Below are 70710 nucleotides of genomic sequence, written 5' to 3'. Positions count from 1 at the left end.
TGGTTTCTGACATTAATGAAGAATTCAATCGGAAAAATTTGAAAAACTTTGATGCTAGCAGCTTACCACCTTGCAAAAGTGAGCTTTGGCAACAGTTCCGACGAGCTAACTATATTGCTAGTCTTTGGAACAATGCAACTATGAAGATGATAAATATTTTCAAACCCGAAAATAATGGCTGGACATTAAAAGATGGAACATATGATTTTCATTGGTTCGACGGAGATGAATTACCGGGTTTTGTCAGTGAGTCGCTAGAAGAACAATCAGGTAATTTATTTTCGTTTCTCATATTTTTTGTGTCAGTTTAGTTTTTTCAGATCTTCATCGTTTGATTTTTTTTTTTACAGTGGAAGGAAATGAGGACAATGTTGATAGCGACAATGACGATTTAGATATTCAATATCAAGATTGGCTGGATGATGAATTGTCTAATTTCAATGACGATGATAATGAAGATTAGAGGCACTACTCAGAAATTTTGAGAGATTAATATTTGTCTACTTTGTATTTTACTTATGATTAATTCCCAATAAATAAATAATTAAAAAAAAATTGCTGTTATTCAATGAATTCGTTAACACTATCGAGTATTTGATATTGCTTAAAAAAAATTGAAGTTTTTTCGAATTTATCAAAACAGCTTGTAGGATAAAATTCTAGAATTATTGTAGTCAAATGAGCATTTTTTTACAAGTTAATTTTTAATTGTTTACCTGATTTTTTATTTTTTAACTGATTTTTTTAAATATTAATAATTAAGTTATATGAGTAAATTGTAACGGAGTGAGAGAGAGAGAGAGGTCAATATATCCTAATACATGTCTCACTCAGTCTCATGCGCGTGAATAATGCCCTCGCGCTCCTACCCACAGAGGCATTAAAATTGAGCTTAGGGGATGATTGGCCCCTTGGATCGGTCTGTCTTCTTGTAAAAGATTTTAAAATAGTTGTCTGGTAGACATATATAAAAATGGAGCATCAGAATTTACGTGAAGTTAAGTAATTATTTTGGGAGCTTTAAAGCGTCTGCAAAGCAATACGGCCGACGGAAAGTGTCTGGGAGTATTGGCGACTTATTTTTAAGGATATTGCCTAAAATATACGTAAAAATCAGCTTGGAGAATTTACGTGAGGTAAGTAAAGTTTTTATGTACCTTGATTACCTGATACCTGAAAATTGGCCGTCTGAGCAAGCTAGCAGGTAGGCATGCGTTCTTAGTACATACTAACACTACTCAATCGTCCACATTTCCTTCGTCAGAAAATACGTGACGTCTGGTGGCCCTGGGATCTTGCTCTATAATGTAATACACAGTAACGTTTAACACTACTGTAATTAGAGACATATGGTCTAAGATCCCGATATAATACGACCTTCACCGAGCTGCTTAATGGATAAAAACTTTTTTATATGAAATTAAATATGACAAAAAGTATATTGCAAATGGGTTGTCTAAAAAAATACAGTCCAGAATATGATTTATTTACAATTATAAAAAAAAATCTTAAAAATATCACTGGTCTGATTTTTAGACAAATTACATACCAATCGAAAGAATGAAGCCTATAGAATATGCAAATATTAGGTTTACTATTTTTTCCTGTCACAGTCCTTGGGTAGGCCAACTTGTTTACCTGGTTTATAGTCCCCAGGTAGCAATACATCTGCTTCTGGTATATACGTTATTCTGACTTCAATTTAATAAAATACCATTTCGTTGAGAGCTGAAGAGATTAAGACTTCGATACCCAATACTGTTATTAGTTTTCAATGGCCAACCTTTATCTACGACATTAAAATAACTACGTAGTTCCGACTTTACGGAGTTGTCTCATAGACAGCGATGAAACTTCATGCTTAGTTGAAGATACACTATTTTTTTATATAATCTACTAGACTAGCAAACGAGCATGGTTACTACCGTCTGATGTTAAGTGGACGCCGATAGATATAAGTAATCAACTGCAGATAAGATTACTTAAGATCGGTCACAAATGCGTTGATCCCTCTAAGAATGGAAGGTCTCGGATAAGTATATAAGCGGTTCGTATTAGAAAAGACGAGGCAAAACGCTTCGTACGAACCAAAGGAAGGTCGACTTGATAGGGGTGGTAGCCTGCCGTGCGTCTGGACATCCGAAGATAGAATGGGGCTGGGGGAACTAGATCGTGAACCTGTTGCGCACACTCCCCAAAGTGAATTCGGTAGAAAACTGCAAGACGAGCCACTCGCTGACGGTGTTGTAGGTTTTGGAGCCTGGCTTTAATTAGCGACTCATCCCCAATGAGTCTCTTGGCCCGTTCCTCAACCTAGTCCAGTGCCTCTAAGTGATGCTTATCTGTACCATCCCATAGGTGACAGCAGTACTCCATACACGAACGGACTTGCGCCTGGGACAGCTTCCAAACCGGAATACAGCACATAACACTGCTGTAACAGACAGAAATAGGTGTGGTGGGGTGCCTTTGAATTTCAGTAAGCCTTCAAAATAAATAAAATATACGTAAAATTCATAAAAATTGAACAGATATCTATTATATTATTTTGTTAGGAGAAACAGAATAATGTTAATTTCTACAAAAGCCATTCGTCTAAAAACATAATTTTGATGATCGAATTAAATAATTGTTAATAGTGGCAAATAGCAAAATTTTACAAACGGGCGAAGAACATATCAAGCATATATTTTTCTTTCTTTCTTTCATTCATATTTCAGTCTGTATAATTCAGTCTATATTTGTCAGTCACTTTATTTATACGTTTGAAAATTCTTGTACAGTGAAACAAGCGCCTTCCCAACTCCGCAGATACAACTTGGAACTTTTATGCTCGTTTCAAATAAAAACAATAGGATTCCAGTGGAATTCAATTCGCCTTTATAACTCTTTGTTATCCATTCCAATAGGTTGTAACAAAGTTGTTAAATAAGTTTTGAGCACGTTTTTATTTCTACGATTTATAGGTATTTATACAACTTTTAAATGAATCTGGGAGTTCTTGTACAAAAAAACTTTGAAAAGAATAACCTTTCAGAACTTTCTCGATTAGTTTTTGTGAGTTTGAAATCATTGTATTATTATAGACTATGTTATTTGAGTAATGAATTTATTAATATGAATCAAAGTTATAATTCATGCTGTTTTTCTTCAAATGTAACTTATACTTCTTTTCTTATGTCCCTTATTAATAATCAATCTATTCAATGATTTACATCACAGATCGACATTTGCCAATTTCTTCAAGTATGAAGAATTTAAAATAAATAAACGCTTTCTACACGCACTGTGCGTCCCATACTACCGCTCGGCCACGCGAGTCATAATATTTTTTGTTTTTTTATTTATTTATTTATCTTATACAGTCTTACTTACAACTAACCTGACAGGGTAACCTAATGCGTTAGTTTAAGTTACATATATATTATTACACTTATATAATATTATTTAAATGACAAACAATTATTTACATATTACATAATAACATGTTCACATTAATGTCCAAATTTTGATCGTTGTAAATTAAAATTTGTACCGACATAGGCACAAAAATCATAATTAAAGGCTAAAGTTTCAATTACTTTGAAATTCTTTTGAAATCGACACGTCAAAAAAATCATTACAAAAAAATAATTAATTGACGTGTTTTTATAAACATCTTCAGTGAGGACAATAGCCTCACAAAATGAAAACCTGTAGGGATGTCAATTTTGACATAAACGATGAAGGACGGAAGAGGGATTTAAAAAATGAGGACATCAAAGGCTGCCGCTGAAAATATTGCCGGATATTTGAAATTAAATCATGTTGGACAATACGAAGGACTAAATAACAATAAAGCGAGAGACGACGTTTTACGTGGACGTAGAAAAATGGAAGTTCATATTTGGAAGTTGTATTTAAATACGTACATGTACATCGGAGTAGCAGACGAACACGCAGTCCATGGTAAGCGCCAACTGCCGCCCATGGACATCCGCAATCGACCACAGAGAGGAATAGACATCCCTATTTGAGGTCGGCCACAGATGCACCACTACCCCTGAGGACTAAGCTGGAACGCCTCGGAAAAGTATGTCTACCTTACCACACACCAATAAAATACCAATAGACCGCAAATGGGAAGCACAAATAACATATGCAAGTTATTATCAATTTGTTATAAGTAGTTATGTTATGTTAAACATCAAACAGACCCAGATGGTGTCAGTGTGCTGCATGAAACATTCGGAGATCCCGGAGTTCTCTATCAATCGTTGAGGACGCATACCGAAAGGTTTTAGTGCGGTAAAAATAACACATAACCAAACGTCGCTCCCACTTTGTCGGGTATATTTTGAAAGTTTCCTCGTAAAGAAAAACAAATTAGCAATGTTCGCCCTATAGTTTTAATCGAAAATAGATCAGTAACGATTAAATGAGGTAAACTTACAGAAAAATCAAATTTTACAGCAAGTAAGCCATACGGATGCAATGCAAAGCAGGGCGTCCCCCCATGGACACTTAATCAATGGTCGTGGCAGAAACGAGGCATCTGAATACTAATGGTGATTATGTGATTGCTCTACTTTTGAAATCTCGATAGGATTGCGGTGTATTTGAGAGCAACAAAATACAGTTAATATGTTGAGCTGTCAATAAGTTCATGAGTTGTTTAATTATGGATGTGTTGACTTTGTCCTGAAACGTGCTGGTGGTAATGAGTTTCATCATCTTCATCATCATCACTATCAACCTATCGCTGCTGGCCACGGGTGTCCTCTCAGAATGAGAAGGATTAGGCAATAGTTCAATGCGCTGACAAATTCTGTTAAATCGTAGACTTCAAATGCTTTTGTAAACTTTTTTGGAGCTCTTAGATATGCAAGTTTCCTCACGATATTTTCCTTCGCCGTTAAAGCAAGTTATTATAAATTTCCACTACGCACACAATTTCGAAAAATCTGAATTTGAACTTCGGATCCCTCGATCGACAGGCCGAATTTCAACCATTACACTATTACTGCTCACTAAACGAAAACCCGCGCAATTTCAACAGAAATCACAAGATAATCTCGTAGCTTTATGATATTGCTTAATCTTGTATTCTTGTTTAAATATTCAATCAACTTACGCCATAATAATTCTATCTATCGAATGTTTTGTCTCAGAGATCGTAATTTGAATCTCTTTAGCTAAGAAAATCTTTGGTAGGCAACATATTACACAGATTACTTATAAATAACGAGCGTTATACTTTAGAAACAATGCCATTTGATCTCTATGGTATCTATGATATTGTTTACATAATAAAAAATATAAATACTTCATTAATAACATATATTACGGGTGGTGGTGTATATTTTAATTTTGCATGTGCACGTATGCTACGTAGAACGGGGAGGTGGTGCATACGGCATGGTTTCGAATACCATACCAGCCATCATACATATTACATTGTTACTTTATAGCATGGATTTCCACAAAGTTACGCTTAATACCATTTTCTACATACGTATTTGCAAAAATACTAAAATAATGCATCCATAATTCCACGTACATTTTATATCCGTGACGGGCCTAAGGATTCATTTGTAAACAACACGCGGATTGTTTCGTCCGTCCACCCGTCATACTTTCTAATTCGTTCGTCCAGGAGCATAAATGACACAGGTGAATGGACCTGGCGTTTTTATATAAATTTTATAACATAGGTTTAGCAGACGAGCATGCAGTCCACCTGATGGTAAGTGGCTGCTGCCACCCATGGACATCTATAATCAACCCCCGATAAGATTAGATGACTACCTGAGCTCGGCCACATGTGCCACTACTCTTGAGGAAGCCTACGCATCGGAAAAGTATGTCTCTCTTACCACCTTCAAACCAGAACACAGCAGCGCTTGGCACTGTTGTAATTATGTAAAAATATGTATGTCGGTGGCGCCGCTGGAGTCGAACCACAAAGAGTTGTAACACCTAATACTTTAAAAATGCGTAAAAAATAAAGTAAATAGTGTCGTATTTACTAACTACGCTAAAAATAACATCTACATGTTTTAAAACCTCCTTTTAGTAAGTTTAAAAACGGTTAAATTGTAATACTGATGAAAACTGTCCTTATTACCACTTTATATCTTATTTATTTATTCTCTTCATTCTAAATGAGACGTTCTTTACGAAACTTTAGATACTTTAACAGCAAGTTTTTAATATGAAAACACTTTGAAAGTCTTTCTTTTTGTATCAAACACAGGATTTTATTCGCTGAGTGCACTATATAAATAAAATACAAACTCTTGGACATAATAAAACTTGAAACAAAATAAAAAAAAAATACCAAAATGGGTCAGCGTGCCTTTGTCAGCGTGTTTACTCTGAACAAACAACGCTTGTCTTATTGACTGGACTATGTTCTTAAAACTCCATTTAATATATTACATGTTACTGTATAGCTCTCTGGTACTAGGAAATTACAATTGCCTTAGAAACGACAGCTTAGATTTTAATATAAAAAGCAAGCGTCTCTTTGCAAGAAAGATTTCTTTATCAGCCTGTTTATTCTATGACAATAACGGTTATGTAAACCCACAAGCTTCTCAGAGGCTTCCTTTTCTTACTGTTATATTACTATTTATGAATGACAGTACAATTAATTTTGCAGTACTAGCATTACAAGCGCATAATAACTAGTTAATTATCTAAGATATGAACATATCTGGAGGCACGGCAGTGCCTCCGCCATAACATTTTTAACCAGTAAAAGAGTTTAAAGGTTTAATAAATTAAACGAAAATATTCCATTGCAAACTATACGTTGAATTCATACACAGTCTGTGTCACATACATAAAATACACATATAGCTTCAAAAACGTCAAACAATGTCAGCGTGTCTTTGTCAGCATGTCTTTGTCAGTGTGTTTGCTCTGCCAACAATACTTGTCTTATTGACTGCAACTTCCAAGAGGCGTCCTTTTTATATACATATACGTATATGTTTTTATATAACGCTTGTAGATTTCACAAGTCAGGTTTAGCTACACTGAGCATGGTCTGTCTTCGGATATATTATGATTGTGTGAGATTTTCCGATTTTGAGATAAGAAGACACATAAAGTATCATTAAAACTTGTAGCAATCCTTCAACGTTGTATATTTTTTAAATTTAGAACTAGCAAAAGAGCCTGCTGTTTACTTAATGGTAGGCCACTACTGCTGCCCTTTAACATCTGTAAAATCGATCGATCGATAAAGGATACATACTTACCTGAAGTCAGTCAGAGATGAGTTGCAGCCCCCAGAACTTAGTTGGAACGCTTCAGAATTTTTTTTAAATATAGATATAGCAAACGAGCATGTAGTCCATCTGATAGTAAGTGGCAACTGCAGCCCATGGACATCTGTAATCAACCCCAGATAGGATTAGATATTCCTACCTACGGTCGGCCACAGATGCGCCGCTACCCTTGAGGACCAAGCTGGAACGCAGAAATATTCCTTGAAACTGTAGATAAAAACGGCCTTACAGTGTAAGCTATTTTGTCCCGCATTCTCAATTCTATTTCACAATCCTGCTACAATTCTTTTGAAGTCGACATAAAATCAACTATTTATCACTTCACGTTCACCCACTTTGTTAAAACCTTAAAAAAGTCGTTATTCGGGGATTTTATACGACAATGGATTAAGGTTTTATAAAAGGACAGGCGGGCAGGACAAACACTGAATAAATTTCGATAGAAAATAAAAATCTGAAAAGGGTAGTGTCAATATAATTTCGTGATGTGACAAAATCCGTAGGATTAAAATTGCGATGTCTTAAAATGCGATATAATAAAATAATGTATGGATTTCTGGCATTTAAAAGGTGGTAGAACCATTAGTCGATCGAAGAGGTGTGTCGTGTAGTCAACCTATTACTGTCCCACTGCTGAGCACGGGTTATCCTCTCAGAATAAGAAGGATTAGGTCATAGTCCACCGCGCTGGCCAAGTGCGTATTGGTAGACTTCACATATCTAAGAGATGTTTTAAAAATCTCTCAGGTATGCAGGTTTCCTCACGAAGTTTTCGTTTGTGTGAATTAATTTCTATTACACACATTATATTGAAAATTTAGAGGTGAGATTTGAACCTCGGGCCCCTCGATCGCCACATATGTAACTCAGCTAAGGATAAAATAATCTCTTTTATTTTTATAAAAAAAAATATACATATACAACAGTTTTATTAAAAGTACAGACAGAATTCAACTGTAATTGTACGCTATTACAAATACTCAAATGTTTATATAACTGGAAGGCAATGGAAAAGTTTCAAGAAATGGTAGCATTCGTGGAAACAAAAGAAACTCGCCTTCATAGCGAATGGTGAAATTTATGAGGTACCTGTATGATGACCACGCTTTAGGACAGGTTTTCGAGGAATTCCCGTATATTATTTCTTAAAGCATAATCGTAAAAAAATTACACGAAAAAAACAATTAATAACACAATTGTGACTTGTGTATTATCCAGATTATTTTATTTCCCGTTATGCAATGGTGTAACAACAAACAACAAATGGTGTAAAACACACAACTATAAATACTCAAGTATCTATTTTGAATTCAGGCGTAGCTTTGTCTGTTTGTTACTTGCTCAATATTTATTTATTTATATATTTATTGTAACACAAACACAAGTTTAAGGTACAACAGGGCACACTTAATACATGATGGCATTCTCTACCAGTCAACCCTTGATGAGTGAAAAAAATATCTTATACATATATAAAATTGTCCTGTCACAATGTTAGTTACCGTACTCCTCCGAAACGGCTTTACTCATTTTCACCAAATTTTATATGCATATTCAGTAGGTCTGAGAATCGGCTACTATCTATTTTTTACACCCCTAAGAGATAAGGGTTGTTCACCCTCAACATTTTTGTAATTATATGGCAACACAACGTTTGCCGGGTCATCTAGTTTTCTTATAAAATTTGCTTATTTGGAGAAATTTATTTGCGGACACATTTTTGAGAGTATATTTGTGATTGTGTATTTTAAACAATTAAGAATCTCTATATGCAGTAAAATAAAAGAGTTTTATTTATAACATGACTAACCACTTTACTTTCTTAATACAAACAGAATGACACTATCTCACAATAGTGAACGCACGTGATACCATATATACCATCATATTATTATATTTTTCTAAGGCATACAATAAAATACCATTGTTGTTAATATCCGCAGATATCGCCGGATACTTTATGTCAACTTTTAAAATATCCTAAAATAGTAAATCTCATGGTATCCCTACACAAGTCCGTCAGCTATTTCAGCGATGTTACAGGAAGGACCCCGGCGCCGCCCAAACGTCGTCCTGTCCACGGAACGCTAGTTTAGTGCTCTTCAAAACTAACGGTTTCAGCACAAAGTTTACCCTTCTTTAGTAGCACCTGGCTATGAAAGGGTAATGATATAAATGTCCCTCTGGCAGTTTGGTATACGAGTCTATAATGCGCTGTGCAACACTATTATTATATTATTATTACGTCGTCGTCAGGCCATTACTGTCCCACTGCTGGGCATGTTTAGCTTTCAGTTTGAGAGGAACTTAGGTCACATTCCACCACGTTAAACAATTGTGAATGCATAGACTTCACGCAATCTTTAGAATATTTTTCAACATACTTTTTCGAGGCGTTCCAGCTTAGTCCTCGGGGGCAGCTTTGGCCGACTCCAGGTAGGAATATCTAATCCTATCTGTGGTTTGTTACAGATGTCCATGGGCGGCATTAGCCACTTACCATCACGTGGACTACATGCTCGTCTACTACTCCCATATTATAAAAAAATCCCTGGTGTGTAACTTTCCTTAAGATATTTTAATCTCCGTTTAAGCAAGGGCTCATTAAGTTTTAATACACACATAACTTTTAAAAATTAAAAGAACGTGTCTGGGATTCAAGCCTTAGACCTCGAAGTTTCTAAGCACAAATATTATTTGTGCTTAGAACCCACTAACTTTTGTCACCAGCCACTAATTACACAATGGAATGACTTACCAACTGGATTGACAAAAAGAATTCTTAATGGATAATTTTGTATGCTACACGATAATATTTAAAATTTAAACGATAATATTAAAATACAGTTTCTTAAAGAAATTCAAACCATATTAAATAATTCCTTAACAGTCGTACCTACATAATTGAAATTTTTGTTCTCAAATTTTAAAACTGGTTCCAACGTTTCCTGTTTATAAAAACCCCGCGTTTCCCAACTCCAGAACTTCTTTTTACAACCTCATAAATTTCATTCAGAAGTCTTCCTGCGGAGTTGCTTTTGTTGAAACAAAACAATAACTTGTTTCACGAAGTTCCACCTCGCCGAAGTTACTTAAATACTTCGGAAAGGTTAAATAAAATGAACTTTGTAGATCACGAAAATAAATTTATATTTAAACTTGTTCCAATTGGTAAAAAAGTGGTAGAACCCGTTGTGGTTCGACTCCGGCGGCACCACCGCCACATCTATTTCTGCCTATCAACAGCCGCGTTAAGCGCTGCTATAATATAAGGAAGATATGTTTTTCAGAGGTATTCCAGTTTAGTTCTCAGGACTAGCGGTGCGTTTGTAGCCGTAGGAATCGAATCTTATCTGGGGTTGATTAATTACAGATGCCAATGGACGGCAGTAGCATCAGGTGGACTGCAAGCACGTCTTAAACTTGTTCTAGTTAAATAACTACAGTGGAGTATATTGGCACAAAGTCCAAACACAAATGCTACGTTTAGTTGATTCTAGCAATTAATTCAATTCCGATGTTTGGTTCGAAATGAGGTCTCGACAAGATAGGTATCTGTTTCGATCCTCGAGCACGAGGGAATCCATCAAGATTTCTCCTTCAGCCAACAAAAACAGTGAAACAGTGCATTACATATAAATAATAAGTTGAAATGTTTTATTGTATGTACTTATAAACTTTTCAAAGGTTGTGTATATTAATCATTATATCTTGCTTTAACGGTGTGAGAAAAAGTCATAAAGGAATCTACACACCTAATAATTCGTTACAATTGGTCAGCTCAGTGAATTGTCGTCTAAGCCCCCTTAAGGACAACGTTATTATAATTGACCATTATTGTCTAACTGGGCAAGTTGGGCAATAATAGTTTGTCGACAATCCTCTAATATATTCTGACTACATATCCTCATAGGCAAAGTTCCCAAATAGATAAAACAACAGAAGCTCACGAAAACCAACATTTATTTACTAGGCGAAGTTTAACTTCGACCTACTTTAACTTTCACCGAAGATTCACGCATTTAGGTATAAATCTAAGTTTCCTCGCCACAGTTCGAAGTCGAACCTAGTTTTCAACTTTACTTCAAGACTTCTTGCTTTCAACTGTTTACGATTTATGGTGTTTACTTCACTTACTGTGTTTTACGGACGAGTAATGAATATACATTAGTTCATGATACATATTGCTGCAGTATTTGTTACTTACGCAAAAATCGTAGAACTCTTTGTGGTTCGACTCCAGCGACACCACGACCACGCCTATTTCTGCCTCATAACAGCAGTAGTTAAACGTTGTTGTGTTCTGGTTTAAAGGGTGTGGTAAGAGAGACAAACTTTATTGAGGATTTTCAGCTTAGCCCTCAGGGGTAGCGGCGTTAAAAATCCCACATAATCCGGCGTCGCTCCCACGTCGTCGGGTACCTTTTGAAGGTTTTCCCGTCATAAACAAAAAAAAAGGTTATGTGGGATTTTACCGCACTAAAACCTCCCTGGTGATCGTCCTCAGGACATACAAACATTAAATTATATATGTAAAGGATTAAACTGTAATCGATTAACTCAGATCCTTCTGAATTGCATCGTTTCAAAGACAAAAGGCATGCACATCAAATGTTAGGGGCTCAGGCTATTTGTTTCGATAAGGCTGCATCGCTCCATTTCCATTCTAGTCACGTACTATTGCTAGTTCAATCGTTAGTGTGTTCGGAATTCACTTACGTGGTTTCTAGTGCTCCATGGTTTATAGTAGCTAATTGAAATCTGAAATGTTGGGTGGAGTAAATTTGTATTTTAAGACTGAAGTTTTTTTTTTTTTAAATAGGAATTCTGAACTAACTTGTCTAAAAAGCGTTTCCAAAGATTAGACATGTGCCGAGTCAGGTCGAATCGAGTCAGTACTCGAGTACTTACATAAACTCGCATACTCGAGTATTAATAAGTGATACTCGAGTACCAGTGATACTCGAATACTGACGGTACACGTACACTGACTCCAGTCTTACGTACCTTATATAGGCATACAACCTGTTTGCCTATATAAGGTACGTAAGACAGTCCACCTGATGGTAAGTGGCTACTGCCGCCCATGGACATCTGTAATCAACCCCAGATAGGATTAGATATTCCTACCTGAGGTCGGCCACAGATGCGCCGCTACCCCTGAGGACTAAGCTGGAACGCCTCGGAAAAGTCTGTCTCCCTTACCACACCCTTCAAACCGGAACACAGCAGCGCCTAACACTGCTGTTATTAGGTAGAAATCGCTGTGGTGGTGGTGCTGCCGGACTCGAACCACAAAGGGCTCTACCACCTTCACTTGCATTTGCACAAACTTGTTTAATTTTGTTTTGATTAGGCACCTTTTTTTGGTCTTCGCTATTGGACTATGTGTTACAAAGTACTCGAGTACTTCGTCAGTAACTCGAGTACATTGTGAGTACTCTGGACTCGAGTACTGATTCCATTTTTTTTTATATGAGTACTAAAGTACTCGAATACTAAAAATGGCCGACTCGGCACCTCATTAAAATGTATTTTTTTTTTTATAATATAGGAGTAACAGACGAGCATGCAGTCCACCTGATGGTAAGTGGCTACTGCCGCCCATGGACATCTGTGATCAACCCCAGATAGGGTTAGATATTCCTACCTGAGGTCGGCGACAGATGCACCGCTACCCCTGAGGACTAAGCTGGAACGGCTCGGAAAAGTATGTCTCCCTTATATGTATCTCCCGTATGTCCACACCCTTCAAAACGGAACACAGCAGCGCCTAACACTGCTGTTATTAGGCAGAAATAGGTGTGGCGGTGGTGCCGCCGGAGTCGAACCACAAAGGGTTCTACCACCTTCAAATGTATGTGAAGACAGTGGCGTAACTACATAAGAGACCCTGGTAATTCATTGTACTTTAACAAAACTTCAGCGTTATTCCTAAATTAATTGTGTTATCAAAATCACTTAAAATCTTCCACTTGTACAAGGAAAGGATGAAATACCCATTTAAAATAAACTCAACGACAAACTCTGGGAACAATCTTCAAGCTTTTATTGTTCTTATTATCTTGTGAATTTTGTTTATTGTGGCCCTTTACTGTGTCGAAAAAGTTGGAGAAATTGCGGGGTGGCTACCCCCAGAATTAGGAGGTAAACATTTTTAAAAGAGCCTTGTACATTTTACGTTGACGAGTTTTCGAGAGCATCTCAAATTAAATCCTTTCAAACGGAAAATATAACTATAACACTTTTTTGTTAGGTTAAGCATAGAATTGTTATATTTGTTATCCATATTATTTTTTCACTTGGTTGTCTATTTAAACCTTGATTGATATCTGGAGACTTATCATACGCTCATTAGATTGAAATGATAGTTACCATATTTGGCTGCAATTCAGAGAGTTTTAGGTAATTGGGTGTTGGTAATAAAACATATACTTAACACAGAAAATACTATAAGGAAAAGTATTGATAGCAGCATGTCAAATGTATTCTAAGAACCAAAATGTACGAACAATTCTAATATGTTGTACAATAATAATGATATACTCTGAATGTAACTCCTACGTGCACATAATCCATCTCATATATAAAATTCTCGTGTCACAATGTTAGTTACCGTACTCCTCCGAAACGGCCTTACCGATTTTCACCAAATTTTATATGCGTACTCAGTAGGTCTGAAAATTGGCTACTATCTATTTTTCATACCCCTAAGTGATAAGGGTTATTCACCCTTAACATTTTTTATTTATATGGCAACACAACGTTTGTCAGCTAATATCTTATAAAATAATCAGCAAATATTTATTCTACTGAAATTAAACCAGATTTTTAATCGTCACGAATATTGTTTCAAAATATCTTAATCAAACGCTCTCGCACTTAACTAAAAATCGTTACAAGAAAGTCTTACTTAAAACAAAGATACCAGGATCAAATGCTTTGCAAGTTAATAAAAATAACGAGGTGAAAATAATGAAAATGGGATTCAAAATTGGTATCCTGGAAGTAAAAGGAAATATGCAAACGGCATCCAGAATTGGAAATAAGGGACGTTCGTGTCCCCAGGTCGTTATGGAGTAAGTTTGCCAAGAGCGCTGCTTTCCCGGAGACACTTCCAAATTAGCTTTTTGTTTTAAGTGGTGGATGTACGTTTAACCAATATATGAATGTTTGTCAAGAAATAGGATGGTAAAGGAAAAGTGTGGTCATAAGGCACTACCGTCACACCGTTTCTACGTAATAACAGCAGTGTTATGAAGAGACCCGTACCTAGCAGCGGACGGTACGCTGGTATCCCGTTTTGAAAGGTAAGGAAGGCATACTTATCCGTGGCGGTCCAAATTTGCCCTAAGGAGTAGCAATGCATCTGTGGCCGACCTTAGGTAGGACTCTTATCTGGATATGTTTACAAATATCCATGGGCGGCCATAGATTAGTAAAGATTACTCACACCTAACAAGAAAATGTAATCAGTTTTGACAATTGAAATTGTCACTGTCATCTATTTTCGTGTTTGAATAATATTAAAATATGTAGTTTCTAGATCATTTACGAATGAAACGACATTTTCTCCGTACTTTTTCTTCGATTCGTGTTTTTTGTACTACTTAACTGCGCATGTCGGCATTGTTCCGCGTAAATTACACCATGACAGCCTTAAACGGCTGACAATTCTGTCATCCGTTTAAGCCTTTTAATGGTTTCAATTACAAGGCGGTGAGATATCTATACTCATCTATGTGGGCGGCAGTAGCCACTTACCATCAGATGGACTGTATGCTCAGTTGCTACTTCAATATTAAAAAAACACAGCTCAGGAAATCCTACTGAGAATCTGAACACAACAATCAATCTAAAAAACTTAATTCAAGTATTCTACAAAAAACCTAAATGTCCCAAATTAAAGTATAGAAGTAGACAGCACTATAGAAACAATTGTATTATTCCCGAATTGAACGGACTCGGCCTTCATTACCATTTTAGTAAGGAATGAAAACACCTATTTCTTTTAAGTAGGTAAAGTCTACGATTTTATTCGAATTTCCCCAGAAAGTGGGGCTTTTGATATCATTTTAGCGTTCGCAGAATTGTTTTATTCGGATATGTATTCAACCTTTGTAACGAGTATTGGTAATTGGACGTCCTTTTTCCCTTCATGTGTTTTAGGTGCAAATCGCTGATGATCTATCTTGAAATGTTCAATGTAATATTCAGTCGGAGTCATTACTGTACTATTGATCTTTCACTTTTTTCAACCGTAATGAAATTTTAAATCAATTTACCTTTATCTTACCTATAACAAAATGCGCAAGGTTTTGTTATACTCGTATTTATTGAACATGAAAATTCGTACCTTCATTGGAATGACAGTATCGCCATCTGGCCAAAATTGGTCGTACCAACTCTGAAGCCTTCGTGGGCTCATTCACAACACATTTGCTAAAGATGATCACTTGATCAAATGCATAGTTTACGATTAAATCCTTACTAATATTGATTAAAACAATCGATTGGTCCAAAAGACTGATTAATCGATCTTAGATCGCCATCCCTAGTTCCCGGATTTCCGGGATAAAAACTATCCTATGTCCTTTCTCGGGTCTCAGACTATCTTTTTACAAAATTTCATTAAAATTGGTTCAGTGGTTTAGGCGTGAAGAAGAGATAAACAGACAGACAGACAGACAGAGTTACTGTGGGATTTATAATATTAGTAAGGATTAAAAAAAATGTATTAAGTTAGTTATAACCCCAAACTCATATTTTTTTGGTTGTCGTTTTTTCAGGCACTATAAAATACTAAAATATTTAAAATGCCGTCAACCTCTTTTCAAAAACCTATTTGCAATATATTGTTCTTTAATATACCTTCTTGGTTTCAATGTCAATAAATAAAAGATATCATTATTGCTATCTATATTATTGACAAATTAAGTCGGCATCATTTTGGATGATTTTTTAACTTTATTTAATTTGTGTTATGTGTTGATTAATTTATTAAATAACTTGGATGAGTGATACAGACGGAAAACAAAACCCTAAACATGAAGACCAGGAACCCTTCCATATACATAAAACATCTGATCTTATCATTAATATGGATATTACTGATAATCCAAAGATGAATGTACCAAATAACAACATTATTGAAAATAAACCTAAAAATGAAATACCAGTTATAAAAATGCTTAATACACGTCCTGAAGAAAACAAAATTAAAGAACACACAACATTAGAAATTGAAAATAATGTAGAAATGGTTGGAATGGATGAAAATAGTGAAAATAATGGAGAGAGTGGTAAAATTGAGAACAAAGATACATATGTAATAATGAGAGTTTATGATACATATTATAATCAAGAACAGTATCCACAACAGCAATATCAAAAACCAATGTATCAGCAACCTGGCCAGTATTATGGAGGTAAGAACAATATATCTTTATCTTATATATAAAATCCTCTTGTCGCAATGTTATTTACCATACTCCTCCGAAAAGGCTTTACCGATTTTCACCAAATTTTATATGCATATTGCATATTCAGTAGGTCTGAGAATCGGCTACTATCTATTTTTCATACTCCTAAGTGGTAAGGGTTGTTCACCCTTAACATTTTTTTAATCATATGACAACAAAACGTATGCCGGGTCAGCTAGTATTTTACCTTTAAGTATATTAAGTGTATATAATAGTAGTATGATAAAAATACCAGATGTGTGATAAGAATGTAGTCTAGTGTATTTTCGGTTATATCAAAAGTTGCAAAATGTGAAACCGAAAACTTGATTCTAAATAAGTACAAGGGCAGGGACATGATGGCTTCTTCTTATACGAGTATATTATGATAGTAATAGAAAATTGGCATGCAATCCACCTGATACTAAATGGCTACTACCAGTTATGACCGGAATTGGAAATTAAAATAGTTATGACTAACCACAGGTAAAATTAAAATACCATCTGAGGTCGGTCATAGATGCGTTGCCTACCCGTAAGGAATAAGTTGGAACGCCTCGCATAATTATGTAATTATGTCTGTTGCCATGATCTACAATTTTAATGATAGTGTACCTCGACCAAACTCGTTATAATTCACATATTCTTCTTATTAATTTCCTCGATCAATCAAAGTACTTATTTATTATAACTCTAATTTCCTTCGAACTTCTCATAATGCATGCATAATGCATAATCTTCTCATCTCTATCGCATTAATGTGAAATGTCTGAAGGTGGTAGAACCCTTTGTGGTTCGACTCCGGCAGCAACACCGCTACACCTTTTTCTGCCTAATAACAGCAGTGTTAGGCGCTGCTGTGTTCCGTTTTGAAGGGTATGGTAAGGGAGACATACTTTTCCGAGGCATTCCAATTTAGTCCTCAGGGGTAGCGGCGCATCTGTGGCCGACCTCAGGTAGGAATATCTCTATCTGGGCTTGATTACAGCCACTTACCATCAGGTGGACTGCATGCTCGTCTGCTACTCCTATATTACAAAAAAAAATACAGCTTACGTCCCTTACATTACAGGATATGCACCGAGCTACGGAGAGCCTTTATCTTACGACCCATCAACGCGAAACACCTTCGTGAAATGCGTTCTCATCATTGTTCTGATCATGCTTGTATTGACGGCTGCGTTCATAACATTTGTTCTTGCATCGTAAGTATTTATTTAAAACTGTATTATACCGTAGAAATTGATTTAGTCCAAACCAAACTGCTAGTCCGCTCTGAATATAGAAATGAGTCGCATCGCCATAGCAAATTGTATAACTACACCTGCTCGCAACTACTTCAGAGCAGACTAGCAGTTTGGCGCGGCTTATACAAAGGCGATCTTAATGCTAGAAGCATTCCCTACCAGTCAACCATTGGTTAAAAGAGCAAAATATGCAACGTATTTATATGTAAAATAATAATAAATATATACTAGGAATACTACATTTTATCCGTATCCATATAGATTGGATATTTTTTGTCTCCTTTATACAATTCGTTCTATTATAATCATAAAAACTCCACAATCATTCTTATTCTACCAATTTTATGTGCACGATTACTATACCCATTGTTATAAGACAGACAAAAAATTAATAATAATATCATTTATTCAAGACAATTGCAGCACACAGTACAATTTTAAAACTAAATATACAAAGATGAAAATCACAAAATACATTGACAAAAAAAAGAACACAAACACAAAAACAAAAATAAAAATAAAAAAACGCACGTTAACAATACAATCAAAAGGGAAAAAACAAAACAAAGAAGGTTATAATTACCTAGTGTTGTTAAAATAATATGCGCTGCAACAATCGCTAAAGGGAACAAACACAGAATTATGCCAAAAAAGACCCACAATCCTACTACAATCAAATGACAAAACGTTCTATTTTTATAAGCGTTAAAGCTTAAAAAAAATCCCTCAGATCTCCATCAAATCGAACCGTATTTATCCTTTTATTGCAAACAGACGCTATCCCGAAGAGCTCTTCAACTGAAATTAAATTGCAATTGTAAATCTAGGAACTAATCCGAGTTAAACAAGCGCGCCGGATTGGCTTTTAAAGTAATTGCACTGTACTCATTAAGTCCGGTAGTGTTCTATGAGCTTTAAATATCGTTAATAATCCTACTCCTTATAACGGTGTTAAGTGCTGCTTTTCCAGTTTGAAGATCTTGTAAAGTGACCAAGTAAAGAAAAAAATCTTGTAAAAAACAGTAGTAATATATACGACGAGAATGCAATGCCAGGTGCATTGGTAAGTGGCCATGGACATCTGTAATCCACCCCAGATCAGATTAGACTCCTACCTCGTCGAGGTCGGCCACAAATGCGCCGCTGGATGTGGACTAAGCTGAAACGCTTCGGAAAAGTATGTCTCCTTTACACCCTAAATTAAACACAACAGTACCCTTACCAGGAGTTTTTACGTTTCGACAAATATGACTGTTTTGGTATTTGTTTACGTATTGGCCCATATGATTTCCTAGTTCTGACACAATCCGCTAGGGGCGCTGATTGGAATTTGTATGGGCAAGCACGTAAACAAATACCAAAACAGTCATATGTGTCGATACGTAAAAACTCCTGGTAAGGGTACAGTGCTTAATACTGCGGTTATTAGCCAGAAGTAAGCGTAGCGCTGGTGCCGCCGGAGTCGAACCACAAAGGGTTCTACGATCTCATTAACTTCTACTAGAGAGCTTTTGATAATATTTTGATTGTTCATAAATTTCAAACAGTAGTCAATATACTTTTGGTTTGAGCGTGTAAACCGTATTTAATTATAACTATCTCAGGATTTTTACTGGGATCTTTAAAATAAAAGACGTACTGCCGATTTGGAGGCTGGTTTAATGACTAAGTTCAAAATTACATGGTGGGCTCATCCGGTGGCCCAGACCGCTGACTTTGCAACGTTACACGGTGGTCTCATGCGGTGGCCCAGACCGCTGACTTGGCTAATCTTATCTAGGCTGTCGCCATAGGCTTATACATATGTAATTATAGCTAATCTAAGGCAGAGGGTTCTGTAGTTTCCATAACTCCTCCGACCTTAAGAGGAAAATTATCGGAGGCTTCGAGTTTAGAATCATTCCGATATTTTTTCTTACATTTTAAACATTTCGGCGATTTTAGCCAAATTATATAAATCAAAGATACAAGGAAAATGCAAATAACTAACCCTAAACTTACGTATCCTAAAATGTCACTGAAGCTAATGTCCACCTTTTTATTTAAAACACTTTCTATCACTTCACTATGCTTTAATGAAAAGGCCATGTATTTCACTTCGTCTAGACTAATTCCTTTCATATTAATTACACTTCGTTCGGGTAGAGTCATATTGACGTGCAACTGAGACAACTCTACAACAGGAATCCTTTCTATAACTTGAGTTTCCACAAAAATACGATGACGAAGGTGAATTCCGTGGACTTGTAGGTCACAGGGTTCATCCAGTGTAACCAGGTAAATACCAAATACAAGCTGTTTACTGATCTCTTCACCACATTGCTTAGTAAGGGTCGTTCTCAATCTACTATAAAGGAGCCAGCTATCTGCGTTGACTTCCTGGACTCTAACTTCCTCAATTTGTATTTCACGCTGTTCACAGGGTGTATGATCTTTGTCATATTTCATCAGCTGCTCGACGCAGGTAAGTTCGTTGTATAAGGCTTGATTGTCTGCAGTGCAGAGATAGTGATCGCCAGCAGACAATGGACGACAAGGTTTTATCAGCGGTAAGTACTTTATCCCTTTCGCCAGAAGGTAAGGAAATTTAGGAATTATAGCTAAGGTTTTGTTCTTAGATTCATGGAAAATTGGTAAGGAATATATCTTAAAATAATTATATCTTGACTTATCAGTAAGTGGGATTTCCATTATAAATGTAATCTGGTTATCTCTAATAAAGGATTTTACACAAATGGTTTCCTCGATATTTAGTAAATTTGTCTCTACTGGTGGATATACCAAACTCCCATAGTCAGAAATTAACTTTAGATGATACAATAATTCTGTGGAATTAACAATCGATTGATGTAATACTGAAATTTTACTTAATGCTAATGCTGTTTCAATTTCACTTAGCCGAGCAAAGATAGTATGAAAACTACTCGTGAACATTGAAAATAATCCTGTAAGGTAGGTTAAGAAAACCCAATCGTTTTGCTTAGTACTTAAATCTTTCAAAAGCAATTCAATCTTTGCTAGGCGATTATGAAGATTTACAGTATTCTGATTTATTGTTTCAGACACATTAATAAAGCTGTCAAACATTTTAGAGACTATTGTTAATTTTTTTTCAGTAATGATTTGATTGTGATTTAGCTCAGAAATAAGTTTTTCATATCTTATTGCGTCATCGTGGTCTAGATTACCCGTAATTAACTTTATAACAGAACCCAATGGATTTATAAGTCCTCTTTTAGAACGTTTATTCGGAACAAGTTGTCTATATTTTTCTATAGTAATATCACGTATAAACTCTGTATGTATTTTCACATCTATTAATTCTTGAGAATAGGATGCGTTCCAATCTATAATTTTACACATTTGTTGGTAGTTAGTGGATACGTGATAAAAACTGTTGTAAATTTCTTCGAGACTTACAAGCTTTATTATAGTCCAGTGACCTGTTTGAATATATGCTTGGCCTTCTTTTACCGGAAATATTCCAGGATTTCCTTCAAGGCTTTGAAGATGAAGTGCCAGCGCAGGCATCACTGCCAGTAGGACGCCACACCACCTGCGGAGGGCGTTTGACATTTTTAATAGGGGTCTTTGAAATTCTTTCTCCTATTTTTATCGGTAAAACATTTTTGTCCGCTTGACCTACAACCTTTGCCTTTAAGTATCTTGGTTTGTCCTTACTTTTACGTTTATTAACATCTTTGGCAAAAATAGTATCGCCTTCACTAAATCTAACAACTTCACCACCTTTCCTATCTCTATTTTTTTCTTTTAACGCTACCATTCTATCTGCAAGATGCTTATACATTACTTTTATTCTTTTCGCATGATCTTGAATAATTTTCTGAAAATATTGCTTTTCTAACTCTATACTATATGGATTATTTGTATCTGTATGTCCGAAAACAACTTCGAATGGAGTAAGTTCAGTAACAGAATGAATGGTATGATTATAAGCCATAACCGAATACGTCATAGCAGACGCCGCATCGGTACACCGTTTTTCGTAGTTTGCCAATCTATATATTTCAATTAAGGTAGAGTGAAACCGCTCTATCAAACCCATTGAATTAGGGTTGTTAGGGGTGCCTATGTGAAGTTCTACTTTATGTAAATTTAAAAATTCCTTCATTAGTTGATTGTTGAACTCAGTGCCTGGGTCGGAACTTATCTTTCTAGGAATACCATAATAAGAGAAATATTTCATCAAGGCGCGGACCACTTCCGGAGTAGATTTGTTTGAAATTTCAATAGCCTGTCCTAATTTGCTAAACGCGTCAATAAGGGTCAGATAAGCTTTACCTTCGATGCTAAAAAGATCTATAAATATTTCTTGAAACGGAGCATTCTGAGTTTGTGTTAGTTGTAAGACTGGTTTGATGGGTCTTCGGTCATATTTCATTTTCCGACATGGCTCACAACTATTTATAACGGCCGTCACTGTTTCCTGCATTTTATCCCAATAATAATTTCTACGAAGCCTAACTAATGTCTCTTTAATGCCACGATGGCAAGTTTTTCCCTCGTGGTATTTAAATATTAAATCTCTCTGTTCACCTTCATCTTCAACGTATATTATTCGTTCTGTGCATTCATAAAAATTAAGGCCTTCTTTAAAATTTTCAATTATTACGTTACTGAATAATCTACGGTGCTCCTTATCCTCAAAATAAATGAAATATTTAAGCTTTGGATTTATGTATTGTTTTAAAAATTATTTTACTAACTCTGGGTTATCTGTTGGTAGAAAAACCTTAAGTACTTTCTGTTTTTCACGCGAAATATCATTTACTTGCATTTCATTTTTGAGCCATGAGAACACTAAAATTTGGTTTGGCTTAGTATCTATGGCTTCGTGTAATATCAATATTCCTGTAGACTCATTCAAGGCTGAATGAACCGTACATGATTTACTGGATTCAGAGGAAGCTGGGGTAGTCATATTTTCATCTATAATTTCTATACTACTAGCAGTTGCTGTCCGACTTAGGTCTGATATGGTAATTGTCGATGAATCACTAGGTTCTAATATGTCTTTAGATTTGGACTTCTCCGTAACCACACTGTTTCTACAATTTTCATCAACGTTAACTATAAGTGATTGATTATCGTTATCTGTATCTATTGCATTTAATTTAATCCTAGAAAAGGCGTCGGCGTTGGTGTTTTGTTTGCCATTTTTATAAATTAATTCAAAGTCATAGTCTTGTAATCTGAGTCTCCAGCGCGTAAGTTTACTACTAGGGTCTTTTAGAGATCGCAGCCAAACTAAAGGTCGATGATCGGTGTATATGTAAAATTTCTTTCCATACAAGTACGGTTTGAAATGTTTCACCGCCCATATAATAGCAAGCAATTCACGTTCAATTGTACTGTAACGGGATTCAGTATCGCTAAGCGTGCGACTGGCGTACGCAATCGGTTTATCACTGCCAATTATTCCCTGGGACAAAACTGCACCCAGAGCTACATTTGACGCGTCTGTTGTAAGGATAAAAGGCTTATCATAATCGGGATATTGTAAGAGAGGAGCATGTGTTAAGAGTTCCTTGCATTTATTAAACGCGTCAATGAATTTTTGATTTATTATAATTTTGTTACGTTTTTTTAGACAGGACGTCAACGGTTGGGTAATTTTTGCAAAGTCTTTGATAAAACGTCGATAGTATCCTATTAGTCCAAGGAAACTTTTTATTTCGGTTGTCGTTGTTGGTATAGGATAGTTTAGAACAGCTGTGATTTTGTCATCGTTAGGTTTTAGTCCATCTTTAGTAATTTTATGCCCGAGATACAGTACTTCCTTGCGCAGAAACTCTGACTTATCTAATTGAACTTTCATGTTAGTGGCTCTTAGTCTGTCAAAAACGGTCCGTAAATTTTGTATCATATTGTCAAGGCTACTTCCATACACAATAATGTCATCCAAATATACCATACAGTGAATTCCTTGTAATCCACGCAAAATGTTGTCCATTGTCCTCTGGAATGTCGCTGGGGCAGTTTTTAACCCAAACGGCATTCGGAGGAACTCGAAATGTCCATTTTGTGTGGAAAAAGCTGTTTTCGATCTGTCATTCTCGTCTAACTCTATTTGGTGGTATCCGCTAGCTAAATCAAGTGTAGTATAGTACGTGCTTTTTCCTAACTTGTCAAAAAGGTCATTAATATTCGGTAGTGGGTATTTGTCGTCTATTGTAATGTCATTAAGTCTTCTAAAGTCAATTACCATTCTATATTTTCTTTCACCCGATGCGTCTATTTTTTTCGGTACCAGGTGAACTGGAGCATTCCAGGGAGAATGCGATTCTTGAACGACATTGTCTTTTAATAACTGGTCAACTTGTCTATTAATTTCGTTTTGTATAAACGGAGCCTGTCTGTAGGGTTTCACGTATACGGGATCTTCGTTTTTAATTCTTATCTGATGTTTTACCGAATTAGTAAATGTCAAGGGAATTTGGTCACAATAGAAAATATCCTTATATTCTTTGCAGAGTCTATAAATCTTTTCACGTTCTTCTTCATTTGTATGGTCAAGTCTGAGTTTAGTGTCTAAATTGTCGTCAAGTAATTTGTCTGTCTCTATGTCAGTTATATTGTGTATAAAATTTACATTACAGTCATTATTTTTATTACGGACGACAACGGCCTAAGAATTTAAATGTAAATGTTGATTAATGTAACTTGTGTATGTAATTAAGACTATGTAAATAAGACATTTTATTGCAATAGATATAAGTCCTACGTAATAAGAATAGATATGTAAGAGTAGGATAGCAATAGAGTGTAAGCATAGAATTGTAAGAGTAAGACAGGCTATGTTAGAAAGGGACGGCAATAGGACGCGGTTGCTGACTGAGCCTGCGCCTGTTGCGGTACCCAAAATAAGTACTTAAGCTCGCCTTTTTGTATGGAAAGGGGTGTACGCCTCGGAATAAAAACAAGAAGAAAAGAACTGAAGATTCAAGTTGGAGTTTTATTTGAAAACCCATAATCTACATTGGTCCTTCGAGAAGCCGGATTTAAAGAAGACTCAAGATGAATACGCCGATCGCAATGAACACAAGGGGTCGTGTTCGCTCCGAATCGGGGTACAGCGAGTCAGAAGCAGCCCCGGGCGCTAAGGGTGCGCCAGGGCCATCGCTACACCGAATTTATGAAGATTCTCCGCAGTCGCCGTCGACGGTCGCAGGAAATTCCCAAGAAAAAAGGATGGAGCACTCTCCGCCAGAAGGGGCGAGAGGGACAGCACCAGCGACGTCAACGCGGACGTCCGTCATGGGGCCACCTGCACGACCAGCTAGCACGCCACCAAGGCGTGAAACTTCATCGCCGGTGCGGAGACCTACATCGCCGGTGCGGAGACCTACGTCGCCGGCACACACCGCTCGCAGTAACACTTCAAAGCGAAGCATCGACGCACGTATGAAGATGGCACAATACGAAGCGGAGAAAGAACTCGCGGCTATAGAAGAGAAGCGGCTACTTATGAAAGAAAAGCTAATCAAATCGAGATTAGCCGCCGAAATGACTGCAATCGAAGCCGAATCTGAATATGCGGCGAGCTCATGCAACGAAAGGGTACAAGACTGGGTGGATAGAAGCATGGAACAACCAACGGCGACGAAATACAGGGAAGAACCGGAAGAGGTTCGCCCTCCCGTTAGTAAGCAACGGGGGGAGAACGCGAAATTCCAAGGCATTCAACGGCTAGCCGACACCTTAGAAAAACTAGTCGCCTCAAGACCGTTGCCTCGCCAAACAGCGGAACTACCTATATTCACGGGAGCCGTCGCCGAGTGGCTACCGTATAAGGCCACCATGGAAGATTCTACAAGACTCTTTAAGTTCTCTCCAACGGAAAATCTCCTTCGACTGCGAAACAGCCTGCGAGGGGAAGCGAGAGAAACCGTGCTGTCACAGCTATTCACCGCATCTAACCCAGATATCATCATGCGCACATTAGAGATGAAATATGGAAGACCGGAATTCATAATAGATCGGGCCATGGAAGAGCTCAAAAAGATCCCGAAATTAGGGAGCGCGAGCACCGATCTGTATGAGTTCGCGGTGAAGATTCAAAATATTGTCTATACGATAAAAAGTATAGATAGAAGAGGCTACCTACGAAACCCGCTACTCGTTCGAGACGTAATGGACAAACTGAGTCCTCATCTCATAAGCAAATGGGCGGAGTACGCAGCCAATAACGAAGCACGCATCATGGAAGATAATGAAATGATAGTACTCTCCGAGTTTTTAATGGCCGAAGCGGACCTTATGATAAGGTACACCCACACAACGAAGCGAAGCGTTCCGGTACCCGTCAGAAGAGAAGTAGCACCAAAGCGGGTTGCTACCAAGGGCGTATACACTGCGGGGGAAAGTCAACCGGAAGAAAGAAAATGCTTCATGTGTCCAACTGGGGGACACTACACTACTGAGTGCGATAAACTCAAAGCACTCGACGTCAACGAGCGATGGAAGTGGGCAAAGGACAACAAGATGTGCTTCAAATGCATGAAAAGGAAGCACAGCAGGTTCACATGCAAAGCCAAGGCCTGCGGAGTCCACGGATGTACCTACCAACATCACGCGCTACTACATAAAGAAAAAGTAACGGAGTCTACGACTACAGTGAGCACTCCGGACGACGGCAGGGAAGACGAAGCAGCCGCGCTAGTAATGAGCGTCACGACAAGGAGGTCGCCTATTACATCAGTACTGCTCAAAACCTGCGAGGTGAAACTCAGCGGTCCACGGGGGGAGGTAAATACGTACGCCCTCCTAGACGAAGGGTCTACTGTGACGCTAATAGACGAAGAATTAGCGAAGCAACTCACTAACGGCGGACCGAATCGACCTCTGAACATAAGGGGTATTAACGATCAGAGAAGGATCGACAGCGAAGCGGTCAAGGTTCGTGTCAAAGGGGTACACGAACAAGAAGCCTACTTAGTGACAGCCCGCACAGTAAAAGGACTACAGCTACATCACCAACGCGTACCGCACAACTTAGAACGGTACAAGCACCTGCGAGTTGTACAAGATAGCATCAGTAAGGGAGAAGCTCGACCTCGCATATTGATAGGTGCCGACAACTGGCATCTAATAATATCGCGACAGCTGCGCGCCGGCAAGAGAAATGAACCCGCCGCGTCGAGAACGAAGTTGGGATGGGTACTGCACGGGTCGGTACCCAGGAAATCGATTTATCAAGACCAGGCGGCCGTACTTCACATCTACGCGAGCGACGTCCAACTACAGAAGCTCGTCGAGTCACATTTCGACGTGGACTCGCTTGGCGTATCGACTAAAGAAAAAATTAATAAGCATGAGAAGAGAGCCAACGACATTTTCGAAGCGACCGCCACAAGAAAGGACGGCCACTTCGAAGTGGGTCTGCCCTGGAAGATAGATAACCCCACGTTCCCAGATAGCTACGAGTCTGCCCTTAAGAGACTACACACGCTCGAGAAGAGGATGACTAAGGAGCCGGCGTTTAAAAAGGAATACGCGGCTCAGATCGCTAACCTTATACAAAAGGGTTACGCGGTGCAATGCGACGGCAGCGAAAGGGATAGCAACGTAAAATGGTTCCTGCCGCACTTCGCCGTCACCAATCACAACAAGCCGGGAAAAGTTAGAATGGTCTTCGACGCGGCGGCTAAGGTGAAGGGAGTCTGTCTCAATGACTTCCTACTAGAAGGACCCGACCTACTAGCTTCACTCACAAGAATATTGTTCGGGTTCAGAGAAAAGAGAATCGCCGTCACAGCGGACATCGAAGAAATGTTCCTTAGGGTTAAAATCAGACCCGAGGACCAACCGGCACAGATGTTTTTATGGAGGGACAAGCCTACGGACCCTCCGAGAAGATTTAAAATGGTCTCCATGATATTCGGAGCCAGCAGTTCGCCATACCTCGCTCACAGCGTAAGAAACCGCAACGCCGTCGACTATGAAAGTAAATACCCAGAGGCGGCCACGGCGGTCAAGGAGCGACACTACATGGACGATTACCTAGACAGTTTCCCATCTGAAGAGGAGGCTATTAAAATGGTGAACGAAGTTACCTACATCCATCAACAAGCGGACTTCAACTTAAGAAGATGGAACTCAAATAGCAAGAGAGTTTTAGCTAGCATACCCGAAGATAAGAAGTCTGAAAGCGCGAATGTAAAGTTAGCAGCACACCAGAAGGAAAAGACATTGGGGCTGCGCTGGGACCCGAGCTCCGACACCCTCACCTTCAACACTGACATCAAGAGGGTTCCCGATGAGGTCAGACTGCGGTTGAGAGCACCGACTAAACGCGAAACCCTAAGCGCGGTTATGTCGGTGTACGACCCACTGGGGCTTATCAGTCAATATACGATCGTCGGCAAGATGATATTACAACGCTTGTGGCTCAAGAAGGTTGATTGGGATCAGGAATTGCCATCTGAAGACGCTAACCTATTCGACGAGTGGATAAAGCGACTCCCAGATGTCTCAGCACTAGCAATACCGCGGTGCTATAGCTACAACGTAACGCCGGAAACTCACATCGAGTTACACGTGTTTGTCGACGCAAGCGAGCAAGCCTACGCTACGGTGGCCTACTGGAGGATCGCACACGGCGATCACATAGAAACAATACAAGTAATGGCCAAGGCGAAGGTGGCTCCACTGAAGTTACTAACCATTCCGAGACTGGAGCTCCAAGCTGCGTTAATCGGGGCACGAATGGCTAACACTATAGTCAGGGAGCACAGCTGTTGGAAACCCAAACGAGTCATATACTGGAGTGACTCCCGCACCGTCCTTCAGTGGATAAGAAACGAGACGAAAAAATACACGCCGTTCGTCTCACATCGCCTAGCTGAGATCGCCGAGCTCACACATACAGAGGATTGGCGATGGGTGCCTACAACACTCAACGTAGCCGACGATGCGACCAGGCTTCAAACCGACGGGATCGACAGCCGGGACCGGTGGTTCACGGGACCGCAATTCCTACGAGCCACAGAAGAGCACTGGCCTACGGAGAACGGGGAAGGTGAAGAGACCGGGGAGACGTGTTACACCGTCTCAGAAGAGGACTCGGACCGCAACGACTCATTACCCGACATTAGAAGGTTCTCCAGTTACCTGAAGCTTATAAGGGCGACGGCACTTACTCAGCTATTCGTCGAGAAGCTTCGATCTAGAGACAAGACTCTACACTTAGAAGTGTCACACTTAGAAGCGGCCGAACGACGGTGGTTTCAACGCGCGCAGCGGGACTCCTTCAGCGAAGACTTAGCGCGGTTAAGTCACAACCAGCCGCTACAACGACACAGCAAATTTAAAAGGCTCGACGCAGTATTGAACGACGGGCTAATAACCGCAAGAGGCCGTATAGGTGCGCTCTATTCTACAACGCACTCTAATGAGCCGGTAATACTCGACGGGCAGCATCCCTTTACTCACCTGCTTGTCGAGCATTATCATCGCCGGGCGGGACACGCGAATAACGAACGAGTCGTCAACGAGCTCCGTCAACGATTCATCATACTGCGCTTGAGGCCTACAGTCAAGAAAGTAGCACGAGCATGTCAATACTGTCGCGTGTACAAGGCGACTCCGACGACACCACCGAAAGGAGACCTACCTAAAGTGAGGTTGGACTCGGGGCACCGCGCCTTCACCTATTGTGGCGTGGACTATTTCGGGCCCCTAACGGTGACTATCGGACGAAGACACGAAAAGAGGTGGTGTGCACTATTTACCTGTCTCACCACAAGGGCCATTCATTTAGAGATCGTCCAGTCGCTCTCTACGGACTCAGCTGTTATGGCGCTGCGAAGGATGGCCGCCAGAAGGGGTTGGCCGCGCGTCATATACTCCGACAACGCCACTAACTTTAGAGGGGCCGACGTCGAACTGAGAAATACATACGGAGCATGGATCGCAGCACTACGGGACTACGGTCTGCAGTACAACACCGACTGGCGTTTCATACCGCCGGGGGCGCCACACATGGGAGGAGCCTGGGAGCGCTTAGTGCGTTCAGTAAAAACCGCACTAAGCACCACGCTCAAAGAAAAGTCGCCAAAGGAAGAGGTACTGCAGACGTTAATCACCGAGGCCGAGTACAGCGTGAACGCGCGACCGCTCACGCACGTCTCCGTGGACCCCGAGGACGAGGAAGCACTAACGCCGAATGACTTCCTCATCGGCTCATCGACGGGGCTACCGCGGACGGGGCCATGCACCGAGGCGGACCGCAGCACGTGGAGAAGGGCGCAGGCACTGGCGGACCAGTTCTGGCAGCGATGGCTGCGAGAGTACCTGCCTACGCTCATTCCGCGGGGGCCGTCCAACGCACAGGCGTCACAACTGCGGGAAGGCGATCTCGTAATTGTGGTCGACTACGCCTTACCCCGCAATACCTGGCCGAGAGGAGTCGTCGAGCGAGTTCACCCGGGACCTGATGGCATCGTCCGGTCTGCAGACGTCCGCACAAAGGGAGGTGTGTTCCAGAGGCCAGCGACGAAGCTTGCCGTCCTTCAGATGGAGGAGGCTTCGAAGAATCTACGCCGGGGGGAGAATATTACGGACGACAACGGCCTAAGAATTTAAATGTAAATGTTGATTAATGTAACTTGTGTATGTAATTAAGACTATGTAAATAAGACATTTTATTGCAATAGATATAAGTCCTACGTAATAAGAATAGATATGTAAGAGTAGGATAGCAATAGAGTGTAAGCATAGAATTGTAAGAGTAAGACAGGCTATGTTAGAAAGGGACGGCAATAGGACGCGGTTGCTGACTGAGCCTGCGCCTGTTGCGGTACCCAAAATAAGTACTTAAGCTCGCCTTTTTGTATGGAAAGGGGTGTACGCCTCGGAATAAAAACAAGAAGAAAAGAACTGAAGATTCAAGTTGGAGTTTTATTTGAAAACCCATAATCTACAATTTTCATATTTGGTAACGGAAAATGGGTGTTTTATGTTTAGTTGCTTTGAACTATCTGAACTATTTTGAATTACTGTATATGCGTATCCATTAACACAGTTAACTATAGCGCTAGGCATACGCAGACCTTTCTCAAATTCATGAAAATCAAGTATGGCATCTCCCGAATGTTGGTCGACAGGCAGTTTAACTCGTTGTTCTATTCTTGAAGGTATATTTATTATATAATTTAAATTATTATTTATTATAGGGATATAAGTGGTACTCGTTTTTAATATTTGATTTTTTAAATCAATTACTGCATCTAATTGTTGTAGAAGATCATTACCAATAAGCCCATCATATCGCGCATCAACATCATATATATAAAAAGTATGCCATTTGTCTGTCGCAAAAGTTGGTAAAAGAGGTATGTCTATAACCTTGTCGTGTGCACTAGAAGCATGCGTGCTTACTACTACAAAATGTTCAGTCCTAATATGTTCACTAAAATATTCGTTAGCCTTTCTTGGACTTATAAAAGACCTCATACTACCTGTATCAATCATCATTTTTGCATCTATTTCTTCTAAATAAATGTAGGGAAGCTTTAGATTGGGATCACAATTTAATTCTAAGATTTCTTTTCCTTGATCGAGGCTTTTTCCTGAAAATCCACATCCTGACTATAATTTGTTGATTCTGATTCACCGTAAGCTACGTTAAAATTATCCGTGTCAAAATCGTTACCATACTCATTAGTTGTATTATAATTGTAACCTTCATCATAATAATCATAACCGTACGGATCGTATTCATTTTCATAATCATTTATATTGAGTTCATTTAACATGAAACCTTGTGATTTAGACTTCGAAGGGGCCGTCCTCATAGATACATCTTGGTTTTGGGGTTCTAATACCACAGGGGTATTCGATTGAACTTGTTGTAGTGGCTTGTACCCTAATTGTTGCGGTGGCTTATAACCAACCTGTAAAGGTGGTCTATAGCCAAATTGTTGCGGTGGCTTATATCCGAACTGCAAAGGTGGCTTATAACCAAATTGTTGAGGTGGCTTATAACCAAATTGTTGCGGTTGTCTATAACCAAATGGTTGAGGTGGTCTATAACCTAACGGTAAGCCCTTTTGAGGTCGATACCCGAATACAGGTTGTGGCACTTGACCTTGGTTCATAACTCGAGGTACCCATTTTTGTGCATCTTGGGGATTACTAAAATTAAATTTATACTGAAAAGGTAAAAACGGTTGTTTTCCATTTGGATAGCGTACCGATGACCTTGAACCGGATTCCAAAATTTGGTTACTACCATGAATGCGATTACGTGTATTATATTGTTCTAAGAAATTAACTTCTTCAAGGACAATGCTTAAGGCTGCTTCTAGGGTTGTGGGCGATTTGAGCCTCACGATACGCACCATATTTTCAGGAAGGTTGTATAAAAATACATTCAAAGCCGTATTGTTGTAAATAACTAATTTAGCGCGTTTTAACTCCTGATCATTAATTGTATTCACTTTTGACATTAATAACGAACGAACACCTTGAATTCTGTTAGAAAAGTCTAAAAAACTTTCACCAGATTTAATTTTTAAAGATTCTAATTCGATATTAATACACGCTTCACTACGCGGGTCTCCAAAATGTTGAATCAGCACTTCTTTTAACGCGGACCATGTAACAATATCTTCGCGTTCTGATAAAAGCGCAGCTGCATCCTCTCTTAGTCTACTCGTTATAGCATTAAAAACATAAAGATTTTGTTCTGCATTTCCTTTAAACCGATCAATCACATATTGACACTTTCGCAAATAAAGGTTTAACTGTCTTTTATCACCATTATATAGCGGAATTAAATCTAAAATTTCTTTTGGTATTTGTTCGATAGTCGTAGTCATAATGATAGAGTAGTAAACTATTTAGAGGTAGCAACTTCACTTGAATTGAAATTGGATTAACAATTGAATTTCACACACATATATAAAACAATAAAACACACAATTGAAGCACAATTAATAAAATCTAAATTAATAAAATAAAATTTTGTAAAAGTTTTATAAAAGTAAAAAAACGAAATATTTGCAAAAAGAGTAAAGAATATTTTAAAATTAGTCTTCTACAATTATCATAGAGTTTTATATGATAGTAATTTTTATTATTTATTTTAAACAATTAAAAATTGCGATAATAAATTTTAAAACGTAAACTCTCTGACATTTTCTACTCTGTGTCTTATTCTAAGAATTAAATCTCGATAATACAATATCATAATTTCATACAGACTTATTTTATTAAAACACTGTTACATGAGCAAGGTTTGATCTCAAATATAACATTTAATTTTAAATTACTGAAAAATATAGGAGGAATGTTGGAACAAAGGATTGGCGAAAAGTTGTACTCACCGACCGCTTCCGAATCCCATACTCGATGGTTTTTACACTTCACGACACAAAAGAATATTTATTTGGTTCGTCGGATTTTCTCACTATTCCTTCATTTAACGCTTACTTTTTCTTACGAATTTTGACGTCCGAAAATACGTTTATTAAGGATTTCCACGAGAAAATCTCACCGGCTGCGCCACTTTTGGTTTGAGCGTGTAAACCGTATTTAATTATAACTATCTCAGGATTTTTACTGGGATCTTTAAAATAAAAGACGTACTGCCGATTTGGAGGCTGGTTTAATGACTAAGTTCAAAATTACATGGTGGGCTCATCCGGTGGCCCAGACCGCTGACTTTGCAACGTTACACGGTGGTCTCATGCGGTGGCCCAGACCGCTGACTTGGCTAATCTTATCTAGGCTGTCGCCATAGGCTTATACATATGTAATTATAGCTAATCTAAGGCAGAGGGTTCTGTAGTTTCCATAACTATATACTTCAAACAATGTTTTTGTTTACTTTTTATTTTAAATATCCCACGGAAATTTAACAGAGCTCTTATTTACTTCTCTAATAATTAATATCAAACACAGTTTAGCATACTTGGGTCTAGGAAGTAGATTAATAAGCAAAGATTCAGTTTCCAAATCACTTTAAACTTAAACGCTTTAACTAATATTGGCTAAGCGTCGCAGTAACTTAGCCTGTACTAGCTAAGCCACGCCGCAGTTCTACAACTGTATCTAATGTAAACATTGTTGAGTTTAAGTGAATTATTGCGCAGGTTGCCCTTAAGTTTGATTGATGTGCAACTTATATATTCGTACTAACTTGATTTTTGGTTACAGTCATTACGAAGCTTATAGTTACAGCTTAATAGCTACGAAGCTTTATTCCGTACGAAAAAAAAAACAAAACGCTTATAGGACCATTCGTCCGTCTATCACAGCCAATTTGCTCTAAAACGAATTGACAAAATGAGTTAAAATTTGGTACTCACAAGAAGAAGAAGGTATAACGTAAACAACATATTTTTGAATTGAGGGGCGACTTTTAGTGGTCTTAATGAAAAACGTAAAAAGAAAATTTTGCAAACTATATCTAGTGGCATATAAAATGCAAGGGCTTGTTCTAGAGATCTCAAACATTATATTATACTTCTACAATGCATAGTTTTAAAGTGCTAAATTAATTTAAACTTGAACGCTTTAACTAAAATTGGCTAAGCGTCGCAGTAACTTAGCCTGTACTCGCTAAGCCACGCCGCAGTTCTACAACTGTATCTAATGTAAACATTGTTGAGTTTAAGTGATTACCGCCTTACTATTGGGTGGCTGCGTTTAGTTAGATTAATCAGAAACTTATAAAATTATTTGATTTCTGGTTATAGTATTTACGAAGGTTAAATTTACATAGTAGCTTAATAGTGGCCACAAGGGCTCTATACGTGAATTTTTAGGGTTCCGTGTGAAAAAAACAAAAAAGAGAACGCTTATACTCGTTGATCCTACGTGTGAATTAAAAAACGTAATTCTTATGGATCACTTGTTTGTCTATAAGAATTGCGTTTTTTAATTTTTTGTACGGAACTCTAAAAATAGGTGTGCCCTGTACCGATTATTGCTTGTTTGTCTGTCCGTCCGTCTGTCACAGCCAATTTGCTCCGAAAGTACTGGACCAAACGAGTTTAAATGGTACTCATATACTTCAAAGCTTTAACTAGAATTGGCTAAGCGTCGCAGTAAGTTGCCTGTTCTCGCTAAGCGACGCCGCAGTTCTACAACTGTATCTAATGTAAACATTGTTGAGTTTAAGTGATTATACCATCTTAGTATTTGCCGAACATTGGGTACTAGCTCTCTAGTTTGATTAATCAGAAACTTATAAAATTATTTTATTTTTGGTTATAGTATTTGCGAAGATTAAAGTTACAGATCAATAGTGAGTACAGGGCTTAATACACCTATTTTTAGAGCTCCATACGAAAAATTAAAAAAAACGTAATTCTTATTGGATCACTCGTTCGTCTGTCCGTCCGTCTGTCACAGCCAATTTGCTCCGAAAGTACTGGACCAAACGAGTTTAAATTTGGTACTCTTATACTTGAAAACTTTAACTAAAATTGGCTAAGCGTCGCAGTAACTTGCCTGTTCTCGCTAAGCGACGCCGCATTTCTACAACTGTATCTAATGTAAACATTGTTGAGTTTAAGTGATTACCGCCTTAGTATTTGCCGAACATTGGGTACTAGCTCTCTAGTTTGGCTAATCAGAAACGTATAAGTAGGAAATAATGGTGAGTTATGCATTGGTACTATCAAGTAAGAATCAAATGAAGCTTAACATAATGCGTCCACGCACTTGCCAAACAACAACAAACTTAGACAAACGTCTAGAATTGAAGCGTCTGGAGCGCCATGGAATGTCAATTTTTAGTAAACCAAGTAGAATGTGCCGCAAGTGGTTGCAATGTTTGTGAGTTTGTGTTTTGAAGTTTGCGGCAATTTTTTCTAGTAAACCAAGTAGAATGTGCCGCAAGTGCTTGCAATGTTTGTGAGTTTGTGTTTTGAAGTTTGCGGCAAATTCCAAGCGTGTCGTAGCAACATAGCGTTATGTTACGAGTATGTAGTTAGTTCATCTATACTTGAATCGCGTGAGCGGTTACCATACCAATCTCACGCGCAGAGAGTTTCGGGTTTGATCCCTGACCAGACAGACGTCTGGATAATGAATTTAGATCTGTCCTGCGTTTGTATTATTCTCTGTGAGTATAAAACGTGTCGTACTACACAAGTCCGATTAGATATGCTGTAATGATTCATGGAAGCTTTATCCTATTTATTTTTGGTCTCAACAGGCAATTCTACAAGTGTAAATCAAGCTTAACATTTGCAATTTTTTTTATTAAGAACACCCTTTACTCACTTTAATTCTAGCGGTACAAAAACTAATACTCCTACAGTAATATTTTCACGACTCGTTACTTTAATTCTAGTAGAGTAAGAACAGTTAGAATAGTAGGAACAGCAAGAACAACTTGTTCTTGTTGTAAGCCGGTAGTACGAGTTTGTCACAGAGATTAGCGGATAGATTTACTGCAAACTAACCACTAAGATATATTTGCACATTAACTTGAGTAAACTACCCGTTTACTGTTTTTGGAGAGAATAAAGTAAATATCGCTTTCATCGCTAATAACGTGATTTCCTTTGTCGTGGGTATAGACACACACAGATAAGTACCTTAACATCCAGACCTAGAATAATTGTTTAAGTATAAGATTTTGAAGGTGGTAGGACCCTTTGTGGTTCGACTTCGCCGGCACCACCGCTACACCTATTTCTACCTAATAACAGCAGCGCTGCTGTGTTCCGGTTTGAAGGATGTGGTAAGGGAGACAGACTTTTCCGAGGCGTTCCAGCTTAGTCCTTAGGGGTAGCGGCGCACCTGTGCCCGACTTCAGCTAGGAATATCTAATCCTATCTGGGGTTGATTACAGATGTCCATGGGCGGCAGTAGCCACTTACCATAAGGTAGACTGTATGCTCGTCTGCTACTCCTATATCATCCATCCCTTACTGTCCTCTTCAAAACGGAACACAGCAGTGTCTAACACTGCTGTTATTAGGTAGAAATAGGTGTGGCGGTGGTGTTGCCGAATTCGAACCACGAAGGGTTCTACTTCGGCACCGCCACCACCACCACCACCTAAACTACCAGTAATTCCTTGTAGTGTAAGTTATCAAAATGATGTAGTAAAAAACTAATGCTGACTTAATCTTTCAGAGAAGATGCGAAAGAATTCTTTCAAACACACGGTATGGGTCTCATGCTACCAGCTACGTAAGTGATTTATATATTTTTACTAGCTAACCCGAAAAACGTTGTGTTGCCATATAAATAACAAAAATTTTATGAGTGAACAACCCTTATCACTTAGAGGTATGAAAAATAGATAGTAGCCGATTCTCAGATCTACTGATTATGCATATAAAATTAGGTGAAAATCGATGAAGCCGTTTTGGAGGAGTACGGTAACTAACATTGTGACACGAGAATTTTATATATAAGATACCGAGCTTGCAGACCACCTAATGGTAAGTGGACACTGTCGCCTATGTACATCTGTGAACGCCTCCATATAGAAGAGGTTCTACCTAAAGTTGATCAAAGATACCTTACCACTCCTGAGGACTAGTATGATCGTCTCATACGTAAGTCAACCGGCATCCACACTCTTCCCCGAAAATGCAGAGCTAAAAATAGGTGTGACGGTGGTACCACAGGATCGACCCATATCCCAGAATATCTACCACCTTCCAAATCTCTAAACGATGAAATTTGAATTCTCTTCTGGATTTGGGTGTTTATATTTATTTTCAACATTATTTTTTACAGACTAACACTACTAATGGCCAACTACGCAATGTATTGCTCGCCGTGCGCAAGAGTACCGCCCTGCAATATCATTTGTTTAGTTATTACGGTAAGTTTATGAGGCGCGTATGAATTCACGACCTGTGTGTTAGTGGCTACTGCCGCCCATGGACATCTGCAGTCAACCTCAAACGAGATTAAAATTAGATTCCCATCTGATGTCGGCCACAGATGGATTTTTCCAAGGCAGTGCAGCTTAGACCCTTGCGGGCTAAGCTGAATTGCATCCAAGAAGTATGTCTTCCTATAGAGACGCTTCAAATCAGAACACAATAGCGCTTAACACTGCTGTTATTAGACAAAAAATGATGTGGCGTTGGTGTCACAGGAGTTGAACCACAAACGATTCTACCACCTTTGAACTCATATAAACCCAAGCAATCTATAAAAGATTTTACTATTCCACAACCACTGATAACTTTTTCAGGTGTGCGCTATGAGTGTGTTGGCAGCTAAAGTGTCGGCGCACTACAGAACCGAGATAGTTCTGTACGCGACCATTGCTACCGCGGCTGTGGTTTTTGTTTGCATTCTTCTCGCTTGCTCAAGTGTGAGTAAATGACATATTTTCTTTATATCGATACTCACCAATAGATGGCGCCACACGATTCTGAATTACGCTATCTAAGTTTGCTCAACATTCTGCACATACAGTGAGAATTTATCAAGTGGGCGAGGAATCTAAGGAGTTCATTTTAAAAAATAAGCTCCAAACGAAGACTAGCGGTCAATCCCCGGGCATGATAATTTAACCTGGCGGAAGATCTCCCTTGCCAAAACATATTTACAATTCAATTACTATATTTCTGAAGGTACTTAGCTCCTCTTTGTGCTGTAGACATCAACAGCACACAGATGAGCCTGAGAGCGAGAACTTATTCAGCGTTATGACTGGGATCAACCACAGAAGCGAGTTACTCCCTCCGAGGACTAAGTTAGAACACCTTATATTCAAAAAAATCATAAATAGAAACAGCTAAAAATGCTAAAAATTTACGAGGCCGATTTTAATAAAATATTGATTTCGTTAGCCGGCGATCGAACGAGTTCATATTCAAGAAGAAAGACATCCTATATATCATAATACTATTTCAAAAATAATTTCAGTTCGACTTCACAAGCTGGATGCTGTACGTGGTGGTGATCGCGACCGCCTTCTCGGTTGTGGCAATGATAGTACTGGTCACCATGATGATAACCGGTAGCGTTATGAAACCCTTGCTAATTGTCATACTGATCGTGGGAACTGTGATCGAAGTCGTGGTAAGTAATGGACATAAATACATTGTCGATAATGATTTTAAATTTCGTATAATGGAAATGCTTGTTCCTACAGGATAACTTTACGATAAAGACAACTTTCATAATAAACATAAGTTCCCTTATTTTTTTTTACTTTTAAAAACTTAATGAGCTAATAAAAATAAATTTGAAGCTAAGTTTCTGGTAGATGACTTTGCCTATAAAATATAGTAATGGAGTTTTTGCAAATTGGACATATCCTAAATTGGATGTTCTGCATGTTGGTCATTCTGCGTCAAAACTGCAAAATTAATGCTTCCTTAAAACGAAATTCTTCCAAGCATATGATGCTCATAAAAATAACAATCAAACTATGATGATGACGATGACAATCAAATACTTAGTGATCGGATTAAATTAAATATTTTTTCTTTGCAGATGATGATCATAGAACTACAAATGATTCTAGGTGGCCGGTCAATAGAACTGAGTGAAGACGACTACGCTTTAGGCGCTTTTATGATGTACACTTCCATCATGTCTTTGTTCTTGAAATTAGTTCAACTGATCGGTTTTGCTGATGACTAATTGTATATGTGAAATATAGCAAATGTTGCATTTTTCATTATTTGTTTATTTTACCGGTACTTTTTGATAAGAAGGACGTAGTAATAATCATTCGTAGGTTGAATGTCAGAATATACCAGATGGAATGAAGTGAGTCACCCATGGACAACTGTGTTCGACGAGGTTGATGGGTCAGGAGTACTCCATTATCTTGGGAGGTCTTGCTGCTCAGACTGGGCGATAAAAGTGACTTTTATTCTTAGTAGATTGAATTGACAGTATGAGCATCATTATAATGTAAACAGTAAGGCCTGTCTATCGAACAGTAAAACTGTCAGACCAACCAATAGTAAATTGGTACAAATTCTAAGAGAGAAATAAAATTGTAATATATGTTTGTCACCTAAAATTCAACTATAGTAAAAAGAACAATTCCATTATAATAATCTGTTACGATTATTATGAACTATTTAAGACCATAAATAACATGGAACAGATAAGCAATTTCAATTGTTTTAGCTGTTTCATGATAAGTAAGTATCTGTCAGTATGTCAGAAGACTATCAATAATGACGAGCTCATAGACTTTCGATATGCCACTGAGATGATTTCACGTCAAATTAATATTGTTTACTTATAAATAAACACAATTTTGATAAACTTATTTTATCCAAATAAGATCAAGTATTATATTAAAACTTGACCCAATCGTAGAACGCATGAATATAAAACCGTTGCCTGTAGATAATGTGCCCATACAAGAATTAATTGAAAATAGTGAAGATACAGAATTGCGTGAAAATGTTGATGAAGCTCCAATCGAACATGATACTGCTATTGAAAACGATGGAGAGGAAAAAGAAAACGACTTTCTTAAAGGATCTAAAGAAAAAGATACAAATAGCGCACGTTCAAAAGAAAAGGATTTAGAAATACAAGCTAGTAAAAGATATTTGGCTAGGCATTCAAAGGGCTCTTATCACAAAAGTCGGTTTACTTCCACATGGATATATCAAGGTAATTAAATAAAAGAAATAATTGATTGACTCTTTATCTTTATATTACACGAATTGATTAAACATAACTTAGGAATAAATTATGCTTTTTTATTTTGGTATTACATTAACTAATTCTTAATAATTTCAACAATGATACCTTTTTTTTTGTTCACGAGGGGGAAACCTTCAAATTGTACCCGATGCCGTGGGAGCGACACAGGGTTATGTGGGACTCTTACCGCACTAAAACCCCCCGGTGGCCGTCCATAGCGCTACGTAGAGGACTCCGGTATCTCCAAAGGAACACAACCGGAGTCCTCTTAGCGCATTGCCCCGTCGGGCTCCGCCCAGGTGAGCTTAACGCTCGCCGCACCGTCTGGTGCGTACGACGGTATGCAACAGACACATACTGCCGTCCTTCCCGGGGCCGTTGGCCGGAGCTCCCACTCTTGCCACCCACGACCCAAAAAGCCCCCTTTTAGTCGCCTCTTACGACAGGCAGGGGATACCGTAGCCCTATTCTTGTCCCGGAACTTCAGGGATATCAACAATGATATAATAATAAAGAATATAAATAAAGAATAGAAGAAGAAACCAAAATAATGTAAAATAAGAAACACTGACGCTAAGAGTCCCGGGTTCCGTCCATGGTGATACAGATACAGATAAATTATGAATTTTGATTTCTGTTTCTGGATCAGGATGTTTTTGTATTTGTCTTTGTATGTATCCATGACACAAGGAATCCTAGTGTGAGGCTAATTCTGTAGAAATCGTCAAATAAAGAAATTTAAAAGCACCAAATTCTTCTAATATAAAAATTGTCCACACACAAGACAACAGAAAGTATTCACTATTCACATACGCCTGTGAATAGTTGAATATTTTTTATCAGGTCCCGTCTACCTCATCGAGAGCTTTAGTTATAATTTTACAAACGTTTCCTGTAAATGCTTTTTAGAATCTGGCGGATATGGGTATGCATATGGAGGCGCGGATCCCTTAAATTACGACCCAAGCACAAAAAATCGATTCATTAGAAAACTATTCAGCATAACATTTGTGATATTAATTGTTACTACTGTTGTCAACTTCTGTTCAGCGAAAATGTGAGTATTAAAGTTTGTTTTAATAATTTATAATATTCTTAGGAAAATCGTCAGGAAATTATTTAAAAACAAACTTTTTATAAGCCGAGAACCTTAACTTTCTTAAAAAAAAATAAAAACTAAACGCAAATGAGAAACAAAATTGGCAGAGTAACGTTTTTTAAAGATCTGAAAATAACTACCCAGTACGATTTAAAGTATCATTTTATACGCCCACTTTTAGTTAATACCCGCATTTGACAATAATAATATTTCTTATTCCTACCGTCACTCCCAATATAGTATCATACGAGAATGCAGTCTATCTGATTGTATGTGGCTACTGCCGCCAATGGACATATGTAATCAACTCAACAAGATTAGATTACTCCTGAGGACTAAGCTGAAATGCCTTGGAAAAGTATGTCTCAGTTACTGCACACCAAACTACAGCAGCACAACACTGCTGTTATTAGGCAGAAATAGGTGTGGCGGTGGTGCCGCCGGAGTCGAACCATAGAGGATAATACCAACTTTAAATCTTTTCTATCTTTTCAGGGACTTAAAAACTTTTTACCAAGAAGACAATTGTTTATTCGTCGTCGTTACTGTCGCGTAAGCAAGCCTCTATAAGTTTTCATTGAACTTCCTTTGTTTGTTCGTATGTATGTAAGGTAAAATCTTGCAAGTGAATTTCAAAGCAGTTAACCCTTGCCGATCGAGCTGAAATTTTCCATACACATTTAGTTTCAATGACAATGCATGATGAGATTATGAGATAAGTGACGTCATTCTAAATGAAATATGATGGACCAATTATTTTTATGCATCCCTATTGAATGAGATTGCTTTCTGAATAGATTACGAAAAAGAAAGTTACGTTACTAAAAAGTTTGTTCTGAAAAACTTCTTTAAATTTATTCAGATCGGTGTTTGAGCTAAGACATACATATAATACAACATCTACCAATGTAGCTTTATAATAGTAACATAATAAAATCGTTTATCTACCGAAAAAAACAATGTGATGAAACCTGCATGAGAGAACCATTGATTAGTAAAGATTACTCACTCCTAACAAGAAAATGTAATCAGTTTTGACAATTGAAATTGTCAATATCATCTATTTTCGTGTTTGAAAAATATTAAAAAATTTAGTCTTCGGATCATTTACGAATGAAACGATATTTCTCCGCATTTTTTCTTAGATTTCGTGTTTTTGCACCACTTAACTGCGCATATCGGCATTGTTCCGCGTAAATTACACCATGACAGCCGTTAAATGGCTGACAGAATCGTCAGCCGTTTCAGTCAATTAATGGCTTCCTTCAATTACAAGACGGTGAGATATCTATACTTATCTATGGAGAGAACTTAAAAATAAAGTTCTTAAGGGTATGTGAAGTTGCCAATACGCACTTCACCAGCGGTGGACTATAGCCTAATCCTTCTCATTCTGGGAGTTCCGTGCCCTGCAGTGGGATACTAATGAGTTGGCGACATTTTTTCAGGGTTTATTTGTTTCTTCTGAACTTGGCTGCGACGCTTTTTGAGTGTGCTCGATTATTCCCTTGGAAATTTATAGCCTTTTTATTAACTGTAAGTATTTTATTACGCTTTCAATCCTAATAATTTCAAAGAGAAAGAGAAGGTGGTAGAACCTTTTGTGGTTCGACTCCGGCGGCACCACCGCCACACCTATTTCTACCTAATAACAGCAGTGTTTGGCGCTGCTGTGTTTCGGTTTGAAGGGTTTAGTAAGGGACACATACTTTTCTGACGCTTTCCGCCGTAGTCCTCAGTGGTAGCGGCGTATCTGTGGCTGACCTCAGGTAGGGATCAAATCTTATCTGGAATTGATTACAGATGTCCATGGGCGGCGGTTATCACTCATGCTGGCTGGGCTGCATGCTCGCTATATTACAACAAAAATAGATTCCCTCAATTTATCCCCCTTTAAAGTAAGCTCATTATTTCTTATTATATTAATGACTAGCTGACGCGGCAAACTTTGTACCGCCTCAAAATCTATTTATCAAATATATTTCATATAAAATATAGCCTATGTTACTCGTGAAGTCATGAATAATGTAGCTTTCGAATGGTGAAAGATTTTTTAAAATACCAGTAGGTCCAGTAGTTTTTGAGCCTATTCATTACAATCAAACAAACAAACAAAGTTTTTGTATTAGTATAGATGTAATTTTCATTTTCTATTTCAGGTAATAGGTGTATGTATAGTGAGTGGATTCTTCTCAGGGCGGTACGACACTTTGTTGGTCACATATATGTACATAACTCAGGCAATCGTTGTTTTCACTTTGACAATACTGGCTTTTACTGGGGTAAGTTTGACAATTTTGGATTATTTTTAATCTTAAAAATTAAAAAAGTAGTTTTTTATTTGAGTATCGTAATACAATATAAGAAACATACATAAAATATATATATATACTAAAAATATTGTATATTTTGGGACATATTATGCTACATTTTAAAAGTGCTGAATCAGAAATAAAGATATTGGAATGATTTTGTATTGTGATTATCAGTTATTATTGTAAATTTATAACAATAAAACAATTAACAAACAATTTAACAATAAAAATGTACATACAAAAACAATTACCTACATTTTTTCTCAAAATATGTTCAATGATCATTTCGTCGACATCGTTTACGCGAGAATCGTTAATGACTTTATCGTTAACGAGCTTTTGCCCGCGGCTTCGCTCGCGTTACGAAGTAATATTTTCATCCCCTATTTTATCCACTTGGGGGTAGAATTGATCAAAATCCTTTCTTAGCGGATGCCTACGTCATAACATCTACCTGCATGCCAAATTTCAGCCCGATCCGTCCAGTGGTTTGGGCTGTGCGTTGATAGATCACTTTGTCAGTCAGTCACCTTTGAGTTATATTTATTTAGATGTCTGCGCTGTTAACGTCTGCATCATTAATGTTTAATCTATTAACTTTTGCACTGTTTACGTCATCATGCGTCTATACCGTCAATTTATATTGAATATTTTCTTTCAGTTCGACTTCACAAACTTGCTGCTCCATCTCATAGGCTTTGCTGTTGCTTTGCCCTTCGTAATACTTTTCTTCCTAGTGGCATACTTTCAAATTATAGAGACTGAGTTATCGCGAGACGCCTACTCTACAGATATATTGGTATTATTTTTTATTGGAACTCTCCTAAGTGTCTTTGTAAGTATATATACGTTTATATTTAGTCAATTGTTTTTTTGATATAAATTATAAGAGTAGCAGACGAGAAAGCAGTCCACCTGATGGTTAGTGGCTACTGCCACCCATAAACATCTGTAATCAACCTCAAATAAGATTTCATTCCTGCCTGAGGTCGTCCACAAATGCGCCGCTATCCCTGGGGACTAAGCTGGAATGCCTCGGATAACTATGTCTCCCTTACCACACTCTTCAGACTAGTACACAGCAGCGCTTAACACGGTTATTAAGCTGAAATAGTTATGGCGGTGGTGCCGCCGGAGTCGAACCGCAAAGGATTCTGCAATCTTCGAAATATTACAAATCTTGGTCCTGTGAGTCCAAAAGTCAGAGGACGCAATTTATTTTTTTTTGATGTCAAGAGGGGAAGGGGTTAGTGCAATCCTAAATCTTAATTTGTAGGGACGCACCGCTTGTATCTCGGGCGCTATATGTAAACAAAATCGTTCTAAACAGTAAAAACATCAAGCAAAAATACCCATAATGATAATGCCATTTGAAAGAAATATATTTTCATTTTTTATTAATTTTCTTTTCTAGATCATGACAGCTATGCTACAAATACTATTGCGCAGTGAGGCTGTTGAATTGAGTGAGGACGATTACACATTAGGAGCATTTTACATCTACACCTCTCTATATGATATTTTCTTTAAAATCGTGCAAATAACTGTTGTATCCATATTAGGTAACAGAAGCGAATAATAAGAAGAATTAAACCAAGATAATCAAATGGGAGATAACAAGCTAAACTGTCACGAATCTTCAATAAACTAACTGTTATTAATTAAAGTATATGCGATTTATAAATATTTTTTTTTTATATTGTATTCTATTATTATAGTTAACATTTTTATTTGTTTTTATTTTATTTACAACTACTACATCTATGAATATGATTTCATCAAATAATTTCCACTGCAATGAATAGGCAAATATCTGCTATGAGATTCCCGGTAAAACATTACAATATTGGTTGGACATTTGCATTTTGACGTTAATATTACCAATACGAATTTCACGAAATTAATTTGGGAACATTGTGAAATTAGGATACCCAATACTAATATCACAAAATTACTTTCAATACCAATTATACACCTCAATCTATAAAATACTAAAACAGATGCAGAATGCATTTAAACCTTTATTAGACCACAGATAATATTTTCATATCTACAATTTTGCAAAAAAGGCATAATCCATATAATCAGTGAATTACTTTACCTTGAAAAATAAACTGTCAATATGGTAGAAGATAAATAATACTTTTATGGCAGCTTCTGATATTATAGATTGTTGCTTATTATAAAACTATTTTACCAGAATAACTTCCAAATAAAATTTAATGATATTTTAAAAGAGATGAATAATACACCTTGTAACGAAAGTGCACGATCTGGTCTTGTGGAAAATCGAGAAAATGAATTACCTAGTATTAATGAAGTTGCAGGAAGGGAAGAAGATAATTATGAAGGAATAGATAATAATGAAAGCAATAAAGAGTTAAAAGAAAAGGAATCTTTCAGAGAATCACATGATGATATAATAGAAAGTTATAAATGTTTAAAAGAAAAGGATTTAGAAATACGAGCTAGTAAAAAGTTCGTATCATCAAGTCACACAAAGAGCCCTTATCATAAGAGTCGCTTTACTTCGACGTGGGTTCAATATCAAGGTATAGAAAATATACTAGTAGATAAAAATAGGCGACCTATTAATCGGCTATGATTGAAAAGTAAATCTTTAACACAACCGCGGAGGGGAATTGTTTTTCGTAACTTTTTTTATAATATGGGAGTAGCAGACGAGCACCTGATGGTAAGTGGCTACTGCCGCCCATGGACATCTGTAATCAACTCCAGATAGGATTGAATATTCCTACCTGAAGTCAGCCACAGATGCACTGCTACCCCTGAGGAATAAGGTACGCTTCGGAAAAGTATGTCTCTCTTACCACACCCTACAAAACGGAACACAGCAGCGCTTAACACTGCTGTTATTAGGCAGAAATAGGCGTGGCGGTGGTGCCGCCGGAGTCGAACCACAAAGGATTCTACCACCTTCCCACAAAGGGTTCCACCACCTTCCCATGAAGGGTTCTACCACCTTCCAAATATTGATATGATATGATTGAAAATTAAATCATTAACACGACCGCGGAGAGTAATGTTTCTTGAAGACTCTGTAGGTATATTCCATTCTTTGGCACGCCTGGCAGCCCAATCGGCTTGACGGATTTAAACATATAAAGTGCCGTTGGATTCGGCTAAGTTGTGGTTGTAACGTTTTTAAGCATATTTATAACAATTCTCTAGTTGAGATATTTATTAAAATATTTTTTCAACTTACAGATAAAACACATTTTAAGTAAAACAACTTTATATTATTAGTACGTAACACTCCAAAGTGAGAAGAAAAAAATTGAGTAACAGTAGGAGCATCCTAATTTTTTTTCTACTGGTATTTTTTAACACCCGTTATTTATACTCAATCTATTCAATTTGTGGTTACCAAAGATCCAAAATTGACGGTTTTTAGTATCGAAGAAATTGATAAATATCGATTTTCTGTTGGAAAAATATTCAAATCAAATCAAAAATATTTTATTCAAAGTTGATTCATTACAGGACTTTTTTAACGTAAATATATTAACAGCCACTTCACAAGGTGTTTTGTTATGGAGAAGAAGCAGCAAAAGAAACTCCATAACAGACATCTTAAAAAAACAACGGGTTCCATTCCAGAAGTGCCGGCAGAAAAGAAAACGTGATCATTAACGTTGTACGTTTTTGATATTTTGGAATGGTTAGGGAATAATTTTGCACGAATGCTTTAATTACAGTACAAAAGTACTATCATTTAGGTGGTAAAATACAATATTCATTTATTGCGCTGTCGTACACAAAGATAACAGTCTTACGAATTTTCGATCAGTACCCTTACGTGAGTTTTTACGTTTCGACAAATATGACTGTTTTGGTACTTGTTTACGTATTGGATCATACTATTTCCAAGTTCTGATACAATCCGCTAGGGGCGCTAATTGGAAATTGTATGGGCAAATACGTAAACAAATACCAAAACAGTCGTATTTGTCAAAACGTAAAAACTCGTGGTAAGGGTACAGGTCACATGTACTGACGCGAGTTTTACATTTTTTACCCATAACAAACAGTGCACAACACTACTAAAGAAGTTTTCACTTCAATAATTAAATAGTGTAATAAACGCGATACATAGGGCTCAGTCGAAGTGAATTACAAATGAACACTCAACGGTTGCTGGAACACGACTGACTACGATTTTATATTAAAAAACGCACCGAGACAAAGGTGGCTTAGGGCGTGGGCACATGTCTACGGTGCGGCACTGAAGACATGTGCCCACGTAAGACGAATGAAGAAAAAACGAAATTCTTCAAAACTTAATATAGACATTCTAAAATATTCGTAAAATTTCTCATTACTATATTTTTTCAGCGTTCCATATTTCCCCTCAAAATGACCTCCATCATGGTACATTATAGAAAAATATGGATTCACCCAATATTTTCTTTGATTCTGTTTTTTTTTTTTCATTCATTTTCATTTTTGTGTTAGTAACAGGAGCAAAATAATACTTTCGCGGTCCATATCAAGATAAAAACTGAACGATGGTTTCCCGCGGTGCACCGCACAAGGCGCCGTGTCGCGGCACGACGCCGTGCTGCCATTCAGCAGCGTCGCCGTGTCGTTACACGGTAGCCATGCCGCACCGTTAACATGTGCCCGCACCCTTAGCGGCGTGGCTTAGCGGCCTTTCGGCACCCGTTTGTTCGCACGATATGCCGAGGGACTATTCTGGAAAGGCCCTATTCTGTAGTACGTTACAATAGTTATTTTTCCCATATACCAAGTATTTAAATATTTTAGGGTCTGATGATGGTGAGGGCGGAGGGACGGATTATGACCCAGAGACGCAAAATCCTTTCCTTCGAATAGTATTCATTATTGTCCTTGTGATGTTAATAATTACATGTATTTTTAACTACAATTGTATGGAAATGTAAGTAGCAATTTTAATGTTATCTCTACAAATTAATACACTATTTTGATTTATTTAATAGGTGACGTAAGAAATGCACTATTCACGCTGTCATGTTAATTTTATTATCATGTAGGTATGTATATATTTTATTATAGGCATTGTTATTCATGTAAATAATAATGCCTAGTTTGAAATTCGGCTCCTTATCGAATCCCAACACATTTTTTTCAAAACGATGTGTTTAATACAAATTTCATAATTATCATTTAAATTAACGAAATCTGCATAGCCAACAGTTCCTTAAAATGTCTCTATATGTATGTGTATATGTGTGTGTATTAGTTGACTACTTATCTTAAAATGACTCTAAACTAACGAAACCCTTATGTTGATGTTTCAGAAAACCGACATACTCGTATGAACAGAATTTAAAAACTTTCTTTGAGGGCAAAAGCAGTTTATTTCTCGTGATTCCAGTTGCGTAAGTTATCTTAGTATAGAACACGTGACCTACCGATGTTCAGTGACCACTCAAATAAACAATTCCAAAATGAGCCAAAAAAAATTACACCAACCAGTACCCTTACCATGAGTTTTTACGTTTTGACGAATATGACTGTTATGGTATTTTTTTACGCATTTTCCCATACAAATTCCAATCAGCGCCCCTAGCGGATTGTATCAGAACTATAGTGTCAGTAACGTAACATTAAATGTTTAAATTGACAAAATGGCGCTTTATGTTTTGTCTCTCTTTTTTGCGAACATGTGAGACAGACAAAAAGACTTGAGCACTTATCGTTACGTTTACTCAGTCTACTGAAGCAAATGGAACAGAATAATAGATTGAGTAAACGTAACGTAAAACTGTGGGATGTTTTGAAAACTCATGGTAAGGGTACAGATTGTGGTCGTGGAATGCTACTCAAAGGACTAAGTAGGAACGCCACAACAGCTAACGTGCGCATATGCCAATTATTTTTTATGCACCACGATATGGGTAGTAAATACTAAGTGTTTTAGAGAAGAAAACGGAAAACAAGTGACATCACTAAAAAACCTATTTCTAAAAACATTTTTTTAACATAAATTTTATTTTATTACAGAACAGAGCAATGATTCCTAATCGCAATTTTTTATTATATTTCAGGATTCCTAATAATATTTTTTCTTTATTACTTTTCAGATGTCTTATGATTTTTCAAAATTGCCTTACATTTGGCTTTGAGCGCACTAGGTCATCGCCCTTCATTTATATATTTCTTGTTCTAACCGTAAGATTCTTTTATATATTTCTATAAGTTAGACCACCGCCATCTATTTTTGTGTGACATAACTAATTAGATGGCGTTGGGGCAAATAATACTTAGGTATTATTGAAAATTTACGTTTCATTCATTATTACCCCAACGCCATCTATTGTTGTGTCATATAACTAAGTTGAAAAAAATAAAATGAAAAAAAAATAAGTAAAAAATAATGAACATTTGGTGGTACGGAAGCCTCCATATGCAAGTTCGACTCGTACTTGGCGAATTATTTAAGGTATCGACTATAATTTTATAATTAAATTGTAGTTTCTATTTCAGTTAGTGGCTACGTGTATAGTGAGCGGATTCATTTCGGGGCAATTCAATACATTATTGGTAACGTTATTTTATATCACATCGGGAATCATCGTGATAGCGTTTATAATACTCACTTTTCTTGGTGTAAGTATTAAAATATAAAATGCCTGAGGTGTCATATGTGGGACAGCCGATTGGAACGAAGTTCCTTTCGTTTTTAAAATAAGTATTATAGAAATTATATTAGATAAATGATAAATGATAAATGAAATAAGTGAAGGAATGCAAAATAATTGAAAATTGTAATCAATATTTTTTCAATACTCGGCCTGCCCCCTCTCCGAGCACTACGCACTATTGCAAAAGTGTCGTGAGGATTTTCCGTGACGCTCGCCTAGCTCCCTTACTCAGCGTACCGCGCGATAAGGAACTTCGTTCCAATACATAATTAATGCATTAATATCCCGGCGATGCATTGGCAACTCCTCTGGTGTTGCAAACGTCCATAGGCGACGGTGACTGCTTTCCACCAAGTAGCCCGCCTGCCTTATCGTTAGATATAAATATGAAAAAATCCAACTGTTGGGTACATGCAGGTCTCATACCAGATTCAGAAACACCAGTCCAAATTCCAATGACCAGGCTATCACTTCTTTTGTTTCATTTTTTTAAGCTTAAAAAAGCTAACGAGCATGCCGTCCATAGGCGGCAGTAGCCACTTACCATCAGATGGACTGCATGCTCGTCTACCACTCCTATATTATAAAAAGGTGTGGCTGTTTAAACTTCCTCCGGGCAACGCACACTCGTTCTAGGAAAACCTCATAGTGTCATTACAATTTCAACATCTTTCATTCCAAAAATAATGATATTGATGTGAAACATCTATAGCCGCACGTAAAACCGATTTCTGGCGTGGCGACGCTATACGATGGTATATATATACAGTCAATATGCAGTAGTGTGTACGGTGTGGCGACGCGTCGCCATGCGCAATAACTATTACCGAAGTCACTGATTAAACGAATTAATTAGTCACGATTTGAAATAAATTCGTAAATTTTTGTATTTAATGAAAATAAATGTTTATTCAATAAATAGTCATCGTTATCTGGAAAAAAATCGTAATATTTTATTTTATCATTATGATATATTTAGTTCCTATCACAATACGTTCTTTTCTGCATATTACTTTTACAAAATAATGTCGATGTTTCACATCTGCCAGGCGTCCCGTGACGGCTCACAATTTTTTTCAGTTCGACTTCACGAATTGGTTTCTATACTTGATAGTGTTAGCACTGGCAGTCCCTACAGCCTTTGTTTTTGCACTACTATCACAAAATAACAGCATTGAGCAGAGGACGCGGGATGATCAATATCCTATACCTATGCTTGTTTTATTTTTTGTTGGTACGGTCGTCAATTGTCTTGTAAGTAATATTAACATATTTCACGAAGTTTTTATTATAATAAAGGAGTAGCAGACGAGCAGTCCACCATAGTAAGTGGCTACTGCCGCTCATGGACATATGGAATCGAGCTCAGATAGGATTAGATATTCCTACCTGAGGTCGGACATAGTTGCGCCGTTACTCTTGAGGACTTCCGCTGACATCCAGGAAAGAAATTTGTGACCTCTGACTTTTGCACGTTCAGGACCAAAATTGGCAACAGTGACAACGCGTGGCGGAGCGGTCACCATACCGATCTGACGCGCAGACGGTCCCGAGTTAGATCCCCGGCCAGACAGATATTTAAATAACGAATTTAAGTTTCCGTTTCTGAGTCTGGGTGGTGTTATTGACACACACAGAGACAAATACATAATTTGTCTCTGCGTGTGTCAACAGCATCTACGATACAGGGGATCCTAGTGTGGGCTGTGAGTTTTTTTTTTTCAATAGACTGAACTTGTGAGTAATACAATACACCCGCGTTTCCCAACCTGTGGTCCGCGGACCCCTAGAGGTCCGCGAGTATATGTATAGGGGTCCGCGGTGTCATCTCTGGACCATACATAAATCGCTCATTAAATGCAAACGGACGGCGAAACGTTTTTTTTCATATTTCTCATAATAAACAGTTAGAATTACCTTCTGTATTTGATTTTTGTATCTGTAATAACTAAAATAAATACCTAATCCGTTTTTTATTTTATTATGGGGGTCCGTGAAAACTGTGCTTGATTTCTTAAGGGTCCGTGGACTGAAAAGGGCTGGGAAACGCTGCCATACACTAAACATAATAAATTGATTTATATTTTTTTCAGATAATGACAATTATGTTACAAATACTGTTAAGCGGCAAAGCTGTTGAGATGGGTGATAACGACTACGCCTTAGCCGCATTTTTCCTCTACACCTCTATATTTGATATTTATTTCAAAATTTTGCAATTGCTCTCCCATCTTTGCTCGTCTGAAAAATCAGAAGAATCGGATTGAAAATAAGAAGACTTTAATAAAGCTTTTAAAAAACTTTCAGAGGCTTAAAGAAAATTAGTGATTTTGTAAAATCTACTATTTAAATATATAACAGTTATTATATTTAACAGTTTGTATTGTTTTTCATTTTGCATGTGTTTGCAACCACGCACCTCCGATTTTTTAAAGTTATGCGCGTATTAGAAATTAATGATCACTTGCTTAAATGGTGAAGGAGAACATCGCAAGGAAACATAAGTATGTGATGTCTACCACAGCCAGCGCTTTGGACTATGACCTAATCTTTCTCAGTCTGAGAAGAGACTCGTGCCCAGCAGTGGGAGTGTAATGGGTTGCTGATGATGATCTACATATCTGTTTGGTACGTCACTATTATAAAAATAGATTAAAAGGTTACTTTGTAGAAGAATTTAATACTGTAATAATGTATCAGAACCCCATAGCGTTCCAGTTGGAATGTGCCAAAGGGTCCCAATTACGTCGAAGGTCCGGACCTATAAAAGGGTAATCATTTCACAAAATGTCGCATTTGCCAGACTACCCGCGACTGGGATTCAATTTCCTTGCACATATTTCATGGAAGTTGCGATTTCGTAACTTTTACATTTCAACGCAGATTTATTAACTTCGACTCTACGGTTGTTTTGTTAGTAATGTGTAGGGTTGTGAACGTAATAAATGTACCGGTACATTTAGTAACATTTTGTCCCTGTTACAACAAATATTTGTACCATAAGTGTAATCCAATATTGCGTCTTTTGTATAAGTTTTAACACAAAAGAGAACGAATGATAGGCTAATAAAAAAATGTTTGTATTGCTAGATGTTGTAACAGTATGTAAGATGCTCTAGTTAAGATTAACTTAACGATTAACCGTCGTAGAGTCAACTTACCCTGATGATGCTCCGTTTTGGAGTGAAACACGTGTTGGTGGTGGTATGTATGGTGGTGTATATTTTTATTTTTTGCATCTGCACGCATCTGTTATGGGAGGGAGGGTGGTACATACTGCATGGTTTAAAATATATATAACATCACACATATTTGTAGCGGATTGTTGCGAAGTAGTTTTAATCTTAACTTAAAAAATGCTTGGTTTACAATCTATACTGGAATAAGATTATGATCCCTTGGTTATGATATATTATAATTATTATTATGTACTTATTGTGGTTTATATTATTAATTACTAGTTATTCGATATTTTTGATAGTATTCCGTACGTTTAAAAGTATTTGAAGCCATTGAAGTTATATTATTCAAATAAACGGATCGTTACAAGTGGACTAAAAGCTACTTTCTTTATAAATTATTTTACTTTCGGTATCTGATGTCAAAAGTATTGGGAGATTCGTAAATAAAAACTGTCTTAGCCCGTTTGCAGTCAGTACCATAATTCCTAATAATCCATATATTCCTAATATTCCTTTATTACTAATATTTCCTATTCCTAATATCCTTTGTACTCTCTTAGATCTACATTACAATAGCTTCTTACAACTAGTTACTTGGCCAATTCAATATTCTTATTCTAGTTAACATTCCTTACAGTGAAGGTTAAATTCGCAGTTCGGCTATCAAATTAAAATGTAATACACAATTACATTACTTTTCTTAAGCATTACATTTAAATCTATATTGTACCTGTGTAGGTACATCACTATTCCACAAACTGAACACACTCGGGACTAACTACATTACGAGGTTAGTAAAGTTGATGTTGTGGCTTTTATTTTGGGGGAAATTTATAAAAATAAAATATAACTTATTTATTTCAACAGATAGAATTCAGAAGAGCAGATCATAAGTAGGACACCAGCCTACATCAGGGGGGGGGCTACCACCATATTTTAAAAACCATCATAGTTCAGAAAAAAGATATTTCCTCTTTAAAACATTAAAATCTTCCGTCATACACAGTTGAACAAACTTAAACCCTTATTAATTTTTCGCTTATCCATTGTATAAAACCAACTGAAATTGTCATATTTTGCTTAAATAGTTAAATTTCCTGCAAAGAAAGTAAAAATACGATTAAAATAATATTGTTTTAAGAGATAGTAGTATCCCCCAGAAGTGATAATTGCAACATATAGATAACCAGCTTCGTATAAACCAGTGGTTCTATCTGAAGCCCATTACATATTTTTATTACTTAAAGACTAAGGTGGTCGCCTCATATTTATTTCTACCTAATAACAGCAGTGTAAGGCGCTGCTGTGTTCCGGTTTGAAGGGTGTGGTAAGGGAGAAAGACTTTTCCGAGGCATTCCAGCTTACTCCTCAGGGGTAGCGGCGCATCTGTGGCCGACCTCAGGTAGGAATATCTAATCCTATCTGGGGTTTATTATAGATGTCCATGGGCGGCAGTAGCCACTTACCATCAGGTGGACTGCATGCTCGTTTGCTACTCTTATATTATAAAAAAAAAAAAAAAAATAGCTAGAAAATTATTTAAACAAGTAGCAATAGTAGTAATTTTCATTTGTTCCTTAGGAAAACATTTAGATAAAAAATAGTATATATCGGAGGTCAAAAACACGCGACCCAACGATTCATGAAAGATGATAATCGAAATTTATAAATGGTACTTTTTTTCGCCGATTTTTTGACGACCCGCGTGGCGGAGCGTTCACCGGACTGATGCGCAGAGGTTGGCATGCTAAATGATGAATTTAGGTTTCTGTTTCTGGGTCTGTGTGTTTGTGTATTTGTCTCTATGTGTATCCATAGCACCCAGTGAATCTTAGTGTGGGGCTATGTGTTTTGAAAGCGTTTGAAATGAAACCCGTTTTTACCATATTAAAAAATATGTAGCACATTTTGCACAAAAGGTTGCCGACCACTAGTCTACACGAACGAAGCCGCGGGATAAAACAGATTTCTATCCATAAAAGCTATTACAAGATTGATCGGTCATTTCGTGGAGAGCGGTCAAGCCAACATCGATCACACTGTGTTCGTATTGAAAGTTTCAAGGTAACATGTCACATATGACGTATGGTACTAATTGGACCGATATTTTGGAGCCTGTCCTGATATGAAAAGGGCTTTTTGCTTTATTTAGGGTTATAAAATAAAATGATGAAACGTGGTATGTGTAGAGTGTACATATATTTTTTTTTTTATAATATAAAAGTAGCAGACGAGCATGCAGTCCACCTGATGGTAAGTGGCTACTGCCGCCCATGGACATCTGTAATCAACCCTAGATAGGATTAGATATTCCTACCTGAGGTCGGCCACAGATACGCCGCTACCCCTGAGGACTAAGCTGGAACGCCTCGGAAAAGTCTGTCTCCCTTACCACACCCTTCAAACCGGAACACAGCAGCGCCTAACACTACTGTTATTAGGTAGAAATAGGTGTGGTGGTGGTGGTGCCGGAGTCGAACCACAAAGGGTTCTACATATCTAGTTATAATCCATTTTTAACCACATTTTAAGACAAAGTGGCAACTTTCTTGCCTAGTTATTGCTTGCGATTTCATTGGAATGAAGCTAATGAGACGTTGACGTCACGTTGTGAAAGTTATAAAATTTTTGTTCGACTCCGGAGCACCATCACTAGAAAGAAAGAAATAAAGAAAATTCGTCAATTTAATATTCGAAAAATATACAATAAACACAAATAGAAAATTGCATACAAAAAATATTATATTATTTTTTCTGACCGAAAAGGTCTCCCACTCAGCTTTAATGTTTCAGGTAAGCTTAGTCACCTAAAACGCTGGTATTCTGTGGAGCTTGTAACATCTAATTCTGCATAATAAGCAGTGGTAAGCGGTGCTGTGTTCTGGTTTGAAGAGTGTTGTAAGTGTGACATACTTTTCCGAGCTAAGTCCTCAGGGGTAGCGGCGCTACGGCCGAACTCAAGTAGGGATCTAATCTCATCTGAGATTGATTACAGAATTCTATGTTCAGCAGACGCCACTTACCAATAGTTCTACTGCATGCTCATAAAATAAAAAAGGATCGTATCATTGTGCTGACCCGAACAGATAAAAACTTAACAATTAGACGCCTTATTATCTAACATATTATCTATCTTGTTTATATTCTCTATCTTGCCTTTATGAAGCATGAAGACTTATCTTCAAACCTCATCAACGGCATTATACTTTATCTAGATAACGGAATTATTAGGAGATTGTTCAAAAGATTGATCGGCTCCATTCAAAGTTAGCGATTCTGCGACCATCCATCATATTCAGCTCAATACCATAAGACTGGCAAATTTTGATGTAGCACCATATTAGAAAGAAGACTCAAAATTTTGTGGACTAATCTGGATTATCTTGACGTAAGTAACATAATGAGCAAAATAATAATTATTTTAGTAACATTTGTTATTTTTGGTATTCCTTGAAAAAGGATTAAATAAAAATTATTAAAAGTAAGGATAGAAACTACTCTGTAACAATCCGCTACCAATATGTACGAGTATAATGGAATATTTTAAAGCAAGCCGTATGCGCCAACCTCCTTCAAGCTTCAAGCTTCTTATAAAAATATATACACCACCATACATACCACCACCAACACGTGTTTCGGTCCAAAACGGAGCATCATCAGTGTAAGTTGAATCTACACTGATTAACCTTTTAGCGTTTTAAAGCATTTTAAATCTATAATTAATCAAACAGGGAGAAACCATCATGACTTGTTATTGTGAATTTTCTATCTAGAAAATTTATAATTATTATTCAAAATGATTATACCAATAAAAAGCTGCACTTAGTTTCTTTTTCGGTTCTTCGCCACAACGAAACACGTTTCTAGAATTCTTAAATATGTTAAGAGTCCTGATAGATATGAATCAATTTTGAGTAAATAAATAAATAATAAATAAGTAAACTCTTTCTACACTTTCTACACACCAGAACGCTGTATCGTGGGTGCATGGACACACACAAAGATACACAAACATCCAGACCCAGATTTATCTAAATTAATCATTCTGATACTTGTCCGACCGGGGATCGAACCCGGAAACCTTTGCGCGTCAGACCGGTGACCGCTCCGCCACGCGGGCCGTAATGAGATTTGTATTTGACTTTGAAGCAACGTCTACGTAAAGGCACTAAGTTCTATCGATGAGGCAGACGGTCTCATACCTAACTCAATAAGCGATCGCAAAGGCTTCGGTAACGGCCATCGCCGCTCGCGGGCACTCAGCGAAATATATTCTAAGTGCGGGCATACATAACGCCAAACTACGAGTATTTGGTCATTCATTTTTTATTATTTTCATACCTAAAATCATAGATTAGTAAAGATTACACTCCTAACAAGAAAATGTATTCAGTTTTGAGAGTTGAAATAGTTGCGTAAAAAAGTTTTGCCACGTCTCCGTGCTAATATATCCCTAAAATAGTTGAAATAATTATTTAATTATTACGTAAATTACGTAATTATTACGTAAATTAGTTATATATTCGTAAATAATCTCTAAAAATGTTTTTATTTGTCAAGGATTCAAAAAAAGAACTTACTAAAATAAGCTGTTTGTGGCTTCATTCAATTTCAAGGCGGCGAAGTATCTTTACTAATCTATGCTTAAAATTGAAAATATATCTTTATCAAAAAGGTCATTGTAAACCAATATTCTCAAAAGGTTATTAATTTTTATTACATGCGATTTAATGCATGAGTAATCGCACTGATCGAAAAAAAAAAAAAACAAAATAGACCATAGTCCATCACGCTAGGCACATGCGGGTTGGTTAACTTTTTAAAAGATTGGACTAGCAAACGAAACTTATTAGTGATACGATTTTTAACCATATCAGCTCTACCACCTTTCAACACACCTGAATAAAAACATATTCTCCTTGACCTTTGAAGCAACTGATAAATAATTTCTTACACGTTAATAATAAAACCACCAAGCCTACAAAAAAAGTACTAAGCAAAGTGCCCTGGAATTCGAACCTCGAATCACAGTGTGAAATACTGAAATCCATACCACTAAGCTTTCACTAAATCTTAAACATTTTTTTTATAATATAGGAGTAGCAGACGAGCATGCAGTCCACCTGATGGTAAGTGGCTACTGCCACCCATGGATATCTGTAATCAACCCCAGATAGGAGATTCCTACCTGAGGTCGGCCACAGATGCGCCACTACCCCTGAGGACTAAGCTGGAACGCCTCGGAAAAGTATGTCTCCCTTACCACACCCTTCAAAACGGAACACAGCAGCGCCTAACACTGCTGTTATTAGGCAGAAATAGGTGATGTGGTAAATCTTAAACGTTAAAATTGTATCATTTTCACAATACAGAATGCATTTAAAAGCCTACCAGAGTATATCAAGAAAGCAACCATCTATAGCCTTCCATTACCTTTGGAACACAGAGGTCTGTGCTATAGAGAAATACCCAACAAGCTCGTAGAAGCCTGAAGTTAATTAGCAACGATGAAAGCCTCCTCGAGACTACGTAAGCTAAGAAACTGCGTAGGAATTCTTACATGCCTTTGAATGGTTAAGAATTTCTGTACCACAGAGTACCTTTTATTAGAGTTCCATACTCAAAGGGTAAAAACGGCATACTCTAGGCATATTGAATCCTGAAATTATTAAAAAATAAACATTAATGGACGCTTGATCCGGTGGGATCATATCTCCCATAAGAAAGTGTACCATGTGTACCCTAGCTATACTGTGGTTATAAAAGTTATTGTAAAAAAATCTACTACTATTAACACTATTCTATAAAGCAGACGTTTAAAAACATATGTAATGAATAGTTTAAAAGTGATACTTACCCAAAATAAGTTTACTAACCAATTATTTAATCAAAATGAAAACTTACGAAAAATATTTTCCTGCGACACGAAACAAACAATTATCCGCAATCTGCTTAAATATCTATTTGGCCAAGAGTACCAACTTTAGAAAGTTATAACGTATCATAGACAACCCATGTTGCCACACTTAAATCATATAGTGTTCACAGAAGCTCTGTAAATCCAGTGTACCTAGTCTCCCGTAAGGATCAAGTGTCCCCAGTCTCCCCTATATCTTATTTCTATCTTACCACACCCTTCAAAGCAGAACACAACAGCGCTTAACACTGCCGTTATTAAGAAGAAATAGGTGTGGTGGTGGTGCAGCCAGAGTCGAAGCACAAAGGGTTTAACCACCTTCAAATTTAACAAAACTATTATTCATTGGTAAATTTGACGTGTTCCATAAACAGTTACGTTCAAGTACGTATCCGTTCTAAAGATAATAATATATTCAGGTTATTTTCACTTGAAAATTAGGGTGCGTTTATAGACTTACCAATTTTGAGTAGGTAGATAAAAAAAAACACAAAAATCAATAATTGTTTGATTAGTTTAACAATAAATCTACTTCAATCTAGGGAGGTTGTAAATTTAGTTAATATCTTAGTCTAAATACTTACTATGGTCCAACAAGCGAGGTACTTTTGAAGGTGGTAGAACCCTTTGTTGTTCGACTCCGGCGGCACCACCGCCACACCTATTTCTACCTAATAACAGCAGTGTTAGGCGCTGCTGTGTTCCGGTTTGAAGGGTGTGGTAAGGGAGACAGACTTTTCCTAGGCGTTCCAGCTTAGTCCTCAGGGGTAGCGGCGCATCTGTGGCCGACCTCAGGTAGGAATATCTAATCCTATCTGGGGTTGATTACAGATGTCCATGGGCGGCAGTAGCCACTTACCATCAGGTGGACTGCATGCTCGTCTGCTACTCTCATATTATAAAAAAAAAAACTATCGTCACATATATTTCTAGCGTGAAGTAGTTCTTAAGTTTCGGTGGAAAGGCGTGAATTACATAAATAAGACAACTATCTTAGTATCTGTAGCCTCCATTGTCCTATATCCTGAAGCGATGGTAGTTTGTGTCAAAAAACCGCTTCTCAGGTCAAGTCGTATATGAATCAATTTTCAATAAATGAAACTTGAATTTGGACCTTATAAAAAGGGAATCCATTTTAAATTCAACTTCTCTATAAACGCACCTAAACTGAGCTGAACTCATAAACTAGAACAAGTAGGAAACTAGGTAACCAGGCCTTTTGAATTCCGAAAACCCCATTGGTATCATTTTAAAGTTCTACAGATATGAAAGATAAAATACGCGCAGAAAATCACACCGGTTTATGAACTGAAATCTATTTTAGACTTGCAAAGGGAATTATTCTTTAATAGTAATAGGGCGCAGTGGTTAAGAAATTCGGCCTCTTGATCGAGGGGTCCGAGGTTCAAATCCTAGGTACGCATCTCTGATTTTTCAAAGCTATGTGCGTATTAGAAATTAATTATCACTTGCTTAAACGGTAAAGAAAAACAACGTGAGGAAACCTGTATACCAGAGAAATCTTTAAAAAAAGTTTTCATAAGGTATGTGAAGTCTACCAATTCGCACTTGGCCAGCGCGGTGGACTATGGCCCAATCCTTCTCATTTTGAGAGGAGAGAAAGTAATGGGTTGATGGTGAGTAATAGAGTTCTTTTTGAAATAAGATGTTTTGTTAGGTAACGTTTGTTAACTTTCCTGTAGTCCCGAGACTAGAATAGGGCTATGGTATCTCCTGCCTGTCGAAAGAGGCGACTAAAAGGGGCCTTCCGGGGTTGCGGGCGGTAAGAGTGGGAGCTCGAACCGACCAGCAAACCCCGGGAAGGACAGCTGTATGTGTGGTCGCATAATGTTATCATCAGAAATCAGAATACAGAATCGTTTAACACTGCTGTTATGGTACAGAAATAGTTGTGGCGCTGGTGCCCCCTACGTCTAATCACGAAAGGTAACCTTTAAGTCTACCCGATACGTAATATTTAAGAAGTAATATGTGTGAGATGTGGAATGAGCTTCCTCCTGAGGCATTCCCGGAGCGCTATGACATGGGGCTCTTCAAAACAGAGCTCTCATACAAAGCCGACGATGCATTGGCAACTCCTCTGGTATTGCAAATGTCCATAGGCGGCGTTGACTACTTTCTATCAGGTAGCATGTCTGCCTAATCGTTAGGTTAGAAAATAAAAAAAGTATGCAATAACGCTCCTTTTTGAAATAGGAGCAATATTTTATGAGGAATATCCATAAAGTCTATTTCAGACAAAATGCACGCTCGTTAGCTACTTCAAACGCTACAAAAGATATGTCCAATGTCCTGTGCAAAAGGAAAAAGAAACATGATTGAACTAGAGCAGTGTCCCGGTGCCGCGACACCCGCATGCGGGTAAAGTGGTAAAAAATGCAAACGAGATGACGTCACGTTTCAAAGCTTGTTTCGCATATTCAAAGCGTGCATTGCTACGTGTTTGAATATTGGCACATGTTGAAGTTGTTGATTTAACGTGGTTATACGGACGAGGTCACAGACATAGACCGTGTCAGACGCGTACCGTGGCCGACTAAAATAGTATTTATTTATACAATGTGTATTAGTCTTCTTATATATAAAATTCTTGTGTCACAATGTTAGTTACCGTACTCCTCCGAAACGGCTTTACCGATTTTCACCAAATTTTATATGCATATTCAGTAGGTCTGAGAATCGGCTACTATCTATTTATCACACCCTTAAGTGATAAGGGTTGTCCACCCTCAATTTTTTTTTATTTATATGGCAACGCAATGTTTGCCGGATCAGCTAGTGTATTTTTATAATAATGCAGTACCAAATAAGCACTCTACCTGATGGTAAGTAGCTTTTGCGACCTATCTGTAATCAAGTGCAGATAAGATTAAGTCCTTCACGAGGTCGCCCACAGATGCGCCGCTACCCCTGAGGACTACCCTGGAATGCCTCGGAAAAGTGTTTCCCTTACTACACACTTAAAACCAGAACACAGCAGCGCTTAACGCTGCTGTTTTTAAGCAGAAATAGGTGTGGCGGTGATGTCGCGGGAGTTGAGGCATAAATGATTCTATTACCTTCAACTTTTCTTCTCTTAGATTCACAGACCTGTATTTGTTTAGGTCTGTGCTTAGATTTAAGAATATTCCACAACTATTAAATACTTGAAATTTAAATTAAAAAGGAGTAAATTTAAATACTGAATACAATACAATAGGTTTGTACTTAACGGATCGGGCTGAAATTTGGCATGCAGGTAGATGTTATGACGTAGGCATCCGCTAAGAAAGGATTTTGATCAATTCTAGCCCCAAGAGGATAAAATAGGGGATGAAATTACTTCGTAACGCGAGCGAAGCCGCGGGCAAAAGCTCATTAAACTATAAGTCGAACTTATCCACAATGGATAAGTGGACAATCTCAGATAAAACTTGGATACTATTTAGACAACAGAACTTACCAAACGGAGACAGCACATTTTGTATATCAATTTAAAAAATCTTTATATTTACTCAAACATGTAGGAAGTAAATTAACACGACAGAGATGTTGATACAGGGTTCGATATTAAAATTCGTTTTGGCCTCAAAATTGTAATTTCGTGTACGCAAGGCGGAAGAATTATGTAAAAATTGATATTTGCGCTGTGTCGCAAAAACCCGCGGGTGGTTGGGTTATAAAAATATTTTAAAGATCGTAGAACCCTACGAGGGTGGTAGAACCCTTTGTGGTTCGATTCCGGTGGCACCAGCGCCACACCTATTTCTACCGAATAACAGCAGTGTTAGGCGCTGCTGTGTTCCGGTTTAAAGGGTGTGGTAAGGGAGATAGACTTTTCCGAGGCGTTCCAGCTTAGTCCTCAGGGGTAGTGGCGCATCTGTGGCCGACGAGCACACAGTCCAACTCATAGTAAATCGTAAACGATTACCATACCAGGGACACCCAGTAATACCTACGCCCACATCCAGATTCAGAGAAATCTAAATTTATTATATCGGGAATCGAACCTAGATCCTTGAATGACGGAAGTCTTGGGATAATTCGCCTTGTTCTAATTATTATTCTGCAAGTGCACATTGGTAGACTGCACTTCGAATCTTCTTTCAAAAAATCTCTTCACAAAATTGTCACCGCTATATTGAATATAGACATAACATTGGAGGTTTGAACCCGGGAACTCTAATCAGAAGTTACATATCTCTAATCTAATAAGTAACTAAATAAAACAAAGGATGGGTTGCAACATATAACTTTAACGTTTACATAAGCCTATCCAACCGTCAAATCCAAGGTTTAAAAAATAATTAGTTGCACCATTTTATTTGAGGTTCTAACTACGTTATAACTAACACTTAACATTAACCGTATATTTCGATGCGTTAAATTTCTTGTATTTGTCAAGTTCCGTATCTGTCAACGACGACTAAAAATTGTAGTGACAGCGATACAAATGACATTAATCTTATATATAATATTCTCGTGTCACAATGTTATTTACCGTACTCCTCCGAAACGGCTTTACCGATTTTCACCAAATTTTATATGCCTATTCAGTAGGTCTGAGAATCGGCTACTATCTATTTTTCATACCCCAAGTGATAAGGGTTGTTCACCCTTAACATTTTTTTATTTATATGGCAACACAACTTTTGCCGGGTCAGCTAGTGATAACTAAGTTGGTGCAACACTGAATGGTCACATTCCATCGCTACCGTCAAAGTTATTGTTATATATAACTTTACGGGCTTACGATGCAACCCACCCTAATTGATATAACAAACATAAATTCAGTTATCATTTCGCATATCTTCCTCCAACGTAACAAAGCCCTACTTGAAAATTCCTAAGGGCACCAATTGACACCTCAAAGGAGAGGCCAGAGCTTAATAGACACTTTGGCAGCTTATATTCGTGGTCCGATATGATTAATGTGACCATTTATTCTTTCTTCGAAACGGGACATCGGTTTATTTATAGCAATTACTTTAGGAATAAAGTTGTGATTCTGATTGATATAATCAGCCAAGTGCAAGTAGAACTCGCTCACGGAGGGTTCGATACCACCAAATTTTTATTTTTTTGTATTAGTTATCAATGTAAATAAATAAATTCATTCATAGATAAAGATCGGTTTAATAGATAAAGCTAAAAACGCCGAAAAATAGCGTTTTTTAAACGACCCCAATTTATTTTTAAAATTATTTTTAAAATTTAAAATAATAAAAAATGAAGAATGTGTATATCTGTGTGTGTCTATGTGTGTATATGTGTTCAGGAGACGGAGCCAAGTGACAGATGGACAGACAGCGAAAATTTTGTAACAGGGTTCCGTTTTTACCCTTTAGGTACGGAACCCTAAAATAGGATAGTCCTGTTTAAAACTAAACGTATGGTCATGTCAGATATGATCTCTGCTCACGTGGCTCTTGTAATTTGATTTGCGGTTAGTCTCTCTGTTTTCGAGCAAAATGTATAGAACATTACGGTTTTTGCGTCATGACTCGATTTCTCGTAGGCCTCATAAATAGTCAATTTCTTATGCTTTTAGATACAAACAATTTATTTCTGCCTCCATACCTATTTCTGCCTATTAACAGTAGTGTCAAGCACTACTGTGTTCCGGTTTGAAGGGTGTGGAAAGGAAGACACACTTTTCCGAGGCGTTCCAGCTTAGTCCTCAGGGGTAGCGGCGCATCTGTCGACCTCAGGTAGGAATATGGTGATGGTAATTACCCATCTCTGCTATTCCTATATTATACTAGCTGACCCGGCAAACGTTATGTTGCCATATAAATAAAAAAATGTTAAGGGTGAACAACCCTTATCACTTAGGGGTATGAAAAATAGATAGTAGCCGATTCTCAGACCTACTGAATATGCATATAAAATTTGGCGAAAATCGGTAAAGCCGTTTCGGAGGAGTACGGTAACTAACATTGTGACACGAGAATTTTATATACGAGTATAAGGTATATAAGATATAAAATATAAAGTTGTAACTGTTCATCGACATCTTTACCTGACCCCAAATGTAATAGACCTCCTACTACTACTTCTCCTCCTACTCCTTCTAGTTTTTTTCTACTTTGAAATCAACTACTCAATAGCCTCACCTATTAACCACTTTGACCGGCCGTATACCCTTGAGTACAATAAGGTGACTAGCTGTTTTCTTCAGGAAGGTGGAAGAACCCTTTGTGGTTCGACTCCAGCGGCACCACCGCCACACCTATTTCTACCTAATAACAGCAGTGTTAGGCGCTGCTGTGTTCCGGTTTGAAGGGTGTGGTAAGGGAGACAGACTTTTCCGAGGCGTTCCAGCTTAGTGGCCGACCTCTGATAGGAATATCTAATCCTATCTGGGGTTGATTACAGATGTCCATGGGCGGCAGTAGCCATTTACCATCAGGTGGACTGCATGCTCGTCTGCTACTCCTATATTATTTAAAATAAATGTCTTATACTGGAATGTCAAAAAATTAAATTATTACTCAGTTGTTCGTATGGCTCGGAGAATCAACAGTGGAAGAACAAAGTTCTCGTGTGACATTTACGTACAGATAAAAATAAAAGGACTAGAAAACCATTAAATATATTTATAATAAAAAATGTACGCAGAGCGACGTTTCCCGTACCGGGAATCGAACCCGAGCCTCCTGGCTGAAAGCCAGGTATCCTAGCCACTAGACCATACGGGATATAACAAATTCAGTCAAAAACATGTATTGGTACGAGTATGACTGTCTTCAGACAATATTGTACAATAATATATATATTTCAATAACTTTAACAACAATTCTAGTCTAGTATTATAATGCCGCAAAATATTTTGTAGCTTAGCAACTATGAAGGTACCGAGCGCCATCTATCTATGGCTCGACAAACTTTTCAGTGGCGTGGCAGGGGCGCTCTCCGTTAACCCCGTGCCAGACATATTACAAGCATTTAAACACATATTTCAACAGATAGTTTAAAAAGTGCAGTGATAGCCTAGTGGTTAAGAACCCCTCTCGATCGAGGGGTCCGAGGTTCAAATCCCAGGCACGCACCTCTGATTTTCAAATTTATGTGCGTATTAGAAATTAATTATCACTTGCTTAAACGGTGAAGGAAAACATCGTGAGGAAACCTGCATATCTGAGAAATAAAAATCTTAAAGGTATGTGAAGTCTACCAATACGCACTTGGTCAGCGCGGTGGACTATGGCCTAATCCTTCTCATTCTGAGAGGAGACCCGTGCCCAGCAGTGGGACAGTAATGGGTTGATGAGCACATATTTAAATACTGTCAAGAACGGGTTTTTAAGTATTTGTTCAAAGCTTGCTTCAAATATTTGCACTTTGCCATTCGGTGTCGGTTTTTCGAGCGTACATCAAAGCGATCAAACTTCAAGTATGTGCGGAGCCTGCTATAGTTAAAATAGTTAATAAGTTAAATAGAAAATAGTTTAAAAATAAAAAAAAACACACTAAAATCGCACAAAGAAAATCGTAATCCTGACGACGTATTGTCATCGGTTCTTCATAAGAGTTCAAAATTTGAAATTATTCGGACCTTAAAAAGTGGGTAAAATCGAGTTCAAATATTCCGTTATATACAAATACAAGCTAATAAAAGCGTGGTAAAAATACAGGTTGCCTTCCATGGTCAACTGATGTCCTTTTTAAAATATGGGAGTAGCAGACTAGCATGCAGTCCACCTGATGGTAAGTGGCTGCCGTGGTGGTGCCGCCGGAGTCGAACCACAAAGGGTCTACCACCTTAACTGTTTGCCCTTTTAAGTAATTTGCCTAGTTTGTCAAGGTTATAAGGTAATATTACCATCACATATTTTTGCTGCCTATTAATGTCAGATATTTTTGCTGCGTTCTGGCAGGCAGCTATTACTGAACTCGTTCTTGAGTCAGATATATTTGCTAATGTGCCCATAGTCATTTATGCTCGTGACTGTACAGTACATAAGCTTAGTTCGTTTAAGGATTTCTTGCAAAATGTATTGAAATAACCAAAATGATTATTTCAATGCAAATAAAGTCACATTAACAACGTTATAAATCCGTATAAAGACAGCAACATAGTGCTTAATTAAATTGTGTTCATTTCATACATGAAGTGCGGTGGCATTACAGTTTCATAACAGTGCATGTTGGATCTAAGCCTTGCAAAAGACGCTAGGCCCTACCATTTTGTCAACAGCTCGATTCGAGCATTGAGTGAGTTTTCTGTTTTGACGACCCGCGTGGCGCGCTAAGGGTACCCAGTTTGATCTCCGGCTAATAAAATATCTGGACGATGAATTTAGATATTATTTTACGAGTCTGGGTGGTGTTGGGTTCCTCTTTGTGTATGTTCATGGCACCCACGACACCGGGAAACCTTGGGTGGGGCTATGATAAGACAGCGTTATTTTTTGATCGGGTTGATGGAAATAAAGGTTTATATTTTAAGAACTTGTTAGGAACCCATTACTATCCCACTCATGGACACGGTTTCCCGCACGGTAGAAAACAATAAATTTCGATTACGTTTTATCGACGTAATTTTTTTATTTTATTCCTTTAAAATATACTAAATAATCTATATAATAATAATAAAAATATGATACTAATTAAATAAATCAACGTTTTATCGATGTATTTAGTAAAGAAAAAGTATTAAAAAGATTTTAACACATTCTTTTTTGGACCATTATTCAATTCCGTTCCGAAAATTTTGGCTACAACCCTGTAACAGACGGATTTTCTTACTCAAACACCCCATCTTTGCACGGCAAAGGAACAGAAATGAATTGATAGTGCTAAACCTGTCATATCCAGATTAGAAAGTGATACCACTATATTCTCCATTTTATATAGAAGCCAGTAGTAGAGGCAAGATCCTCATAATGAAACCGCGTTCACAATACGGTATGTCTCCATTTCGCATTTCATGCACCACATTCTCAGTACAAGTTTTGGTTAGAATTATAATATTTCTCTCAACAAGCTTACATGATTATTATGATAATAAGAATGCCATATTTTTATGAATTGGATAATATGCACCTTAATAGATAAATAAACGATTTTCGTCCGTCTGTCACAGGGCTCTTTTTTCTTTTTTGTTGACGAGGGGGAAACCTTCAAAAGGTACCGTGGGAGCGACGACGGGTTATGTGGGACTTTTACCGTACTAAAACCCCCCCGGTGACCGTCCTCAGCGCTGCGTAGAGGACTCCGGGATCTCCAAAGCAACGCAACCGGAGTCCTCATGGCGCGTGGCCACGTCTGGCTCCGCCCAGATGATTATAAAGCTCGCCACTCCACAGGGCTCTATCTCATGAACCGTAATAGATTTTACATGATCTTTTTTTACAGAGTATGTATTACTGTGCCATGCAGGTTTCCTCACGATGTTTTCCTTTATCGTTTAAGCAAGTGCTCATTATTTTTTAATACGCACATAACATAAAAATCAACGGTGCCTGGAATTTGAATCTCTGACCCCTCGATCAAGAGGCCGAGTTTCTTATCCACTAGGCTTTCACTGCTGTACTGCTGCTACCAAAGATTGACATCTGATAATTACCTCAAAATATCAAATTTCGATCTTTGTCAGACAAAATTTGGATAGATTGAATATTAATTAGGGACGAATATACAATAAATATATAAAACGGCTGAACCGATTTGATTGAAAATTGGTGGAGAGGTAGCTTAGAACCAGGAGACATAGGATACTTTTTATCTCGGTCGACCGCGTTTCCGTGAAGTCATTATAAAACGTGGTAGGTATAACAAAAATGCATCTGACATGGAATACCAAAACATTTAGGGGGCTAAAATAGCGTGTAAGTATATCCTAAAGGAAGACCTTGAAATTAAATTAGGAATACAAATTTCAAAGACCATTTAGTTTTAACGATTTTTTTGTTTGTGATATTGTTAGATTTCTTTTTCACGCGGGTGAAACCGCGGGGCACAGCTAGTAATAGATATATAGCATGCATTGATATAACTGGTTAACTATATCTCGCCACACGCCACATAGTGCGGTGTTAGGCAGTATCTTGCGGCCAGCTCCGTGGTACCACACAGGTGTTCATTACACTAATTAAGGTTAATCCCTATTGCATTGACGGACATAGCTCTGACATCTCCGTAGGGACTCCCTTTAGTTCGTCATTTACCATTACTTCCCAGAATTTGATCTTTGAATGGTGCTTTTCGAACCTGATAAATGGAGCACCCCACGCCTTTTCCACAGTTATACTATTTACTGTTCCTTAATTGATTCTTAGATTGAAAATTATTTTCTACTTTTTAGTTGATTTTATCATAAAAGCGTGTTTTTTAGTTTTTTTTGAACTATAATTATTTTCAAAATGAACTCGTTCGATTTCCGGCTAGGGAAAAGGTATTTAAAAAAAATAATAATGCAGTTTTAGTTTTTATCACTATCGGCCTCGTAACTCCTTTCAGCATTTTCGCTAATCCTTATAGATTTGGAAAGCCCTGAAGGCCCATTGAAAAAAATCACCCTGTATAGTAACGCAGATTCATATTATTATTACGTTATTAGGAGGAAATAGTCCCTACTATCTCCTAATAATTAAATTACTTTTAAAACTGCCGCCTTCTCGCTAATAAACAAATGTATATATAAACGAGAATCGTAATACAAACACCGTTTATTTATGTAAACGTTACAAATCACTATAATAAGCGAAACAAAGATTTATCCTGAAACGCTTGCCCGGTTTTATTTATTATTTACTTAGGGCTAAACCGTAGGGCGGACCGAACCCTTCGGCTGCTGACTCATGATTCTGATACAACTTTCGTGTATTGGTATGAGAAAGAAAGAAAAAAAGAAAATCTTTATTCGAATAATTGCACCATAATTAAATTACAAAGAAGAAAAATATATTAAGGGCGCATTATATTATGT

At 37.6% G+C, this 70710-nt stretch overlaps 3 protein-coding genes and 1 non-coding gene across 8 annotated transcripts; 3 read left to right on the top strand and 1 right to left on the bottom strand.

Annotated features, from left to right (window-relative positions):
- Positions 1-16168: 16168 nt before the first annotated feature.
- LOC140754962 (uncharacterized) lies at positions 16169-37165 on the top strand. The gene is made up of 3 exons (XM_073090122.1): positions 16169-16705; positions 17811-17943; positions 37105-37165. Exons 1-3 carry the CDS (start codon positions 16291-16293, stop codon positions 37163-37165), a joined length of 609 nt encoding a protein of 202 aa, XP_072946223.1. The 5' UTR covers positions 16169-16290.
- Positions 37166-38187: 1022 nt separating this feature from the next.
- On the top strand, positions 38188-39622 carry LOC140755069 (uncharacterized). The gene is made up of 3 exons (XM_073090257.1): positions 38188-38305; positions 38863-39018; positions 39436-39622. The coding sequence occupies exons 1-3, from the start codon at positions 38192-38194 to the stop codon at positions 39583-39585; spliced, it is 420 nt and encodes a 139-aa protein (XP_072946358.1). The 5' UTR covers positions 38188-38191; the 3' UTR covers positions 39586-39622.
- A 3537-nt stretch (positions 39623-43159) lies between these two features.
- Positions 43160-53026, top strand: LOC140755200 (uncharacterized). 5 transcript variants are annotated; one of them, XR_012103748.1, is made up of 9 exons: positions 43160-43249; positions 43873-43995; positions 44690-44863; positions 48817-48949; positions 49332-49407; positions 50118-50205; positions 50521-50643; positions 51759-51932; positions 52772-53009. XR_012103748.1 is itself a non-coding variant. In XM_073090416.1 (7 exons), the coding sequence occupies exons 1-7, from the start codon at positions 46268-46270 to the stop codon at positions 52943-52945; spliced, it is 1086 nt and encodes a 361-aa protein (XP_072946517.1). In that variant the 5' UTR covers positions 46160-46267; the 3' UTR covers positions 52946-53026. The 5 variants fall into 5 exon arrangements, 1 of the variants encoding a protein (XP_072946517.1); XR_012103747.1 differs by having other exon boundaries at positions 49332-49412; positions 52772-53008; XR_012103750.1 differs by lacking the exon at positions 43160-43249 and adding an exon at positions 43548-43611 and having other exon boundaries at positions 49332-49412; positions 52772-53010.
- A 13380-nt stretch (positions 53027-66406) lies between these two features.
- Positions 66407-66478, bottom strand: TRNAE-UUC (transfer RNA glutamic acid (anticodon UUC)). The gene has a single exon. It is a non-coding gene; the product is annotated as a tRNA-Glu (tRNA).
- Positions 66479-70710: the final 4232 nt, after the last annotated feature.

This window comes from Epargyreus clarus, unplaced genomic scaffold (genome assembly GCF_041222505.1).
Source record: "Epargyreus clarus isolate Ecla_fem2 unplaced genomic scaffold, WU_Ecla_fem_2.2 ptg000032l, whole genome shotgun sequence".
In the NCBI taxonomy this organism is placed as follows: Eukaryota; Metazoa; Arthropoda; class Insecta; order Lepidoptera; family Hesperiidae; genus Epargyreus; species Epargyreus clarus.
Note: the sequence above shows the minus strand (reverse complement) of the source record. Positions and strands in the feature narration are given on the sequence as shown.

What these genes read in the sequence shown, in the direction of transcription:
- LOC140754962 (XM_073090122.1), top strand. Translation starts at nt 16,291, where the DNA reads ATGAGTGATACAGACGGAAAACAAAACCCTAAACATGAAGACCAGGAA. An exon ending in ACCTGGCCAGTATTATGGAG is followed by an intron (nt 16,706 to 17,810) that starts GTAAGAACAATA and finishes CTTACATTACAG; the next exon opens with GATATGCACCGAGCTACGGA. An exon ending in ATAACATTTGTTCTTGCATC is followed by an intron (nt 17,944 to 37,104) that starts GTAAGTATTTAT and finishes TTAATCTTTCAG; the next exon opens with AGAAGATGCGAAAGAATTCT.
- LOC140755069 (XM_073090257.1), top strand. Translation starts at nt 38,192, where the DNA reads ATGAGTGTGTTGGCAGCTAAAGTGTCGGCGCACTACAGAACCGAGATA. An exon ending in TTCTTCTCGCTTGCTCAAGT is followed by an intron (nt 38,306 to 38,862) that starts GTGAGTAAATGA and finishes AAATAATTTCAG; the next exon opens with TTCGACTTCACAAGCTGGAT. An exon ending in GAACTGTGATCGAAGTCGTG is followed by an intron (nt 39,019 to 39,435) that starts GTAAGTAATGGA and finishes TTTTCTTTGCAG; the next exon opens with ATGATGATCATAGAACTACA.
- LOC140755200 (XM_073090416.1), top strand. Translation starts at nt 46,268, where the DNA reads ATGAATAATACACCTTGTAACGAAAGTGCACGATCTGGTCTTGTGGAA. An exon ending in GACGTGGGTTCAATATCAAG is followed by an intron (nt 46,581 to 48,816) that starts GTATAGAAAATA and finishes TAAATATTTTAG; the next exon opens with GGTCTGATGATGGTGAGGGC. An exon ending in TAATACTCACTTTTCTTGGT is followed by an intron (nt 50,644 to 51,758) that starts GTAAGTATTAAA and finishes AATTTTTTTCAG; the next exon opens with TTCGACTTCACGAATTGGTT.